Below are 72,089 nucleotides of genomic sequence, written 5' to 3' on the forward strand. Positions count from 1 at the left end.
CTTAAGAAATGTTGTCTCAGCTCCTTGCATTTTTAAGAACTGACATTTCATCACTTTTTTAAATAAGAATTTGTAGCAGCCTCAGACTTGATAGTTTGTACTGCAGCACTATGTTTATGAGGATTAATTGTAGATAGGTTAAGAGTAGACAGAAACTAAAGTCTGCTAACTGATGTCTCTCCCAGGACAAGGAACTAGAAGTTAGTCAGGGACATGAAAGATACATTTGGTGAGCAGTTTGTGTTATATAATAAATTACTAGACTCTGACCTCAAGCTTTGGAAACCTTGTAGGAAGTAAAGAAGTCACGAAGTCATGAAGCTTTGTATAGTGGAAGGAGGTGTGGAAATTAAGAGAGCAGGATGTAGACAAAATACACTTAGGCTAAATGTCCCATGCCATTTCACTGTCCTCCCCCCAACTTACTCCCTCCAGCCTCTCACAGGACAAGAAGATGGATGGACAAAGTAGCCTAATTTAACCCCCCTCCCGCACTCACAGGACAAGAAGATGGATGGATATAGTAAATAATAATGTTACAAAGAAAGGAATGGAAGCTGATGAGGCTAGGGAACTGATGGGTGAAAATGGTGGCTTCTATTACAGAGAGAAAATTACATGATAAAAGTTTGGCATTCCTTCTAACATAATATTTGATCTGGCAAGATTTTTTGGCAGGTACTGTTAAGTGTAAGAAAAATCATCATCATCCTAACCTCTTTTCCCATCAAAAGACAGGGTAAGGTACCATTCAGAATGCAAGAAAATAGAAAAATATGACAAAGTGAACTAATGAGCACCACAGTCAATGATTTGGTGAATAGAAAGCAACATGGTACTGCAAAGGAATGCCATCATCATGTGGCACCAATAGATAAACATTCCAAACTTTCTATACCCCAAAAGGAGGATAGTGGACTGCAAGAGAAGGACAACTTCTGCATGCAGTCCACTGCATTTACACCTGCTGAAGTAAAATAACCACCCACCCACTCACTTACTTGGAGGATGGAGGCAGCTGTTAAGGTTGAGCAGGTTTCTCTCTGTCTCTCTTCAGATTTATTTGGTAGGCTTCATGAGTGACAGGTAATTCATCACCTGAAAAATAATTAACACTTTCAATCTATGACCTTTTCCTCAAGTGAAAAGAAAAAAAAAGTGTATGAATAAAATCACATGCTAGTAATGAGAAAAATAGTGCGGTGGCAGCAAGCTATTACCTGTATAGACTTCTTATGGGGGGTTGATGATGAGGGGTAACTTCATGTGGTGGCACTGATATGACCAGACAGTGGGGCTGCCCAGTTATGTAAATGTTCTTCAACCCTTTCCCTATACACTGAAAAATGGTATGTGGACTGCAGGAAATGAGTAACTTAAGCCTGCAGTCCACTGGGTTCATATTGGAACGATCCTGGGGTTGCAACTACTACTGAGTGAGATTTTAAAAACTCTCTGGCCCAATTCTCTATTGCAACACTTAACCAGCATTTTCAGTCATTTAGGTATGGAACAGGTCAACTCTGGAACTGTCTCCTTTCTGTATGATGAATGATCAGGTCTTTTAAATACAATGATTCCAGACATATCAAGGTCACTGGATCTTGAATATGATTCCATTTTATTTGCTTTTTCTGGAAAGAGTAAATTGCATGCTCTGAGCCTTTTTTTTTTTTTTTTTTTTTTTTTTTTTTTTTTTTTAAATAACAAGTCTTAAATTGTCAGCATGTGTAAATCTTTTCACCTGAATGCAGCTCTTCATGTGTCACAGGCCAGAGCCATTTCCCTGCTCACCCTAGTAATTATCATAGGCTAGCCTGGAGGTCTCCATACACAACCTCTTCCCACATTTTCCTTAGTCTGTCTCTGGCCATTCTTCCCTACATATGCATACCTATGACCCACCTCGACCAGTCAGCTTTCCTCGTATATGTCCACATCATCTTTAGTCTACCAGTGGGTAATACTTCCTTCTAATAATTCTTATGGCAAATCTCTCACAGTACACTATTCTCAGTTCTGTCACTCATGGAGACCCTACTCCATCTCAACCTTCTCAAGTCTGTGCATTCCAATATGCTGTAAATTTTTTAAGACAGTAGGAGGTGGATTCACAGTCTTGCAAAAATATCACTAGGCATAGGTATCATCACTTCTGTTTTATCCACACTTACTCTCAAGTCCTTGTGATCCACTGCCTCTCCATTTCCTAAATCTTTCCTTTGCATCCCTTTCATTCTCTGCAATCAACAGCAAGTCATCAGCATACTATACATCTCCCATGGTTAACAATGTCAGAAATGTGATGACAAAAAATTCATAGGATACAAAATACAAAATAATTCTACTAACAATACTTTTATAAAAAAGTGTGAAACTCCTATAATATACCTATCCGCTTACAGTGTTGCATTTTATTCTTGTTCTATCTGTTAATTCTTTCGTGCTCTCAATTTCACACCAGTACTCCATTTCCTCACATATATATTTACTATGTTATAAGCATCGAACAACACTCTTCTTTAGGCCATTGAGTCACTCACTACACCACTGCCTATTCTTGGCCAACACATCTTCACTCGTCACCAGTTTTACAATGAAAGATATTCTCCTCGTCGACCCAAGTCCTGTTCACTTACACATGCAATAATGCACTCTTTCCATGATCTAGCCTAAGAAAAAGGTCCATTTATATATCTACATCAGATGCCTTAAACCCATATGTGGTGACCACAAACACAGCATCTCCACATTGTCCTGACCCAAGCCATTTCACTGCCCTCCCCCCAACTTACACCCCCCTCTCTCATAAACCTCTCTACTCCATCCCTCCATCTGAAAAACGGCTGGTCGGGTCATCTTAGCCATAATACTAAAGGTAAACAGTGGATGAAATGAAGATTCTTAGTGCATATTTATGAAAGTGTCAGTTTTTAGCCCATTTCTTTTCATTATCATCTTGAGGTAGTATCATGAAAATCCAAAGCTCGTTTACCCTCGGAACTACTGAATGTTGATGACCTACTTACACCAGATAGTGATCTTTTTTTTTTTTTTAATGCAAAGAAGAAGGAACCAAAGGCAAGGAGTCAGCAAACCATTCCTTCCAAGAGAAAAAAACAAAAACAATACAACAGTGAGCCAAATTCAGGATCAGTCAATTCAGAGATGCCTGGACACACAGCAATTGAAAGACTAGAGATCATAGAAACACAGGCAGAGGGAGACAGTTCCAAAGCTGACCTGTTGCATAAATGAAGGACTGGGAGTAACTGTTAATTCTTGCATTAGAGTTGGACAGAAAAGGAATGAGAGTTTGTTGACAGACGGGTGCTACACACCCATTGTAGTGGTAGAGGGGTGCAAGCAGATAGTTCAGAGAAGCAGTGACCACTGAAGTAGTGACAGAAAAGAGATAAAGATGCAACAGTACGGAGAAGAGACAGAGGATGAAGGGAGCCAGTAAAAGGAGGAGATTTAATGAGATGAAAAGCCTCAGACTCCACTTTGTTGAGAAGAGCTGTATGTGGGGAGCCTCCTCACACAAGAGTTGTACTCTTCACAGGTGCGAATAAAACCTACGTATAAAGTCAACAACTGTGCAGGGGTAAAGAGGGTATGGAGTCGGCTTAGCACACGTAATCTTTTGGAAGCAGATCGTACAAGAGATGTAACATGTTCTTTCCAAGATAAATCCCGAGAGAATGAAACACCAAGTATGTTTAAAGATGGTGCAGGATTGAGCTGGATATTATTAAACACCAGTGGGTCCTCCTGTACAACATTTTGATGAGCTGACAGGTGTAAGAACCAAGTTTTTGACACATTAAAAACAAGATTACTTTTACCCCAGTCAGAGATACGAGCCACGTCAGACATTAGGTGTGCCATACTGTAAACCCTTGTTTGCAGTAGTACTGTAGTAGTTGTTGTTTCCTAGGCAGTCTGCCCAAACAGCCCTGAATCCCTAAGGAAGTCCATGGCCAAGACCAGGCTTTCCCACAAAGCTCTCAAGGAGTGTATGTTGTGTTGTTGGCACAGGCGATTGTGTGCAATGCAGTCTTCCATAATGTGCTTAATAGCATGGGATGCTATGCTGCATCTTGGACAGGCATCAGCAATGGAGTCATCCAGCCTCTTCTGATAACTCAAGAGGACTGGATGATGCCCACATCTCAGCCTGGGCAGGTGGACCCTGTCCTCACGAGGGCGGTAAGATTCAGAAGGGTGGACATCAGCAGGCCGTGCTTATAGCTATGTGTTGTCTCTGAGTGACTGAATGGTGCATTGAGTGATATGAGCATGGATATGCTTCTGGAAGCTGGTTTGAGGTGAGTGAGGGGGGGGAAAGCTGATAGTATTTGTATTATTTGATATCATGTCCTGAGTGTTGTTTTGATGTTCCTTGGTGTGTGTGGATGTGCTGCCATGTACTGTAGTGGATGGTGTGGGTTTGAGGAGGCTGTGGCAAGAATCTCTGTGCCTCTCATGTCTAGATGATCCTTGACTTTGAGGATTTCAGTTTCTTGGTGTAGGTGGTCTATAGGTGTAGTACCTGTGCAGCCTGTGATTATTTTTAAGACCTTGTTCTGTACAGTCTGTAAGGTGTTATAGTGTGTTTCAGTGAGGTTAGAAGCCCAAGCAGGGCTTGCATAGTTCATCACAGAAAGTATATATTGTTTGTATACTGTGGTTGTGGTTTCTTTGTTGTGTCCAAATGTTGTATGGGCAAGTGACCTTAAGGCACTCAGCCTTGGTGTTAAATTATTTTTAATGTTTGTGATGTGTTGTCTACAGTATGTGACATTGATGTATGTTACACCAAGTTTTTTTTTTTTTTTTGCATGTGTGTGGATGTGTGGTAGGGGAATGTTGTTTATGGTGAGGTGTGGACTGTGACTTGGTTCTGCTGTCCAGTTAGCGAGAAGGATCAATGTAGATTTGGCTGGGGCTGTTGTGACTGTTTCTGATGAATCATTCATGTAGTGTGTTGAGTGAAGGTTGGAGGATGTGTGCAGCTGTGTTTGTGTTTTGGTGTGTATGTACGTGTAGGTGTTATGTCATCTGCATACGAAGCTGTATATATTTGTGGTGTGTGGGATGTGAGTATGTCATGCATGTACAGGTTAATGAGTGTAGGGGACAAAACAGATCCTTGAGGGACACCATTTGTGAAGTTTCTGATGTTCAATAACTAACTGGAAAATGTTACATGTGCACATCTGCCTGCTAAATAGTTTCCCAGCCATCTTCTTGTGTTACTAGGCATGTTTGTGTTGAATATTTTGTTGTTTGTTTGAAGTTACTCCTGAGATGGAGGCTGTGGGAAGTGAATGGGAAGGTGAAGGGTGGGATCATCAGCATATGAGTGGATAGGGTTAGATGTACAGCTTAGGTCACTGATGACTAAAAGGAAGAGGGTTGGTGATAGGACAGAACCCTGAGGATGGTGGCTGTCTACAAAAGCAGCTACAGAACAACCAGAAACGAAGCTAGAGATGAAGGCATAGATAGAAGAGTAGAAACCATAAGAGGGCTGGTTGGAAATTAATGATTTATGCCAGACACAATCAAAAGCCTTTGAGACATCAAGTGCAATGGCAGAGCTTTCACCAATGTCCTGAAAAGAGGATGACCAAGAGTTTGAAAAGTAGGTGAGATGATCGCCAGTGGCGAGTCCCTGGCAGAACCCATACTGACGATCAGAAAGGTTATGATAGGAAAGGTGCTTTCTATACAGTATATTACTGAAAAGTAGAAGTTTGCAATGAGGCACAACCGGCATGCATAGGATATTTACACTGTTTCAGCAGATGGAACTATCTTGTAAGTGAATACTGTAGAGTCATTTGTAGATACTGTATTACTTTATGAAAGAAAATGAGAATTTTTAGAGTCTGAATGGAGAACAAATGGATGTAAAGCCCATTTCACTGGTTACTCTGCTGTTAAACCTTCCCATTTACCTAATTCCTTTTACAACTCTGAATAAATTACAACTCATTTAAAAAAAAAAATTACAAAAGGATAATGATGAAAATAACTTTGATAAAATTACTACAGAACCGTACAGTAATACCAACCTTGATTCCACTGGGGAAGAATGTAATATGTGATGCCATATATGACTCCATCTCAGCTGCAAGCAACATGTTGTGGTCCAGTGATGGATGGCAGCTCACTTGGTGAAGAGATGGACACAGCCAGAGTTGACAGTCACCAGCAGCTGCAATCCTTCACTCCTGAAAACAATCCACACCACATTACTCACTGACTTAAGAATACTGTACTAGTAGCAAGCTAATGAGAGAAAATGTGATACTCAAGCTTATCTGGCAAAGAGACATTTTACACAGAGAACTTATAAATACTATGCAGGTATTGCAGAATGATAAATAAATTCTCCTTGCTCTCTCCATGCTGATTGATATCCAGTTGCCTTTCTAATCTGTCCTTTGTCTGTGAGGTCATCCTCTATGACCTTTTCCAAAGTCTTTCTCGGTCTGCCTTGTAACACTACCTAAAATATTCACCTCAGTACACTGTGTACATTCTTAGCCAACAAGGATGATGCAAAGAGAAAGTTACACTGTACAATACATGGTATCTAAGATATCTATGTCTTCAACTGGATTGCGGGTGACTGCCAGGTGTTGGTGGTGGTTTGAGCTGAGGTTTGTTTACTTCAACCTTACAGGATGGACTTGGATGAGCAAAGGGGCAGAGGAGTGAAAAAAAAAAAAGAACTGTTAGATATATGGATATGTAGGAAAGGTCAACCAGAAGGAATTATGCAGGAGTTGTGAAGAAGATGAAGAAAAATGGAGGGCTATATGCCAGCAGTGCAACAAGTGGGCAGTAAACAAGGATGAGGGACTGCAGTGTGATATCTGCATGTTATGGTGTCACAGGGTATGCAAGATGAGGAAAAGGCTGTATGAAGAGCTGAGGGACAACAAAAAAGGTATGCTTTTTATCTGCGCACTGTACTGACCGAAGGTGAAAGGTAATATGAAGCACCTGAAGGCCATGATGGAAGAAAGTACAGTAAATCCATGAACAGTAAGTTACAGAATGTGAATGAAGATCATGAAGACATGGGAAAAATAAAGAATGAAATGAAGAGAAAGTGGACTGAGAGAGGACAAGAATCAAAATGCAGAGGGAATGGAGGAAATCAGAGGGTTAAGGAGAATGCATGTCAAGTTACAGGCCAGGATGATGGAAATGAAAGAAAGGTGGGAGGAAAGAGAGAAGGAAATGGCAGGAATGATAATTAAGAAAGTAACTGAGAATGTGATGGAAAACTTAGAAGGGGAAGATACACAAAAAAGGAAGAAAAATGTAGTTATCTTTAATAAGCTGGAGAGTAACAGCAGTGAACCCAAAGAAAGAGATTATAAAGAGTTCTGTGAGATGGCAATTAAAAGAACTTCGGGAAAAGTTTTGACAGAGGAAGTGCATGGGATGGGATAGAAGGAAGCAAGAAAAGTGAGACCAGTGACTGTAGAGCTGAGTGAGCAGCATGAAAAATGGCAGATAAAAAAAAAAAAAGAGCAGGGTGCTTAGGAACAGAGGGAATGATCTGTTTTAAAATATCTGGATACATGCAGATATGAAAAAGAAGGAACGGGAGGCAAATGCCAGGTTGAAAGGGGAACTGCAAGAAAAAAGAAGACAAGGGGGTAAGTGGATAATAAACAAAGGAAAGACAGTAAGAGTGATAAAGAATAATGACAGATGAAGAGAGTGGAGTAAGGAAGATAAACAAAGGGATGAAGAGGGATATATATAGTAATGTTGTGGGGAATAAATATACAAGGATTATCAAAAAGTAAAAGTAAAGAAACAGACAACCTGGTAAATATCGTGTGTTTAATAGAAACACAGAAGAAAGTTGGTGATATTATGTTTAGTAATAATACAGTACTGTATATGTGTAACAGAAAATATAAGGGAAATGGGGAACAAGAAAGAAGGGGGGATAATGATACAGTATATAACAGAAACAACCAAGGGATAGAGATATGCAAGTTAAAGACTAAAAGCAACAATGCACTCCATGCTAAATGGAAAGGAGAGGATGGGATATGAAACTACCATAATTGCGGTGTACTTTGCTGCAAACGACAAAGAGAAATGAAATGATAAGGGAAAAAAAAAACTGAGGGAACTAAGAACTACCAATGATAAGCAGAGATTTCACTGGGCATGTTGGATTTAAATGAGTGCAAAGGCTAGATGATAATGGAAGGATGATACTGTACTGGAAGGATATATATATATATATATATATATATATATATATATATATATATATATATATATTAATAGGGTTAAGTGAGGATCAGAAATGTAAAGAATAAACATGGAATAGAAATAGACAAAAGAGCATCACTGATTATACAATGGTACTGTACCATAAATGATAAAGTACTGGTATATGATAAATTAATAAACATGAATACAGATAAAGATAAAGAGGTATCTGACCTATCAGATCATAATTCAATGGACATAAACATAAAACTAAACAAGGAAGTAATAGGGTTTAGAAATAACGAATGGATCGAAAGAAACTACTACAAGACAGATAAAGACCCTCTAAAACAGAATGAGAAGGAAATGGAAAAATATGTAAAAGATGAAAGAATTGAAGACAAAAAAGAATTAGAGGGGAGGATGAAAAATAGTGCTGAGAAGGGTAAATATGGGAGAAGGAAAGGTAAAACAATAGAAAATGAGAAGCCTATTTGGATAGCAGGGGAGATAATAAGGGAAATAAAAGAGAGGGAGAGACTAAACAGATGCAGGAGGAATGCAAGGACAAGAGAGGAAGAGGACACGAGGAAAGGGATATATATATGCAACAAAAATGCAAAACACGAAATATATAACCAAAAAGACAAACTAAAAAGAGAAATAGGGGAAAGTAAAAGTAATGATAAAAACATATGGAAATATGTAAGATTCCTGAAGGGAGAGAAAGAAGCGGAGAACTTGAAGGTATATGGAGAAGGTGGTAAGGAGTTAGAGAAAGGAAGCTTAGAAGAAAAAGTTACGCTATTCTGAGGAAGTACATTTAAAAAAAACATGAAAACTTGATACAGCAAGTATGGAATAGTCAGCAGGAGGAGGAATGTGTAAATGAATATGAGACTAAGATGCAGTGCAATGAGGGGAGGAGAATTTTAAGTGTCAAGAGGATGAGGAATGAGAAAACACAGAGGTTACAGAGATATGTACCGGTAGTAAAGAATTAAAGGAACACCTAGAAATGGTATTACAGGGGGAAGTGGAATATATTGTACTGGATAGAAGAAGAGGCGATAACTGAAGAATGGGTAAGAAAATGTCTAATGAAGTCAAATATAAAAAGGGTGGCAGGTTCCGACAGTAACAGCAGGTCTAAATGGGGCAACAGAAAAGGGAACTGTCACAGAAGGGTGGAGAGACTCAAAAACTGTTATGATGCCTTATCTGAAACCAAAGATAAATGAGCTGAGATCTACAGCATTAAATAACACTGGATATAAACTGATGATGGTAACCATGACACAAGCCACAGAAGAACATATAGAACAAAATAATGTGGGGAAAGAAACACAGGCTGGCTTCACAGAGGGACGGAGGATAGAGAATAATTTATTCATATCAAGATACTGTCCTAAGAAATCATTTCAGGTAAAGAAACCAGTGATGGTAATATCTGTTGTGCATTCAAAAGCCTACGATAGCACAAAGAGGGAGAAACTAACAGAATTATAGACTGACGCCCTAATCCTGCAAAGGGTGGCTGTAGACAAAATGCCTGCAAGTCGCTCTGTCACCCACCATTCCACCATCTGACTGCCCTCCCTCCAACTCACTCCCCCTCCCTCAGAAAGAACGATGATAAAAACTGAGTCAGAGAATGAAAGAGTAATACCCGTTACAAGTGGGATATGCCAGGGATGTACTGGTTCAACTACAGTACTGTACTTTAATACAAGACTGTGCAAAGATTAGAAGTAAATAAGGGATTTAAGGATGATAACTTCAACATTACATCATTGTTCTATGCTGATGATGGTATGATTTTAGCAGGCAGTACAGAAGATGCAGTAACTGAGGGAGTAAATACCGGTATACGGTAAGTAAAGATTATGGATTAGAAATAAACAAACTGAAAAGTCAGGCACTGATATTTAATATGAAAAATAAGCCACAAAAGATATGAGAAAAATAAATAAAGGAATGAATTAAATACTTGAGTATAATGATACAGGGAACTGCTTCAAAGAACAAAAATGGGTAATGATTAAGAAGGCAAGAAAATGGCAAACATTAATGTAATCAGAACTTGCAAAAAAAAAAAAAATGTTCATGATTATTAACTGGGATGACATATTGGAAAAGTATAGCATTACCCTCAACCCTACATGGTATATGTACTGTATAATAGATTTATCAGGTCAGGATATAGCCAAATTACAATGAACACAAAATGGGGTAGCCTATTTAGACAAACTATGGAAGAACCACGATATGCACAGGCAGCAGCACTAAAGGGGGAAAAAGGAGCTTCAAGTATGAAAACGAGGGTACTGAGTCACAGTGGAAGTAGCTATCTATCTATCTATAGTCAGACTCCTCAATCCCGTACAGGGTGGCCACCAACAAATCGCCTCCACGTCACCCTGTCCCCTGCCATTTCACTGCCCTGCTCCCGACTCACACACCCCTCTCTCATATACCTCTCCACCCCATCCCTCCATCTCATCCTCAGCCTCCCCCTTCCTCTCCCCCCCTCCACCTCACTCACATACACTCTACTTGTCAGTCTCTCACACTCCATCCTCTCCACATGGTCAAACCACCTCAGTGTGTTCCTCCTTACACTTCCTATCACATCCTCATCCACATCACAACGCTCCTTTACATCCTCATTTGTCAGCCTGTCTCTCCATGTGACTCCACAGGCTCCTCTTAAATAACTCATTTCCACTGCTCTCACTCTAGACTTGTATCCTTCCAGCAACGTCCAAGCTTCACTTCCATACGTTAGAGTTGGTATCACAATACTATGATGTAGTAACTTTTTCACTTCCATGCTCACTTCCCTGTTTCTTATCACTGCTTTCAAGGAACCAGCAACCTTTCTTCCTTGTTGTACCCTTTCAAGTACTTCACCCTCCAAACTTCCATCTTTACTCATCACACTCCCCAAGTACTTAAACGTACTCACATTTTCCACTTCCTTGCCACCCAACCTCACTGTACATTCACTGACTTCATCTCTCTCAAAGACCATCACTTTACTCTTCCCTACATTCACTTTTAGATTCCATTTCTTACACACTCTCCCAAACTCATCCACCATGCCTTGCAGCTCCCCTTCATCTTCTCTTAACAACACAGTATCATCTGCAAACAACAGTACAGGGAGTTTCCAAACACTATCCTCTCTCACCAGGGCCACTCCAACATCCACTGCCCTACCTTGTACCTCTTTTATTACCCCATCCATGTACAGACTGAACAACCATGGAGACATGACACATCCCTGTTTCAACCCAACCTTCAAAGAGAAACATTCACTCAGTTCACCATCCACACACACTGCAGCCTTAGCACCATCATACATACTCTTGACAGCATTCAACAACTTCCCATCTACTCCATATATTCTTAATACTTTCCACAATCCTTGTCTATCCACCCTGTCATATGCTTTCTCCAAATCCATGAAAATCTGCATACAACTTCTTTCCCTTCTCTACAAATTTTTCCACTAAGGATCTAAGAATGAATATCTTATCTACACAACCTCTTCCCTTCCTAAAGCCTCCCTGTTCTTCTCCAACTAATTCCTCTGTTCTATCTCTAACTCTGTCAATAAGTCTCCTGCAGTTATATTGACATATGCTCCACAGGCAGGATTGGATGAAGCAGAGAAAGATAGATTTTGGGATGATTTAATACGTGTAGTAGGTGGTATGTGGGATGATGAGATAGTGGTTTTGGGAGGGGACTTAAATGGTCATGTAGGTGAAACAGCACAAGGTTATGAAGGAGTACATGGGGGATGTGTGTATGGTATAAGGAATGTGGAAGGGGAAAGGATACTCGAGTTTGGGGAGGCAATGGGCATGATTGTGTGCAACACATATTTTAGGAAAAGAGAGAGTAGGTTAATTACGTATGAGTCTGGGGGATATAGCAGTCAGATAGATTATTTTCTGGTTAGGAGGACTGATAGGAGGTTAGTGAGGGATGTTAACGTTATAGGAAGTGAGGAGTGTGTGCAGTAGCACAAACTATCGATTTGTGATGTGGTGCTTAACCCCTACACCGCGGGCTTGTTTACTAATGACTTGCGTGTCCCGCGGGGTTATTTGGGCTCCGACAGACTCTCAAAAAATATTTGCCAAAAATCAGTTATTAGTCCTAGAATAATAAAATTAAATATGCTTATGGCACATACCTTCAGCTTTCTCCTGGAATGATTGTTGAGCCTTCGTCGGTTACCGTAGGACTTGTGGAGACCTCTGAAGTAGGGTAACGAAGTCTCCACTTTACACTTCCCGACAACCCGTAATATGATTACCACAGCCAGATACAAACACTATAAACACTATTCTACAATTTTCAAGTAGTTTGGGATCCATACTAAAAAAAAAAACACTGTGAAAGCAATGGAAATTACAAGCGCGTCTGATCGTCGCACTGGCACTAGTTCGCTCTTGGTACTCTGTCATTTATTATTCAAAAAACTCCTCACACTTTATATTTCTATTACTATATAACACTTATATATATCTACAGTCTTTATCTATAAGTTTCCTTCAGTAGTATTAGTTTATTGTCACTGTAGGGATTCAGTTTCTTTCAGTAAAATACGTAGCATTCACTTTCTCGTCCTGTATACTGGCATTGAGAGTGAATGTCACTTTCATCTTCACTCTCATAACTCATAGTATTCAGACATGCTAGAGTGAAACTTTCACTTTCATTACTCCTAGGGTATATACTCGTATTCTCATAATATTACTCATTTACATTTCTGTTTACGTTCTCTATTTTATTTACGTTATTTACATTTCTATTTTATTTACACTGTGTTGTGCACTGTCACTTGAAATAACTTATAAAACTATTTTCCATTGTTCATGTATATTTACATTCATTACTTTCACTTGCTGTTTACACATTATTTACACATTATTTACAATTCCACTTGCACTGTTTTAGTCATTAGAAAGATCGTAGTCACTCTTTTATCAATTGTCAGCCCTTTACCTCTTTCCACACGAGGTTTAGTAGGGGGTAAAGGTCACAGGGCCATTTCCATGGGGGTGAAAAAAGGCCTTGAAGTCAGCAAGAAGAAACATACGTACCCTCGCTTCGGAAGATGAGAGTAAACTGATAACGGAGGGCCAGCGTGGAGGCCTGCTTAGGGGTTATTCAGAGTTACCAATATTAGTTCTTGAAACAGCTAAGTCTAGCACTGAAATGATTGGCAGGAAATCTAGACAATACATTATAAATTTGGTAGTTCCAGGTGAATGTAAATATCACTTAGGCTTCTCCCTTCCCTCCCTACATGTATATTTATTACGAAAATAGATTAGAGGCCTACTTAGGAGATATATATTCAGAGCTACCAATGTTAGAACTTGAAACAGCTTTGTCTAGCACTGAAATGATTGGCAGGAAATCTAGACAATACATTATAAATTAGGTAGTTTCAGGTGAATGTAAATATCATTTAGGCTTCTCCCTTCCCTCCTTACATGTATATTTATTACGAAAATAGATTATACAGCATATTTCAAGGGGAAAAAAACAGCGAAAATTAGCGAACGAGTGCACGTGAGGTGTTGTCAGGTGATAATTAGCCAATTCCAGGTGTATGGCACTCTCACTTACCTTATTTCTTTCTTGTATATATTATTTGGTATAAGAATAGGACATAGGGCTTATTTCAATGGATGAAATCAGTGAAAAATTCCAGGGAAGATTTACTTAGCGTAGCACGGCCGGGCAGGCGAGAGGATAGGGTAATGGAGGGGGGTTAGGGAGGGGAGTCAAGAACGGGGAGAAATGGCTAAATTGTCAACAATGGATGGGAGTACAGATGAGATTAGGAGTGCTGACTAGTGTTGGACATTGGCAGTACTGATAGATGATACAAGCCCCCACTTGGATGCCCAGGTGAATTCAAAATAACACAGAATCACAAAAGCGACGCCCCGCGGTATGATCCCTTGCTCCCAAGCGTCACGAAAGTGACGCCCCGCGGTTAAGGGGTTAAAGAACGAGGGATGAAAAAGAGGACTTATGTACCGAGGAGGAAAGTATGGAAGCTGAAAAACCAAGTAGTGAGGGATGCCTTCTATAGTGAGATGAGGAGAGTGGTGGCTGAACAGGGAGCTGAAGACAGAGGCGTTAATGAACAGTACAGAGCCCTCAAGAACAATCTCTTGAGAGTTACTGATGTAACATGCAGATGGACAAGAGGACCACCAAGACAAAGTAACTTCATGGTGGGATGAGGGTGTAGAAGCTGCAGTTAAGGAGAAAAGAAGGCTTTTCCGGGAATGGAAGAAGGGTGGTAGCGAGGAGGAATACTTGGTTGCCAAGTGTTGGGCTAGAAGAGAGGTATACAGGGCGAGGTCTGAGTCACAGAGACTTTACTTGATAACCTAAATCATGGGGAAAGGAAAAAATATGATATTTAAGGTGGCAAATCAGATGAAGAGGGATAATAGGGATATTATAGGTAAGCAGTGTGTGAAGAATGATGAAGGAAGGGTAGTGGTGAACAGTGAGGATATTAAAGATGCATAAAGAGAGCATTATAGCCGGTTGTTGAATGAGGGGTTTGACTGGGACAAGGAAGGTTTAGAGCCAGTAGATCCAGTGTTTGGCCCTTGGCCTTTGATTGATGCTGCTACTGTGAGTGAGGCAATACGCAGGATGAAGGTGGGGAAGGCAGCAGGTCTGTCTGGGTTGACTGCCGAAATGTTGAAGGCCTCAGGAGATATAGGGGTGAGGTTAGTCACTGACCTGATAAATATGATTATTTATGAGAGTGTTGTCCCAGATGATTGGCTGAAAAGTGTAATTGTAAATGTGCATAAAGGGAAGGGTGATGCCCTGGAAAGAGGAAATTATAGAGGTATAAAGCTTTTAGATCAGATAATGAAGGTAATGGAGAGAGTTTTAGAAGGTATGATTAGAGAAAGAGCGAATATTGATGAGATGCAGTTTGGGTTTATGCCAGGTAGGAGGACCACCGATGCCATATTCATTGTCCGACAGCTTCAGGAAAAATATATTGGTAGGATAAGGGATCTGTATTTTGCTTTTGTTGATTTGGAAAATGCCTTTGACAGAGTCCCTAGAGAGGTGGTGAAGTGGGCAATGAGAAAGCTTGGCTTGGAGGAGTGGCTGGTTAGGGTGGTTATGGCTATGTATGTGGGTGCTTGCACCCAGGTAAGAGTGAATGGAGATTTGAGTGATGAGTTTTCCGTGAATGTTGGTGTGCATCAGGGGTCAGTTTTGAGTCCTATGTTGTTTATCATGGTACTTGAAGCCCTCTCACATGACTTTAGAAACAGACTCCCATGGGAGATGTTGTATGCTGATGATTTGGTGTTGATTGCAGAGAAAGAAAGGGAGATGGAGGAAAGGTTCACGAAGTGGAAAGAAGGTATGGGGCACAAGGGCTTAAGGGTAAATCCAGATAAAATAAAAGTGATGATATCTAGGGTTGGTGGCGGTACTGTCAAAAGCAAGGGAGAGTGGCCATGTGCAGTTTGTCACAAGGGCGTGGGAAGTAATTCTATCTTGTGTGGTGTTTGTGATAAATGGGTGCACAAGAGATGTAGTGGTATCAGAGGTAGATTGCGAGATAATGCTGATTTTATCTGTAAGGCGTGTCGGGGAGAGCAATGGAGATTGTCAGGTGTGAAAGGATTGAACTTGTCGGTGAATCTCTTGAGTGTGTGGAAGAGTTTTGTTATTTGGGAGACATGTTTTGTGCTGGAGGTGGGGCTGGAGCTAGCTCTGTGGCTAGGGTGAGAAGTGATTGGAAGAAGTTCAGGGAGCTCTTGCCTCTTCTGACACTGAGAGGGCTCTCCCTACATGCTAAGGAGTCTTTGTATGCAGCATGTGTTAGGAGTGTAATACTGTATGGTAGTGAGCCCTGGGCAGTAAAGGAGGAGGATATTCACCAGCTCAAACGTACAGAAATGACAATGATTAGGTGGATGTGTAGTGCATCCCTGCGTGCAAGGTCTGGGGGGACTGGGTTTAAGATGGAAGAGTTGAGAGGTAGGATGGGACTGGAGTGTATTGGTGTTGTGATAAGGAGAGGTAGATTGAGATGGTTTGGACATGTGGAGAGGATGGGGGATGATAACTGGGTGAGGAAGGTGAAAAGTATTAATATTGGGGGTGGGGTTATGAGGGGTAGACCAAGAAAGACATGGGACAAGGCCATTAAGTGTGACCTCAGGGTTAAGGGACTGAACAGGGAGGCTGCAATGGATCGTCCAGCATGGAAAGCCGCCATTAGGTAACCAAAGCCAATGCATGCAAGCATGTTGGAGTCTATAAAAGTGAAACGATGAAATGAAACATACACTTTTCCTATTACACTAAAAAGACAAATGCCCCTATGATTACCACACACTTCTTTTCCTCATTTCCTTTGTACAAGGGAATAATTATACCTGACTTCCAATCCTCTGGGACTCTACCTTTCTCCCAGGCCAATCTGCACATCTTCCACATCCATTCTACTACTATCTTTTCTCCATGCTTCAGCATTTCACCACACACTCCATCAATTCCTGGGGCTTTCCCCAATTTGACTTTCTTCATTGCTTCCACAACTTCTATCCTACTGATTTCTTCTTGTCTTCTCATCTCCCTCCTTCTCCCAGCCATTCCCCAGCCACTTATACTTGCATTACTTCCATCCTCTATGTTCAACAATTCCTTAAAGTGTTCTCTCCATCTGCTCACTTCTTCTCCCTTCTCCACTAGTAATCTACCATTTTTATCTTTCACTCCCCTGCTAACTTCACTGCCACCCTGTCTTACTCTCTTCACCTCTCTCCAGAACATTTTCTTACAACCCCTCCACTTTACACTCAAATTCCTCAACCACTCTCTTCTTACTCTCTCTTACTAATCTTTTCACCTCTCTCTTCCTTTCTACATATAACTCTCTCTTCCGCCTCTCAACTCCTTCCACGCCCCTATTTCTCATCCATTCATTGTATGCTTTCTTCTTTTGTGCCACAGCCTGTCTCACCTCTTCATTCCACCATGCTGTTCCTTGCACTCCCCTTCATCTTCTCTTCACCCCACACACCACATCACATGCTGCACATATTTCTTCTGTGAATATCCTGCTCACACCTTCCACGTCCCCCATCTGCTCCAATTCATATTTACCCAATCGTTCCTCCACTTCTCTCTTATATTCTGCCTTTTTCTCATCCTCTTTTAACCTTACACTCTCCTTGCAACTACTCCTTCTTCCCATCCTTCCCTTCTTCTATTTCTCCATCTTACTTGGATTTTTATTCTGGCCACCACCACGTAATGGTCAGAAAGTCCACTCCCCCAACCTCTATAAGCTCTTGCATCCATTACACATCTTCGCATCCTTTCATCCACACACACATAATCAATCATTGCCTTCCTTTCATTTAGTACACCACCCATCCTTCTCATCACTCGCCATGTATACCTGTGGATCATTTTGTGCCTGAAGAGGGTATTGGATATCACCAACCCCCTCCCGGCACAAACATCCACTAACGGACTGCCATTTTCATCTATCTCAGTAGGCACACCCCACTCACCAACTATTCCATCCACCTTCACATTCCCTACTTTACCATTCATATCACCAATCAAAAACACTCTCTCATTCCTTCCAAACTTTTCCATGCACACTTCCACATTTGTCCAGAACTCTTCTCTCACTCTGCTTGCACGATCTTGCGTTGGCGCATACACGCACACAATTGCCCACATTTGTATTCCAAATTTCAATCTTACCCACACAATCCTTGACCCAACTGATCCATACTCTCTTATGTTCTTCTTCCATCTTGTACTCACAACAATACACACTCCTTCTTTTGCCCTCTCATTCTCACCTACTCCTGCACATATACCACATCCATACTCCCATTCTCTCCTCTCCATTTAGTTTGTTACTCCACACACATCCACTTTCGCACCCTCAAGCACCTGGACAATCTCTCTCTCTTTCACCTCATCATTTGCACCCCTTATATTCCATGTTGCAATCTGTACCATGTTCATTGTCCGGTCCTTGGCAATCATCTTTTGGTCAGTCCTTGTACGAGGCTTCTTGTTCGTCTTTTTAGTTAGCTGTTTTCTGGGGAGGGGCATTAACCCTCCGCCAACCCTTTTAGTTGCCTCGTACGACAAGCAGGGATAATGGGGGAGTATTCTTGAAAACACCCCTACCCCAGCAGCAACCGGTATGTAAGATGCTGTAATGGTATAAGAGAAGATGGTAATGATCTGCTCAAAAGAATAATGGACGAGATGAGAGCACAAAAGAGGAGTAAACTGATGGAAGGGCCGGTGAAAATAATTAGAATGACAGGACACCTTAAGGAACGGATGACAGGTGTAATTAATGACAGTACGGGATAAAAGAAAGTGAAAAACTGGGACACAAGAGATGGAAGAAAAGCCAGGCTTGAGAATACACAATGAATGGAGGCATGAAATAGGTCAAGAATCAACATACAGTATAACAACAAGCCAGCATCAGTTATCCTGTTTAGATGCAGATTGAACACTTGAAATCTCAACAACAGAAAAAGATTTATAGCAGAAGAAACTAAGTGCGATCTGTGTGCAGCTGAAAATGAAGATCTGAAACACTCTCTCTCGTGGTGTCCTGCATACTGTGAAGAAAAGGAAAAAAAAATGTAAGATTACAACAACCATTTTTGAAAGTGAAGCATAAATGGAGTCACATGGAGAGAGATAGACAAATGAGGAAGTGAAGGAGCGTTGTGGTGTGGATGTGTTAGGAAGCCTCAGGAGAAACACACTGAGGTGGTTTGGCCATGTGGAGAGGATGGAGAGTGAGAGACTGATGAGGAGAGTGTATGTGAGTGAGGTGGAGGGGGGGTAAGGGAGGAGGAAGCCAAGGATGAGATAGAGGGATGGAATGGAGAGGTATAGGAGAGAGTAGGGTGTGAGCTGGGAGCAGGGCAATGAAATGGTGGGGGACAGGGCAACATGGAGGTGAATTGTTTGTGGTCACCCCTTGGTGGATTAAGGCATCTGGCAACAGACAGACTAATAGATAGATAGAAGAGTACGGTACATGACTGGTGACTACCTATTTGACAATCAACACACAAAGGCTACAGAAAGTCTCTACTGTTTGACAATAAGCACACAGAGTCTAGAGAAAGAATATACAAGTATTGGAAATCAAGCTAAAAATGTATTATATGAAATTGATAGACCGAAGAAATAAAGCCAAAGATTAAACCATTGAAATCAGCACATCAGGGAATGCCACTGCAAAGGCAAAACTCCGGAACAATGAATGGTCTGAACACAACCAACACAAACTGTAGATATTCTGGTAGAGAAAAATCATTACCGTACCATACTGCTGTTTTTATATAGGCTACCTGTTGCTGTTTTCCAATTCTTTGGCCAAAGATCCATCAACCATCCACAGGCAAGCAATCACCCCTGCAGTTACAGTATAATATATATATATACTGGTAGCTGTCCTGCGTTGCTGTCATATGTATGACAGCAACCACAATCTTCAGTGACTGCACAGACATCTCCATTATGGTATAATCTTAAATGAACTGCTACAGTAGCAATAAATAAAAATATTAGGTTATGTAATAAAAAAAATATATATCTGCAAAAGCAAAGTGGTATTTTAAGTCATGATATTCAGGGAGGAACTCCACAGTGGATAAATAACTTATCTCTCATAAATTATGAAATCATTCAGTGCCCCATCAAGAGTGTGGAGGCTTGATACAAGATTATTGAGTCCTATCATTAAAGGATATCCATTCACCAGCCAATGGGCACCATCAATTTTTTTTTTTTTTTTAATGCACGAACCAAAGGCTAGAAACATAAAACCCCAACCATTCCAGATATTTAACCCACTCTCCAGTGACGTATTTCGTCCTTTGCTCTTGAATGTGGAGCTACAACAACTAATTAATGGCAGTATATAACTACCGTACTCATGCAGAAGTGCATTGGTGCCCTGCCGGCAAGAGTTGCCCTCCTCCTGTTTCGGGGGTCAAGAAATGGCTTGTATATCCAGGCAGATCCACCTTCCAGCACTATCAGTGTTGTCACATGAACACGTCCGTCTCCAACACTAAAATTATCACGAAAATCTGTGGACTGAATTATTGTAGTGTAAGCCTTGAGTTTCTCATAGTCCTCAAAAATCACAAGAAAAGACAAATATAACCTAATATCGATAAATTCTTCAGAATTCCTGTAATAGGTATGAGTCCTTTCACCAGTTTAAGTAAACAAAAAGCAGGAAAAAAAAATAATTAAATAAGACATGTCCTACCTGCAACATGGAATCCGTGCGAAAGGCGAAGGAAATAGAGATTACGAATGTACTCAAATGGTCAATAATTTAATTATAGCTTAACAATAAAGATGCATTGCTGTATTTGTTTGAGAAAATTCTGTTAACTTTTCAGCTAATTCCTTTTGGAATATATCAATGTGATAATATTTAGCGAAAGAATGCGAACACTGCTGAGCGAGCAGTCACGAACGTTCGCGTTTTTGTTATCGTACATGCTCCCTCAAGCATTCGTTCTTGTTCTAGGGGTCTTTAGTACAAGAAGGCTTTAGTATTCCCACTACAGTCGGTTATATATCATAATGTTAAGGTAGGTGCATGTGCTGGGATTATTCTCCTCCTGGGATCGTGAGAGAAAGTATGACTTACTGACAATAAGCGCGCTCCCGCAGCCAGACCCCCCACCCCGCTACGGAGCCGCATCCCCACCCCCACCTCAGGAGGACACCATGGTGGGCTGGATGACAGTTGCCCAGCCCGAGAGCGAAACGGGCCCAGGTACACCCCGGCCATATGTCCCTCTTCTCCTCAACCTGCTCAACTACAACATTGCATGGAAACAAGACTACTCCCCTGCCGGAGCAGCCCTCGCCAGGACTGGGGTGGGACTGCTCCAGATACAGTCCCAGGCAGCACCGCGGTAACGGCCACTGTACGTACCGGGGAGGGAACGGCCACTTTATGTCCCTCAGATGCTTCCCCTTGCAGCCCTGCGACGACGGCCACTGTACGCGTCGGGGAAGGAACGGCCACTGTACGTCCTTCTGCTGCAGCCACATCTGGAGCCCGCCTCGGTGTGTTAGCTATTGAGCGCACACCGACAGGCAAAGGCAGGAGGAGTGGAACCGCGACAATGGCCATTGTACGCGTCAGAGAGGGAATGGCCATTGTACGTCCCTCATCCACTTCCTCCTCCTCCTACAGGAGTAGCCCCGCAGTAACGTAGCCACTGTACGTACCAGGGAAGGATCAGCCTCTGTACTTCCCTCAGCTACTTCCCGTCGGGCAGGTAGACCTGCGGCGATGGCCACTGTACGCGCCGGGGAGGGAATGTCCACTGTACGTCCCTCATCTGCCTATTCCTCCTTCAGGAGCAGCACCGTGGTAATGGCCACTGGACGTACAGGAGAAGGGACGGCCACTGTACGTCCTTCTGCTGCTATCCCAAGGGGCTATGGAAACGCAACGACAGCCACTGTACGTGTCAGGGAAGGGACGGCCACTGTACGCCCTTCGTCCACAGTCCTGAGGGTTCTCCCGGAGGGGAAGGTCCCTTGCACGGCCCTCCACCCCTCAGCTGCATGGGATGCCCTTTTCTCTCTCCCTCCAGGTGTGGTTGCCCGGAGGTGCTGCCGTTCCAGGAGAGGTGGCGAGGTCCTGTCGCTGAAGGCGAGGTTCGAGCCCTACAGTCTGCCCCTAGATGATGCCGGATCCTGACAGACGCCCCACAGACGAGGTGCCACAGACAACCCCTGACGGTGCCCCGACCTAAAGGCAACTGCCGTTCCAGGCCTCCCAGGGCCAGCCCATGGACTCCAGGGCGGGACCGCTCTGGCCCCACTCACCATCAGCCCTTTGCCAGAAGCAAGAAGTGGCAGGCCCGACTCCTGACATTGCTCGGTCCCAGTCCCAAGGTCCCCTTACCAGGTTGAGGCCCGAGCAGGAACGGGCTTCCCTGCACCCCTGACCAGACATGCACCCGGGCTGCGACGCCCTTGAGAGCTGTCTCGTGCCTTCTGCAGGAGGGCTCCCCAGAAGGGCTCCCTCCCACTCCCAGGCGCCACCTCAGTTAAGCCCAGGCCTCAGCAGCCCAGTGACGACGCCTCCAGATCCCAGTGTCGTGCTAAAAGACTTTACGGTGAAGTGACTATCAGTGACATAAAACACTGAGACAGAAACACCACCCATATAGGTCTCTATTCTAATTCATCCAGAGTATTGTGCATATATCTGAACATCCCAGAACCAGAGTAGGCTAATATCTTAGTGTGTGGCAAAGAGACTGTTATGCTGAGTGTTTTTAGGTCGACTTCTCGTCCCAAAAACACTAGCGACTGAGCAGGGTCCTCTTTCCGGACCTGAAGTAAAGCACCAACAAAGGAACAGGACATAAAAACCAGGCAGTATACCTTAACACATCTATTGCCTTAATTCTACACCCTTACGATATAACACAGAGTGATATTTAAGATACAGGAGACAGGGACACAGAGTCAGACTTTGACATCACAAGATACAGTTACACTTAACACACGGTGACGACTCAAGGTGCCTGGAACCACTGTCTGACTCTCTTCTTCATTTCTGCAACATTCGCGGCCTTTCCTCTAACTTTCGCTCTGTTGAGCACCACCTCTCCTCCTCTAAACCTCACCTTCTTTTTCTAACGGAGACTCAGCTGTCTGAGGCAACTGACAGCAAACGCTTTTCTGTATCCTCCTACTTTCTCTATACTCATTTCAAAGCCAAAGGTGGCTGTTGTGTATATATACACAACAACTTATCTTGCTCTCGTGTTCCTGAACTTGATTCTTCTGAATTCTCCACACTCTGGCTTCGGCTTTCCGGTCATTCTCTGACTAAATATATCGGTGCTGTTTACTTATCCCCTAATTCTACTGACTATCAAAAATTCTTCGACTATCTTACTTCTACGATGGAACACATTCTATCCATTTCTCCTTTCTCTGAAATCTCCATTCTTGGAGATTTCAATGTTCACCACCACCTTTGGCTCTCCTCTCCTTTCACGGATCCACCTGGTGAACAAGCCTACATCTTTTCTATCCTTAATGACCTAGAGCAGCTTGTACAGCACCCTACCTGTATCCCTGACCGCCTTGGAGAGAGCTCCAACATACTTGACCTCTTCCTCACAACTAATCCTTCTGCTTACTCTGTTAATCTTTTCTCTCCGTTGGGCTCCTCCGATCACAACCTTATTACCTTAACCTGTCCTATCACTCCGGTACGGCCTGTGGACCCTCCAGGGAAACGTCGTCTGTGGCATTTTGGAGCCGCGGACTGGGAGGCCCTCAGGCAGTACTTCTTTGATTTTCCCTGGAATGATTATTGCTTCCATGGCCATGAGCCATCTGAGTGTGCCTTGTGCATTACGGAGGTTATTCTCTCGGGCATGGAAGCATACATTCCTTTCTCATATCCTTTGACTAATGCAAGAAAGCCTTGGTTTAATCACGCTTGTTCTAATGCTGTCCGCAACAAGGAGAGGGCCTACAAAAGGTACCGGAGCCAACCCACCCCTGAATCACATCATCTTTACGTTTCTGCCCGGAATCGTGCTAAGTCTGTTCTTCGCTCTACTAAATATAATTTCATCCATACTAAATGCTCTCAACTCTCCAACTCGAATTCTTCCCGCTCCTTCTGGCATCTTGCCAAAAATCTTTCTAACAACTTTACCTCATCATCCTTCCCTCCTCTTTTCTACTCTGATGGTTCTGTAGCTATTTCTTCTACTGATAAAGCAGGTCTCTTCGCACAGACTTTCTCCTCCAATTCTACCTTAGACGATTCCTGTGCTGTTCCTCCATCACTTCCCCCCTCTGACTTCCTCATGGTTGATATTAAAATTTCTTCAGTTGATGTATTTTCTGCCATCACTGGCCTCAGTACTAACAAGGCATATGGGCCTGATGGGGTCCCTCCTGTTGTTCTCAAGAACTGTGCTCTGTGCTTACACCCTGCCTAGGTAAACTCTTTCGTCTTTGTCTGTCAACTTGTACCTTTCCTTCTTGCTGGAAATTTGCTCTCATTCAGCCAGTCCCAAAGAAGGGTGACCACTCCCAACCCTCCAACTATCGTCCAATTGCTTTAACGTCCTGTATTTCAAAAGTTTTCGAGTCAATTCTTAATAGAAAAATTTTAAAGCATCTTTCCTATCACAACCTTCTTTCCGATCGTCAGTATGGGTTCCGTCAGGGACGCTCCACTGGCGATCTTCTCACCTACCTTTCAGACTCCTGGTCATCCTCCTTTCGGGACTTTGGCGAAAGCTTTGCCATTGCACTTGACATCTCAAAGGCTTTCGATCGAGTCTGGCATAAATCTTTAATTTCCAAACTGCCCTCCTACGGTTTCTATCCTTCTATCTGTGCCTTCATCGCTAGCTTCCTTTCTGGTCGTTCTATAGCCGCTGTTGTAGACGGCCATCGTTCTTCTCCTAGATCTATCAACAGTGGTGTTCCTCAGGGCTCTGTCCTATCACCAACTCTCTTCCTTCTATTCATCAATGATCTTTTAAGCTGTACATCTAACCCTATCCACTCATACGCTGATGACTCCACCCTTCACCTTTCCATTCGGTTCCCGCAACGCCCATCTCAACAGTTACTTCAACAAACAAGGGATGAGGCTATGGCACACCTAATGTCTGACTTGGCTCGTATCTCTGACTGGGGTAAAAATAATATGGTTGTCTTTAATGCATCTAAGACTCAGTTCTTACACCTATCAACCCGACAAAATCTTCCACAGGTATACCCACTAATGTTTAATAATATTCAGCTTAATCCTGCATCATCCTTGAACATGCTTGGGGTTTCATTTACTCGGGACTTATCTTGGAAAGATCATATTACATCTCTTGTAAAATCTGCTTCCAAGAGATTGGGTGTGCTAAGCCGACTCCGCTCTTTCTTTACCCCTGCGCAATTGTTGACTCTATACAGGGGTTTTTTCCCCCCCTGTGTAGAGTACAACTCTCATGTGTGGGGAGGCTCCCCACATACAGCTCTTCTCAATAGGGTGGAGTCAAAGGTTTTCGTCTCATTAACTCTCCTCCTCTTACTGACTCCCTTCAATCTCTGTCTCTTCGCCACACTGTTGCATCTTTATCTCTTTTCTATCGCTACTTTAATGGTCACTGCTCCTCTGAACTGTCTGCTTGCATTCCTCCACATCTACGACGGGCGCGTAGCACCCGTCTGGCAGCAAACTCTCATCCTTTTTCTGTCCAACTCTCTAATGCAAGAGTTAACCGTTACTCCCAGTCTTTCATTTATGCAACAGGTCAGCTCTGGAACTGTCTCCCTCTGTCTGTATTTCCTGCTGCCTATGATCTCCAGTCTTTCAAACGCAGTGTGTCCAGGCATCTCAAAATGATCGGATCTTGAATTTGGCTCTATATTGTATTTTGTTTTTCTCTTGGAGGGAACTGTTACTGCGGGCTCGTGGCCTTTGGTTCCTTCTTCCTCGCATAAAAAAAAAAAAATGTATACCAATGTCTTTAATTATTTATGGAGATACCCGTATTTCATTTAAAGCCAAAACATATATTCACTTGAGAACAAGGGGAATAAACAAGATTAAGAGTCCGTGGAGTAAATACTACTATAAAGAAGACAGGGTGCGGATCGCGACACTTGACACAGTCACCTAGTCGCGGCGGCACTTCACACAGGCTTGATGAGAAATCATTCACAGACTTTCTATCCAGGACGTCGTGTGTGATTCATCCAGCAGCAACCGCATCAAGCTGACTTCACACTCCAACCTCAGCCTGAGAGTTTGGTTCCTGCATTCGGCCTGAACATACTGGGGATAGGATCCAGCAGCTGAGGAATCCACTAGGAGGACCATGACGGCCAAGGTTGTGGGGCAGGTCAAGTGGTTCCACGTCCGGAATGGCTACGGCTTCATCACACGCCGGGATGCTGGGGAGGATGTGTTCCTCCACCACTCCTCCATTGTGGCCCCAAACCCTGCCCACCCTGTGGCATCTGTTGCTGCTGGCGAGGAGGTAGAATTTGTTATACGGGAGGATGCTAAGGGCCCCACAGCTGCCTTTGTCACCGGCCCTGCAGGCCAGGCAGTTCGGGGCTCGCCCCATGCCCTTCCCCGTCGGCGGCGGCGGCGGCGGGGGCCACCATTTGATGTTCCTGCCTCCTTCCCTGCCTCCTCTGCCTCTACCATCATCACCATGTGTGTGTGGAGGTTGCTAAGGCCTTTTCGGGGGGAGATATGGCGGTTTTTGCTAGGCGCCTGCCCGTCATTTTCCAGGCCAACGGGCTCCCTGCCATATCCATCCCAGAGTCTTTCTCTTCCACACCCATGGTACAGCGGAGGCCTGGGAGGGGAGCTCCTTGTCCTCGTCCTCTTCGTCATCACCGTCAGCCCTCTTCGACTCCCACCTCCTTGGTACCGCGGGTGCTGCAGCTGCAGCCTTCCACTCCACCGACGAGGATTCAGCTGTCGGGGCATGCTGTCTCCCGCCAGTCTGCCTCTCAGCCCGTACCTGAGGTTCCCATGGAGGTTGGGGATGCTGAATCCTCATCTCCACCTGAGGCTCCTTCTGACGCACCTGTATCTGAAGAGGTGACTCATGCTATGCCTCCTCCATCATCAACAGACCATGGAGCGAAGAGTGCCAGGTCTTCTAGTTCGGTCCGGCAACTCTCTTGGGGAGACTTTTCCTCCCTTCCCCCTCTTGGCCTCGAGATACTGGAGAACCAGCTGCTCCACTATGAGGACACAGCACCAGTGGAGTCTGGCGAGCAAGAGTTTTCCAAGGGGGACTACCGGCAGGCGTTGCTCTCCTTCACCGAGTTGCGCCTGGGGTTCCTCAAGACTGTTACCGACCCCGAAGAGTGTTGTATACTTTCCTACACCCTCAGGGCCGTGCAGTCTCATCTCTCCACAGGTTCCGACTCGGACTCAGACTCTGCTGCCTCCACGGTTTAGTCCCAGCCGTCACTTTTGCTGCCTATGCCTTCCTGCCCTACTGCTCCTGATTGTCTTCTGTTCTGTGGACTGCCTGGATATAGTTTCCATATATGTACAAGTGTGTATATGTATAACTGTATAGTGTATGACACTTTGGCTTATACAGTGTACAGTGTATGACATTTTGGCTTAATGGCCAACGTTATGGCCGATAGCCATTAAATGGAAAAAAAAAAAAAACACAGGCTTCTGATTCTCCCGCTCACCCTAGTCTCCGTTCACAGTTACTGAAAGTTCTTTTATTCTGGGGCTTGTACAATTACTCTAAATTCTCTTATTGGCGGTCCAAGTACTTTTCTATTCTGCTGGGTATGGAATTCTTTTAGATTAATAGCAACTGTCACTGGTTTTACACTGGTCTCACTCGGTTGCTGTTCACTATTCTTTTCCCCTGGCTTAGTCTCGGTACAAGGGGCGTCACTTATTTGCCCGTGTTTCCTGGGTGGGGTACACTCTGTCGTTGGGGCGTGAGGAGAGGGCCCTAGGGGGACTCTGCCCGCAAGGGGCAACACACTACCCGCAGGGGAGTCACTGCCCTGGTCCTGGTCGTCGATGAGGTGCAGGGAGGCCCTCCTGTCTGGGGGCCTCGACTTGAGAGGTGGCCCTCGGGACTGGGGCCAAATAGCTGGAGGAGGCGGGCCTGTCATCTACGGCTCCGCGGGGTGAGGGAGCCTGGATTACCCTCGCCTGTAGTCTGCTGGTCTCGCCTGGGGGTCCTGGGGGAGCGGTCGTTTGCTGGGAGAAGCGCCGACAGGGTTGGGCTGCGGCCTCGTCTCCATCTGGTGTCTGTAATGAACAGAGAGTTCCCAGGCGTGGGAGGCAGGCCCGGTTTCGGTCCTTGCCACCACTCTGGCGACACCTCCGGGGCAACACTCCCGGGTGGTGACGAAATTTTCCCACAGGGGGACGAGGCAGGAAAAGGATCCACGGAGTCCGTGTCCTCTCCTATGTACAGGGAGGGAAGCTCAGAGGCGACTCTCTCTCCTGGGTTTTCTACAGTCGTGGCTAAGGGTCTTCTCACCCTGTTACCCACCTCTAGCTGTAGTCTTGGGCCTCCTGCCCTTGGAGTGGCTAAGGGCACAACCGCCCTGGTGCACACGTTAGGCCGTAGCCTAGGGCCTCCTGCCCTTGAAGTGGCTAAGGACACAACCGCCCTGGTGCACACGTTAGGCCGTAGCCTAGGGCCTCCTGCCCTTGAAGTGGCTAAGGGCACTACCGCTCTGGTGCACACGTTAGGCCACAGCCTAAGGCCTCCTGCCCTTGAAGTGGTTAAGGGCACTACCGCCCTGGTGCACACGTTAGGCCGTAGCCTAGGGCCTCCTGCTCTTGAGGGTGTAACTATGGCCGTCGCCAAGACGTTACTTGGGACTGAAGCTTGTTCAATCCCACCCCAATTCTGGCGATGATTGTCCCGCCCGCAAGGTCGTTGGCGTTCTCCGATCACCTGGTGTCGGGGCAGTTGCGGGGAAAAGGGGCTCAGGTCAGTAGTGTACCGGTGACCCTCTTGACCTAGGTCACTAGCCCCCCCGTTGTGTCCTCCTGGGGTGGTGGTGTGGTAGCGGCCCGGTGGTGGGGTGGGGGGTGGCGGGGTGGGTGGTCCTGCGGCGGGCATTTTAGAGACCAACCTGCCACGTATAGTCCAAAGAGACCGAGTGTATGAACAGTAACACCATGGCTGTGTGATATTCTCTCGTGTATTAACTCAGACGTAAACACCGTGCCCATGTGATATGTTCTGCTAGTACTAAGTAACCTGTCACTCTACCCCATTCACATTCGGTGTATCTTGTATGTATATTGAAAGAGAATTAACCTGAAACGAGATCAAGTGTATGAACAGTAACACCACGGCTATGTGATATTCTCCAGTGTATTAAATCAGACTTAAACACCACGCCTATGTGATATGTTATGCTAGCATTAATTAACTTGTCACTTTACCCCATCCATATTCAGTGTATCTTTGTATGTATATTGAAAGGGAACTGAATTGAGACAATAGATGTGTTAAGGTATACTGCCGAGTTTTGATGCCCTGTTCCTTTGTAAGTTTTCTATTTCCGGTCTAGAAAGAGGACCCCGCTCAGTCGCTGGTGTCTTTAGAACGAGAAGTTGGTCTAAAAACATCCAGCATAACACGAATATCAACACAAGCTCGTTCAGCGTCTAATATGCGTCAGATTGGCCGCCCATGCTGTACTAGAACACAGCACTGATATCGTCGTCACGAAAACAAACATGCAAAGGATGACACGCTACACCTGTCTGGCTACAAGCAGTTCACTATCAATAGCTTCGAGAAGGTATTGCACACACCTCCAGTAGCCTATACCAGACACGAGGTCTCACCACCTACGTCAAGAACATGATAAAAACCAAGCTATGCACCACCTTTCTCGACGATGATAGCCGAACACAAGTGTATGATGTGTGTGTGTGTGTGTGTGTGTGTGTGTGTGTGTGTGTGTGTGTGTGTGTGTGTGTTCTTACCTAATTGTTCTTACCTAATTGTATCTTTACAGGAATGAGTCAAGCTCGTACTGTCCCGTGTCTTAAACCATATTTATCGTACATATCCGTAAATTTGTGAATTGTTTTGGCACACATTATTTCATTCGGTAGTGCATTCCACTGATCAATTGCTCTGTTTGGGAAACTGAATTTCCTCACGTCTTTATCACCTCTCTTCTTATGCAGTTTTTTGCAGTGTCCTCTTGCTGATGCTTCCCCATATGTTAAGTAATCATTTATGTCTATTTTCTCCTTCCCTGATATGCATTTATATAGCATTATCATGTCACCTCTTTTCCTTCTGTCCTGTAGTGTGTGTGTGTGTGTGTGTGTGTGTGTGTGTGTGTGTGTGTGTGTTTACATGGGAGGGGTTGGTAATGCATATATCAGTTATAACAAGCTTTATATAAATCAGATACATTTACAGACAGGAGACTCACACACGATATTCGCCAGTAGGCAAAGTTAGGCAACAGCGCCTCCAGGCAAGCCAGCCCCAATGGAGTCACCCTATATTTGCACCTCACAAGCACACTGTTCTCAAACTGCACAGTCAGCCACAACCAACTCATATACAGAGAAACTGGCTTGATTATATGTGCGCTATCAGTGACCCAGAGACATTGTGGACATCCTCACTTCCGACCACTTAGGATTATTTCCAGAGATTCAGATCAATGCAACATTCAGGTGAATCGTCAGGCCAAGAAAATACATCATCATCATACTTGTCAAACCAAAAGTTACTGTAAAAAACAAGCCGGAAAAAAAAAAAAAGATATTAATAGAAAGGCCAGTGTGCCTAAAACTCTGTATAACACACACACACACACACACACACACACACACACACACACACAAACAGAGCAATTGATCAATGGAATGCACTACCGAATGAAATAGTGTGTGCCAAAACAATTCACAAATTTAAGGATATGTACGATAAATATGGTCTAAGACATGGGACAGTACGAGCTTGACTCATTCCTGTAAAGATACAATTAGGTAAGAACAATTAGGTAAGAACACACACACACACACACACACACACACACACACACACACACACACACACACACACACACACACACACACACACACACACACGATACAATATATCAAATCAGTTCTCTCGTAGACATGAAAGTTTGACTGGGCAGAAGCGTCCACCATCCACTCGATGAGACACGTAGGTAACCGCCGTAAGTGACAAGCCAAATAGTTTCTTGCAGACCAGAAGACTATTTACTACCTGCTTTGGTAACCATATAACCAGAAGGACGCCTTGTGAGGGGTGGGTTAGCATCATCAGTGACGAAATTTGTGCTTTATTCTTGCTGACTCCAGATGATTTAATACATATCACGAGAGACATCGAACTGGACTAGTGAAAAAAAAAAAATAAATAAAAAAAGTTAATACCTGAACTAGCAGGAGACTCTTCCTGATCTGAATTAAATCGTTTGAGAATAGGAAGAATAAGATTAAATACGTTGTGGGAGTGAAGACTAAGGCACTCCAACCAAATGTCGTCCACAAGGGGTTGTCAGAGGATTATTATTATTATTATTATTATTATTATTATTATTGTTATTATTATTTTCATTATCATCATCATCATCATCATCATCATCATTATCCACAATGCCCGTCAGGGAAGAGCGACTGGTCACTTGTCTTAAACTGAACTAAGTAATGTAGCCTTGAACATGTACAGTACGGTCCTATAGACCTGTAAAGAGTATAGTCGATGAGAGAGAGAGAGAGAGAGAGAGAGAGAGAGAGAGAGAGAGAGCGGTGGGTGAAAAATTTTTACCACCAGACCCATAGAGGTGGCTGGAATGCGGGTCAGTCCAACACACACACACACACACACACACACACGAACATATACCAGAATGACTCTTTCACGTCCACTCTATCCTTGCTTCCAGAAAGTATCTGAAACAAGCCTTTGCATTTTGAAATGATCAAGTGTTTGAAAATAATCTCGAGTTACTTTTCTATCTATCTGTCTATTGCCAGACGCCATAATCCAGTAAGGGGGGGCCATTTGACTTTGAGCTAGTTGTTTGACGGGGAGAGGCACTGACCCTCCATGAATGTGCAGTTCTTTTTTGTTTGTTTGTTTGTTTTAAAAAGTACGGTAAACTTTATGTAGCAGATGAAAATTAATACGCTATCCATTCAGAATGATTTAACCGAAGAAGAAGAAGAAAAAAAAAAAAAACGAGGATTGCAATAACGTTCACAGTGAAATCATCGATCACCTCTTCTTAGATACTTCATGGACTTACCCCTTCAGTATAAGAACATCTTTGCTCTTTATTGCTGTAGCCTTCAGATGATTTTGTTGACCTTTATTGATGTACTGCAGTGACGGGGCTAGGAAGTGTTCGTTGAGCTGTGCATCCTGTCTTTTTGTAAGCTGAATAAAGAAAGAAGGTAGCGATAATAAACTAATAATAATAATAATAATAATAATAATAAATGAAGTATATCACCAATTTGGAAGGACTGACAGTTTCTTGTACCTTCCTTTGCTGTGGTTAAAGCTGTGAATAATAGGCCTACGCATTTAAACACAATATAGGCCACGAAATCTTGTCTAGTCTAATATATGTACTCGTATTGCTATTCCATGAGAGTATTTTAAATTTCGGAAACGTTACGTAGCAGGAAGGATTGGAAAGGTTGCACTTTAGTCTTGGAAAGCTAAAAATAAAGTTATTGTTTAGGTATTTATAGTAGCTAACACCAGCGTATATGGTACAAGGAAATTGCATTAGGGTTCAGCATGGTATTAAAGGCAATTGAATTCACACTGCCTCTGAACCCAATAATTTACTCTGGTGGAAATCCCCATGCGTTTCTCTCTCTCTCTCTCTCTCTCTCTCTCTCTCTCTCTCTCTCTCTCTCTCTCTCTCTCTCTCTCTCTCTCTCTCGGCTTTGGGCATACACTCAATAGTTTCTTCCCAAAGCCCCAGCGTTCTTCTTACATGTCACACTTCTTGACATGGCAGCGTTTGTTTTCTGAGCTGACATGTAGGTGTAATATAAAAGCTTTCTAATTAACCGTTACCACTCTAGTGTATGATAATTTACTGTTAGTCACTCTTCATCGGTGTACGTCTGAATATGTATCCTTCGTGCGCTCATTTATGTTATATACCTAATTTCAAACTTCGTGCTTTTTCTCAGCGTCTCTGTATGACCTATCTTTGGCCATATTCATAAACACTCCTAAGGTTAAAGGTGTATATATGACTGCATGTACAGTATGTGTTTGTCTTCATTCATACAGCTTCCGTACACTGCACAATGAAGTGAGAATGAACTTTAAATAAATAAAAAAATAAAGTAAAATAAAAACGGAAATCTGTAATATTAGCTGACTTGCAAAGATCTGTACAGTTTGTGCAGTAGTAGTAGTAGTTGCAATCCAACCCTCATTTGAATGGATACCCAGTGGACTGCACGCTGAAGTTGTCCCTTACCTGAGCACACTATCCTCCGTATGTGAGGATAGGAAGCTGAGGGACGTTTGTATAACCAGGCAGCTCCACCACTCAGTTATATCGGTGCCACCACGTGAAGGCTAGGATGCTATATTAACACAATCCCTGTTCTGATAGTGAAATTGAAAAAAAAAAGTACAAAAAAGAAAGTTATCTGTATTAATGGACATCGTTAAGGAGACTTGTATATCATGTGTATTGGTTAGGATGGTGGGACGCCTTCTTGTGGTGGCACAGATGTAACTGGGTGGCCCAATTGCCTGGTTATACATCCATCCATCAGCCCCTTCCCTATCGCTCGAAAGGAGAATGGTGGACTACAGGAGGAGGGCAACTTCAACCTTCAGTCAACTGGGTTCGCGTTTCTGATGAACCTGGAGATGTAACAGCAAAGACAAAACTACTACTGCTACTACTACTACTTCTACTACTACTACTACTACTACTTCTACTTCTTCTGCTACTACTGCTACTACTACTATTACTACCGGTCAGGATACTTTATACATACGGGCCACGTTCCTCGTCTGTGTGGTCAGGCCCCATGCAGCCCCAAGGCACACTGTGTTGGCCCCGCATTCTCGTCAGTAACGCCCAAGCATCTCTTCCTATTTTTTTTGGTGGCTGTTAAGTTAATATTTTCTTATTTGTCATTTATATAAGCAGTGTCGTATTTAAAAGGTATAAACAACACACTAAGGAACAGTAAGGTGTAATATTCAAAGCAAATCATTAGGGAAGAGGCAGTAGAAATTCTGGATCTTGACGTTTCGAGGAGGGAAGGGAGGGTCGGGGTTGGAAGGGTATATTAGAGAGACAAGAGACCGTATTCGTAACCTAAATTTATGTTCTGTTCAAGACTGCATGTTTTTTCCTTCATCTTCGCTCACGTCACAACCCAATTATGGTGAATATTAAAGTGAAAAAATACGAAAACATGTCAATTTGTGATAATAACCAAACAGCGAGACTTGTTTAGGTTGCCAATTTATTAAGAACTTTGGTAATTATAAATCATTTCCTCATAACAAGTATTTTCACCGATCATTTTGTTTTCCATGTTTGGTCGTTTTCATGTACACTCAGGTAAGATTGTGAACTGTTTGGTAGGTGTGTGAGTGAAAACAAGCATATTCAACCAGTCTTGCTTATATATATATATATATATATATATATATATGACAGCACTAGAAAGGGAGAAAATTATAAAGAATGGAAGAATTGGAGGTGGAAGAGGAGGATAAGGGTACAGAAAGGACAGGGGAGACAGATGATTTTAAAGTTACATGATTTAGCAAAGAGCTAGGGAGACTCAGTGTACATTAAAGACCTGAGCCATTTTCTACGATAAGCAAATTCTCCAAAACAAATAATTATTATGACATGGTTCTTGTTTTGGTCACTTTACTGCTCACTCTAGCTTGGTTATGCAGTGTATGTGAAAATAATTGTGTAAATGAATAATTTTGTGCATAATGTAAGCTTAAGAGAGTTTATAAATAAGATCTAAGAATGCCAAGGGAGTGAGTGGAGGAGGAACGGTGAGAGTTAGAGACTGGAGAGAAGAAAGACTGGGGAGGGGGAGGGGTGAGCAGTATTGCGGGCTGAGCGGAGAGAAACAGTTAGTCTTGGAGGGAGAGAGGAAGTCGGGGCTTTGAGGAGGTGAGTTCCGGGCATCTGCGTGTGGAAAGTTTGGAATATTCGATGGTGAACATTAATTTGTAATCTAGTGTATTTTGCGACACAGATTTTGTGTACACATATTCAGTGCACATGGGTCTGCATCCCTTAAGTACTGGTATCATCAATTTAAAAAAAAAAAAAAAGCCGGCAAATGTGAATTATTATTTTGGGCGTTTGATACTGATCCAGAGTGTAGTGGTTCCGATTATATCTTGAAATCCGGCACATTCTTGTTCAATCATTTCTGTGTGAAAGATTAAAATATGTTGCTTTTATACTGTGAGTGATTACCGCGGTGCGAGGATCACGTGACGATAGTGAACAATATATTTTTGCAAGGTTACCCAGACCTGTGTTCTCGAGGAAGCCCGCAGACGACAGCCGCCCGACCCTAATATGCAAACATATTGAAACTGAAACTCAGTTCACACAGCCGACATGGCCAAATATGTGCGGCATGAGGTGAAATTACACAATCGTTGGAGTGTCAACGGGGGCGAAGCTCCCTAATTACGAGTTTGCGCCCTTCTCCCAGTTAAGACTCCACTCATGAGTATAGTGTCCTGTCAGACGTGTGAGGCTATGGTGGCTCGTTCTCATCAGTTTCTTTCTTTCTTTCTTTTTCACATCTTCCCAACCATTTTTTTTTTTCTGCATAATGAACGTTCATAACTCTTAATGGTATGTTAGTTATTATTTATACTGTTTGTCTTTATTACAAAGATATCAAGCTGGTGAATATTAAGCAGTAACATGGAAAATAAAGCCGCTGAGGAGCAGATGCCAGAAAGCCTTCCAACTTGACGGGAATACGACTCCCAGCCACGCTCAATGCTGATCGGTAAGAGTACGTTCGTGTGGCTTTGGGGATATCGTACCGCCACTTCGTTAGTGTTTATTTTTATTATAATACCACAACATTCTCTTATGAAGCTACTAAGGAAGACGTTCTGCGTAGCCTCCCAAGCCACTTAATACACTGACCACGACTGCAACACCCACGCTGTACAGTCAGTCCAGAGGTCCAACTTTTGACCCAGCCGAGTGACCTTGACCTTTGACCGATTATTCTTAAAATCTAATTATTTAATCCACGCCTAACCCTTCCAGTTTGATAAGAAAAAATAATATTAAGTTAACCTTGCCCTGTAACCTTGGATTTTAACCCGTCTTTCTCAGAATACATTACTACTGTCATTTCATTCATGGCTGACTTTAACTCCTTCCTCCGAGTTTGATCCAGATCGAAGATAACTTGAGTTGATAAGGCCGAAATTTTAACCTTGCCTTCTGACCTTTACCTTTGACGGACTCTTCTTGAAACTGAATCACTTCACTCTCTCCTGACTCAACATTTCCACCACGTTTGATTTAAATCTGATCAGAGCTGCTTGAGTTGACCTCGTCCTTGATCCGTGACCCATGACCTTTTTCGACCAGGATTTAATTATTTGTTCCTCGTGTTGACCTCAGTCGGTGCTCTAAATCTGATGCAATTTCATTGATTTTACTCTTTTTCTTGACCCAGATTCTTGCTCTTTTACAGCTTATTTCAAGTATCTAAGTGGCAGAAAAAAGACGATGCAACGAATCTACATCATTTACACAGCACTTCTTCGTGACTAGCATTATATTTACTTGTTAATCTATAGTTACAATTAAGTATTCAAGATGGAAGATTGACGATTTTAGGCAAGGTTTGAGTAAAAAGTGTATAATTCTTCCATAATATTGCTAAACGACAGACAGGCAGCACGACAGACAAAAAGACCAAGCTAAATGCTTAATAATAATTATAATAATGATAATAGTAGTAGTAGTGGTAGTAGTAGTAGTTGTTGTTGTAGTTGAAATAGTACCGGTAGTCGTAATAGCAGCAGTAGTAAAATAAAGCCAAAATAAAATTAGTGTTGTATTTTGCAGATGCGGTGGGTTGTGCTGGTGGTTGTGGTGGGGTTCGTGGTCGTGGTGGTGGCTGGGCAGGACCGTCTCCCCCAGCCCAACCTCTCCCCGGCCCTGTACCCCACTGGACGCAAGGCTGACCTCATAACCCCGTAAGTTCCGGGAGGAAGGGCTTTCTTTTATTGGTAGGGCCGCATCTCTCTTTCGTACATTTTCTCGGGGTAGGATGTCTCGTAACACCTTTTTCATAGGATTTGTTCAGCATATTACACCCTGACATTATCTTACATGTTACTAGATTTTTTTTTTTTTTTAAATAATTGTTGGTGTCGCATCTTTCTTCTCGGGATGACGTTGGTTGTGCTTCTTTATAAATTTGGGATGTTGTACGGAATCTTCTCAAGAGACACCCTCATCATCATCATCTTTATCATCCTCATCCTCATCATGATTTACAGGTTTTTTTCCCCACCTGAAGATGGAGTGAGGTGGAATCCAGAGAGCAAGGAAGAAGAAAGCAGAAAATTGGGAAAACTATCATTATCATAATCATCATAAGCATCATTGCCACCAACACCACCACCACTACCATCATCATAATCATCATAAGCATCATTGCCACCAACACCACCACCACTACCATCATCATCATCATCATCATCACCAGTAACACCACCACTAACATCATCATCATCATCATCATCATCATCATCATCATCATCACCATCATCATCATCACCACCATCATCATCATCACCACCATCACCACCAATACCACCACCACTATCATCATCATCATCATCATCATCATCCCGAACTCTTTTGCGCGCTTAAGGGATGGAGTAGAATATGGTACAGAAAGCAAGGAAAAGAGAAAGCGTAATGGAGGGAGAAGATCAGCAGCATGGCCAGTGAAATGGGTCAGCAAAATCATTCACTCTGACACCATTTGAGACTCCCCTGGCTTCAACTATCAGGCCTATCTGCATATTATTATTTTTGTTTCAAAAAACAATTTCGTATGTGTTTATAAATCTTTTATGTGAAGTTGGTAGCTCTTTTAAAATATTAATGTTATGATAAATCCGATTCCCACTAAGATGTATTATTGTATATTGTCTAGTTTTCTTTCCTTTCTTTTTTAGATCAAGAGATTTCGAAGTGGGATGTAGTAGAGAAAAAATATATTAAGAAGCCGTCGTAATCAAGGAGTTATGTGCTTAGAAATTTTGCCATTTTTTCGTTTATATTCTGATTAATACGACCGTCTGTTTTATTTTGATTTTGTTCAGTAGTATTTTGACATTATTCAGTAGTATATTTGGTTCGCTCCCACATTCTGACAGCATTCATTTGTAAATGTAATGATATGTAGTATTTTGGCAATATTCATTAAGTATTGAATATTACCAGCTGTTAGTGTCACAGCTGTCATCAGTATACTGTATACGGCTACGTGCATTCAGTACTGCACGCAGCATCATTTACAGTAACGCTAATGTGTATCTTATTTCCAAAATCTCAGTACTTTACCTCACCTGTTTTGCTTGACCTAATTTGTTCAGTAGCTGACGGGCGGTGTACTGTGATGAAGTTCTAAAGAGAAAAGAATAATAATGACCGTGAGGAAAACATGCCCAGTCACTGCGCCCTTGGCTTTGACCCACTAAAAGAGGGAAGCAGGCCTTGTATTTACAAACGCTCTTACGCTGATATTGAGTATAACATTGTCTGTGATACATTTGTCTTTATTCATACACTTACCAAACACACACACTTAAATTAGAGCGAATACTTAGGTGACAAAACACGAAAAACAAAACAAACTACGATATTGTTTGACTTATGGAGACTTGTTTATCTTGTAAGTTGGTTTTAGGATCTATTTTTAAATATAGCGCCAATCCAGCCAGATGTTTTCTCCACAGGTGCTCGGGCGGGTTCAGTGTCCGCAAGGCTGTCCTCTCCTCCGACCCCACTCCCCGTGTTTTGGAGTTCCAGGTGGGTGAAATCCGTCTGTGGCAGTATTCTAAGTGACGTGGAAGGCTTAGCAGCACCTCTTCCGAGCGATTTATTTACCAGAGTACAGCTAACCTTTCCTGGTATTTCTCTCTCTCTCTCTCTCTCTCTCTCTCTCTCTCTCTCTCTCTCTCTCTCTCTCTCTCTCAGCTGGTTTGAAGGCAACAAGATTAGTATGTTATCGAAATGATGAGGCTCACACTTCAGTTTGAGAGAGAGGAGGGGGTGGGGGGATGGTTCTGAAGAGTTTAATGGAGGCTGTGATCTTGTAACAAAGTACGGTTCAGCCAAAGTCAACAAAATCGTCTAGACGTAGCGGTCCAAAACACGTCACCAGATTTAAGGAGTTGAACACACACACACACACATACACACACACACACACACACACACACACACACACACACACACACACACAGCATCCATTTACCTAACCTGAATAAAATCTTTGGGTGGAAGCGAGAACGAAAGACGTCTTGGTGGTGATGGGGTTGAAAAAGTTTCCTCTGAAGAAGGGAATATATAAAAACCCTAGTGCTTTACGGTATTTAATGCGAATAGCTTTGGTCTGGTCCTCGATTATACTGCATTTTGTCAGTCGTGTTCTTACTGTAGTGAATACCTCTAGTACAGAGTGAAACAAATAAGAGGAAATATAACCTTACCAAACTACCTTTTCCTCTTAGGGTATGTGACCTAAGTGTTAATGTGATATTTGGCAGGAACTGCTAACGAGTCTGGGCGGCTGGTCCATGGTTCACAGTGACTTCCAAGCCCCCTGCACCGGAGCTTACTTCTTCACCTTTCATGCACTGGCTGACAACGGCACTGACTTTACGTGAGTAGTAGTAGTAATAGTAATTGTGGTTGTAGTAGTAGTAGTAGCAGTAATCACTGCTCCTCTGAAATGTCTGCTTGCATCCCTTCACCTCTCCGACGGGCGCGTAGCACCCGTCTAGCAACAAACTCTCATCATTTTGTTGTCCAACTCTCTAATGCAAGAGTTAACCGTTACTCCCAATCCTTCATTTATGCAACAGGTCAACTCTGGAGCTGTCTCCCTCTGTATGTCCTACTTCCTATGATCTGTCTTTCAATCGCAGTGTGTCCAGGCATCTCGAAATGAACGGATCTTGAATTTGGCTCTCTTTTATATTGTTTTTATTTTTTTTCCAGGAAGGAACGGTTTGCAGGCTCCTGGCCTTTTGTTCCTTCTTCCTTGCATTAAAAAAAATAAAGTAATGGTGGTGGTGGTGATGGTGGTGGTGGAATCACAGGTTTATCTGAAATGTGAAACCAGTGGACTGCAGGCTGAAGTTGTCCGCCTGCAGTCTACCATCCTCTTCTCGGGGGATAGAGGAAGAGCTGAGGGACGTTAGTACAACCGGGCAGTGAAGTCACCCAGTTATACCAGCGTCACCACATGAAGGCATCCCTCTACAACATCCCTTCGAAAGAGCCAGAAAGTAATAAAGCGTCACGGTACTGAATGGCTTAATTGTCAACATTAGAGACAGATAGGCAAAGGAGAAAGTAAGAGAGCGTTGTGATATTGCCATGGATGTGACTGAAACTCATGTTCATTATCTTGTACAGACTGACTCTGATGAAGGAGGGGCAGTACAAGGTGACAGAATATGATAGGGTATTACTATGCTACTCATTACATCGTACGAGCATATTGAAGTTATGAATATTACTGTCGGATGTTCATTTTCCTGCACAGACTGGCGCTGATGAAGGAGGGACAGTACAAGGTGACAGCGTACGGCAGCAGCCAGGACTACCAGCAGGGCTCCAACTCGGCCCTGCTCTTCCTCAACAAGGGCGAGAGGGTGTACCTGGAGCTTCAAGATGGCAGTGTTTACGAGCATCCCTACAATGAAGCCTACACCTCATTCTCAGGCTTCCTCGTCGACCAGTTCTAACTCATTCGGGCAGTATTAGTCTCAGTATTTTGTGACTTTAAGGTTAGTTAGCTTACAGGTGTGGCTCTTAGGACTTCGGAGATACTGTGGTGGAATCTAGGCTGCTCAAATAGGCCTCGATTCGTTTCAAGTCTTTTATCAAGTTTTTGCTACTGTCATATGATTTTTTTCAACTTAGGAGAGAATTCTGATAGTAAGGGGGTTAAAGGAGATATATTCTGTATCCTCTTCAATAACAACAACCTCTCCTAAGCTACAGAGATTAATTATTATGACGATAGCAAAAATGAAAAATAAATGACGTACAGGCAGGGAAGAGTTTAAATTGCGTCTTACGGGCTTCACTTTTATCAACCACCTACATGTCTTATTAATTTATTTATTAGCTTATTTACTTGTCATGCAACTGTTTCATCGAATGTGCCATTGTTAGTACAGATATAGAATTAGTATTTCCTTATCATCTACATATATACTGATGATGTCAGCTTTTTTTTTTTTATATATAACTTTTGTATAATAAATGACATTCTGATATGTTTTATTAATCACCTTACACTCTTAAGGCCAGTTCTCGTAATTTAAACTGCTGTCTTTCTCATTACTTATTAGGATGAAAAAACTAATCTTTAAAAACTGTGGGAAACAGTATCTCTCACAAAATTGTTGTCTCCCTTAACAAAAAGCAAACGATTCCATAACTCAATGAAATATAAGCTTATCGAACAGGTTTCCAATGACATAACAGCGTTTGTGAAAATATCAGATATAGTACTGTAGTGTGGGCGTTTTTGCTCTCAGGTCGATCCAGTCCAAAGTTAGTAATAGTAGTTTCGTCCCTACTAATCTAGTCTGACCTAATCTAACCTAATCTAATTTAGCCTAATAACCAAGTGTAGCCTAACCTAACTTATCTCTACTAATCTAACTGGAACTACTTGAGGAAGGATGGGTTTGGGGACCAGATCGACCTGTTTTTGTCCCCATTTATTTGGCTTACGACGAACGACTAGCAAAGTCGAGTCAATTTTGTCAACAAAAATGCAGTAATGTTGGAATTCAATATAATGGCTTATCAAAATTAATAATCGTATTTACTGCAGAATCATTAGGTGAAAAAATAATCTATGGTCAAAGTTTTAAATTCTTTACCATCGAATGAAGAGAAACTTTACATGACTTTTAAAAGAAAATGCTACATATTTATTATAATAAGATGCAATACTAAAACTTTTATCAAACACAAAAGCAAGATTATTGGTTTCATTCTAATAACAAAAATGGCGCTGATATACAACAGAACGTCAAGATAAGTAACCCACAAGTACTCAGATTATTGTATGCACACACACACACACACACACACACACACTCACACACAATTGCTAATAATTCACTGTTACTCATAAAACTGAATCGCCAGCTTTCCTCAATTTACAGCGGCAATTGTGTGTAAAACATTAATACTTTGGAACATATTTCTCCTCAGTGAGGTCGTCTTGTAGAGAAAACGTGGTCTTCCAGTCTGTCCTTGGTCGTAGTAGTGCGATTTGTCGCCGCGACAAAAATGGGCTGATTTGGGTTTCTTGGGTTTACTGGGCTTTCTGGGTTTACTGGGTTTACAGGGCTTTCTGGGTTTACTAGGTTTACTGGGCTTTCTGGTTCTACTGGGTTTACTGGGCTTTCTGGGTTTACTGGGTCCACTGGGAACTGAGTTTGTTAGGATTATTTGGTTTACTGAATCTATTGCATTTATTGGACTGACTGATGAATATCTGGTGTCTGAAAAAGAATATATTTTCCTTTAGAGACTTCCCTTAGAGCAATGGTTTTTTTAGTCTAGCTCCGAGGCAAAGATGAATTTCAGTTTCATGGAACGAGGATGATTAGAATAGAATTAATTTGTTATTACAGCCCCATCTTTAGAGCATGTCTTAAGGAAGTGTCCTTAGAGCATTCTTGCAGCGTGTCCCTTGAACATCCTTAGAAAGTGTCCTTGGAGCAGTGGTTCTCAACCAGGGATAAATTTACCCCAAGGGGTAAGAAATCCCATGAGAGAGGGTAAATATATAAATTCAAAACTGAAAATATTTAGTCGATAAGTAAACTGGCTGAGACAATGCAGCAGCAGTCTCCTTTTATAGTGTTTCTGGCATTTTTGTTTAATTCTGACTGATGTGAGTGAACCGTATTTTGTCTTCCTTTATCAAAGTAATTTTTTTTTATAGTACCTTGATATTAAAGATATTTCCTATCTTCGTATTATATGCCTTTATGCCATTTACTGTGTGTTGTTTGGGGAGGGGGTGGTAAAAGGACAGTTACATCAAGCCTTGAGGGTAAATGACAGAAGAAAGGTTGAAAATCACTGCCTTAGAGTATCCTTCCAGCGTGTCCTTAGAGCATCCTTCGAGTGTGTCCTTAGATTGTCCTTGGAGCATAATGGAGCCTGGCCTTAGAGTCTGACCCTAAAGCCTTTCCTGAAACGTAGCGACGTACTCTGGCGCAGTACCAAACACGGGGTTGATGATGCCTGGGTCGGTTTCCTCCACAATCTTGGTCGTGAACCGCTGCGCCAGGCACGTGATGAAGAGGAACAGCTCACGGCGGGCCAGGGCCTCTCCAGTACACAGACGCTTCCCTGCATAAATAAAATTGCAATTAAATAAAAGTAAAATCAATACATGAATAAACTGAAGTAAGGAATTAAATAAATAAATAGAAGTAAATAAATAAGGGATATGAAACAGCTAACTTCAATTAGGTGACGACTTTCCGATACACACATGCTTACCTGCCTACCTACCTACCTACCTACATACATACATAGACACTGTACATACATATGTAAACGTATATATAAAAAGTAAATAAAAAAGATTAAAAATGATATAAAATAGTCAGCTCCTTCAATCTGGTGAGGTATTATGGAAGTGTCATTCTTGCTTACACACACACACACACACACACACACACACACGTCTTAAAAGAAAAAAGAATATGGGACAACTTCCTTAAATTCCGAAACGTCTTTTCTGTTTTTTCTGGCTCTGATGGACGATTTTATTCAGGTTAGGAGGCAATTTTTGAACTCCAGTACACAGACACACATAAACGCTTGCTTTGATGGCCTACAATAGATTGCCACGAGAGAGTGATGTTATCCATGAAGAAATGCTATGGAAAGGATGCAGAGCCGCAATACCGTCTTTTTCTGCCACTGAGCTATGTGAAATAACCTGCAAAAGGACGAAAATCTGAACCAAGTTAAAGTGAGCAAACTATAGTACGTGTGGTGAAGTAAAGGTACAATTTACAGATGTGATATATCTGCAGAGTACATGTCCAGACATTTATATTAGGCCTTTCTATCACTGCAACTGCACAATCATACGGATGCAGGCTGATCAGATGTTCGTTCTTTCGTTCAAAGATTCCCTGCATCTATAGTGCAGGCCGGGCCATACATTAGCCCGGTCAGGGATCAGATGTAGCCATAGGTGGGCTGTAAATGTTGATCCTACACATCGATAGTCTGTTTTTACACATAGTACGCTACGATACTTTGTATGCTAGATGGCAAAGGAGATTTCGAAACACCCATTCCTTTGCTATTTATTTTGCATATAATAGCATTGTCTTGTATGGTGTCCGTTCCACGTACTACTTACATATAGCTGAGATGTAATGTGCAGAGTGAATCGTTAAGGAAGGGGTGTTAGGAAGTCTTCAGGACAATATTATGGTCTTCAGTTTTAACATCACCGTCTTACCGATACCTAGTGTCGTTAAATCTCTTCTTGAACCCATAAAAAGAGAATATCAGTGTGTAACAGACAAAATGAATCGTTGAAAAAAGGGTGCCACGAAGCCTCCAGTGCCATCTACAAACTCTTAAATGTATCGTAATCTCACCCTCCCGGACTCACCTACTCCAAATGGCAGGAAAGACTCAATCTTCTTCATCTTGCCGCTCTCGTCCAGGAAGTTTCTGGGGTCGAAGGTGTTTGGGTACTCCCACTGCGTCGGGTCAGTCATCAGATTGTCATAGTTTGGCAGCAGAATCGTTCCTGCGAAATTAAGTAAATACCCTCTCTCTCTCTCTCTCTCTCTCTCTTTCTCTCTCTCTCTATCTCTATCTCCGGGCAATTTCCAATCAACTTTGGAGAGACTTCGAACCAAAGAGGTTAGATATAGCCTTGATTTCCCCCATCCCGCTTACGATGTTGGAAAGATACACCTTGACGTAGGGTGGCACCGATATAACTGGGTTGCTCCACTGCCCAGTTATACAAACGTCTCTCAGTTCCCTTCCTATCCCCGTTATCCACCAAAGGAAGATGGTGTACTGCAGGAGTGGAACTTCAGCCAGCAGTCCACTGGGTTCACATTCCAGATGAACCTGGGACTACATCCACAGCTGCTGCGTTACAACTACTACTACTGCTACCACCACCACCATCATTATTAGTACTACTACTGCTACCATCACTGTTACTACCATCACTACTATACAACTACCACTACTACTACTACTTTCACTACTACTGCTACTACTACTACTACAGTCCTCCACTGCAAGAAGCCTTCAAGAAGCTTAATAAAAATAGTTTGGAGGAAGCAGGAATATATCAATAAATCACGTTACCGGATTAATTTAATTTTAGTTCCCCATTTCATCATCAAAACGGTGCCAGCAAAGCTCGTTAACCCTCTCATGATTGGTGCAGCTCTGATATTTCATGCCACCTAACTCCAGAAGATTTTTATTGAAGCGAGTAAATTACAGATATGAGTGTTAATGGCGTCACCATTAATCGTGTCACGTTCGTAGCTAATTTTTAATCGTGTCACGGTCGTAGCTAATTTTGTATTCTCTTTCACAACGCCAGGGAATTTGTTCAAGTCATCAAGCAGATACTCGCACCTGACGGTAGCTATTGTACTTTTAATTGCACCTACCTTTGGGGATGTTGTAGCCGCACAGAACGGAGTCCTCGGTTACATAGTGAGGCAAGGAGAAGCGAGCTAAGTTGAACACCCGCTGTATCTCGTATATGGTGGCTTGGGTGTAAGGCAGGCTGTGGAGGGGAGAGGGGTTAGAGGAAAAGGGTAGGCTATAGGAGCAGAAGAGGTGAGGGATATGGGGACAGGTTGAAGGGGATGAGTTACTTGGTAGGTAGGTAGTAGGGTGAGGATAAGCGATTTAGTAGGTAGGTAGTCTGGCAGTAAGGCTAAGGCAGTCCAAACTCTGGATTTATAAATCTTAAGTTTTCATCTCATAAAATCACGATTCTAATAACATCAGTGTCTTATATTACTGTTTGCAGCTGGAAATTTAATGTTGAACATCATGGGGTAACCAGACAAAAAACCAAATTGGCACATGCGTTTCACTTCGTTGCGTTTGACGAGCACTGGCTACCAAACTTTACTAAAGCTTTAGTAGACAGTACCTCTGTTAGATTATATACAAAAGATATTATATATATATATATATATATATATATATATATATATATATATATATATATATATATATATATATATATAAAATCAAAGGCTCCTATGCCGTTGAAGCTGGGTCTACGTTGCCAGTGATTATCTGGAGGTAGGTCTAGAAACACATCTATGGATTAGATCAGACGATGCAGGTTGGATTCACTAGCTGGTAAACCATGTTTGAAATGACATAATTAACACGTAATGATCAGCAATTAACCTTTTCGGGAACCGTAAGTTTTCTGTGTTTCATGGGCATGATCAGAGAGAATGGAACGAGGGCAGACCCAACTGATGCACAAAAGAATAAAAAATCCTATGGATTTTATTTCCCCCGGAAATTGGTTATATTGGTAAAAATTGTATGCCATCATCTTTGATGATGCTTATACTATAAGCTAATAAAAACATACAAAACTATTAAGTAAAAGTACAGAAATGCAGTCAGAATAAACTTGATCAAAAGTAAAAATGGTGTTGAGAAAGGAGATTTGCTAGTTAGGAAGTACTGGAAGGTTCTCATTTAATCTCGCGGTTCAGTTATGAGTCAAAGTTGCCAGTTAGCCTGATATTTGGGAATGGAGGTATTTTGTAAGTTGTACATTAATTTCTATGCTCTTTTTCTCCATACTTTTTTATTTATGTGATTGTTAAATTATGTAATTTTATCTCAGTCTGTAGGCCTATGCTCAATAATTTAGTGTTGTGCTGTGTAAGAAAACTCTGGATATTTTGGATGTCTCAGAGCTGGCAGCTGTTGCTTATCCGAGAATGTAGTAGATCATTTTAGTATACAGGAAGCTTATAAGGATGGGGAAGGGACTAGAGGGGGTTCTCAGTTCAATTTGAGTTTAGTTCTGTGTCAGTTCAGTGTCAGTGCAGTTCGTGAAGATTGTATAGCTCCAGTACTTGTGAAAACAATAAAGTGTAGTTGGCAAATATTAAAGTGCAATTACTTGATATATAATGACAGCGAACTTGACAAGCCTGTGTTTGTTTACAACACCTGAGTTGGTTTTGTTGTTGCCTACCGAAAGGCTGACCCTAGGAAGAACAACTCACTGGCCAACGCCCTTCGTATACTGAACTACTGCTCTTGCAGCCTGTGGCAGTGTGGAACGGGGACGTAACAAGAGCTTTAAAAACTTTCCAACATCCAAGTGCAAAATTTTGCTCACACCATGTAGAAACAAATCCTGTCTATATGCAGACTTTCATGAGCTTTCACGTGGTGTTTTTGGAATTTTAATATGACCAATAATTTTAGGGTAAATCGCCAAAAATCAAGTGCAACCCACCCCCAGCTCCTCCGAAAGCCTTAAGGACACAGACTGTTTGAGAGTGTTGGCCTTGAATTACACATCCTACCCCATGACACAACAAAATTTGTCAGACTTCATGCAAGAACTTAATTTTTTGTAAATATTTTGTCCAAAATTGCCTAATCGGTATCTCTTCAGCCCAAAACTTATAATGATGCTAATTGCATCATGAGGCACTTTTCACACAAACTCTGATATGACGCAATTTGCATCATCATTCCTGAGAGGGTTAATATTTCATTAATGTATTGTTCACACATCCTGGCACTGTAAAGAGGAATGACACATTTTCTGGAACCTCAGTAAGAATATTGATGTCCCTGGGAGATACTTGTCATTTTTTGAGTAAACTACCTGCACTGATATTTTCATGAAATCACATCACTCTTTGTCAAAATCTTCTTTCAGTCTACTCACCGTTCTATATCAGAAAAACTGGGCTTTGTACCCTTGCCCAACACGGTGTCCAGCTCGTTCTGCATCTTCTTGGCGACGTCTGGGTTTTCTGCCAGTAGTTTGACTCCCATACTAAGGGTGGAGGACGTGGTCTCCATTCCCGCCACGAACATGTCCCACAGCAGAGCCGTCAGCTGCTCCACTAAGACAAGCAATGCCAGTTAGAATCGCATTATGATTGACTTCAGACACCTCGATTTATTTTGCACATTACACTGAAGTATCCTAATGTTTGTTAATGATGCAAACTATGCCATTATTAAAAGCAATATAAATAACATACAAGAGAATGTTCAGGTGTAATGTGCAAATTATATTGCTAAGGGAGAGATGCTACAAAGGTGCTTCACTGTCAGTTTTCATGATTTTGTCCATAGTTAGGATAAATCGCCAATTTTGAGCAGTTTATAGTGTCTATAAGCCCGCAGTTGGACACAGTAAAATATAGATAGATAGACAATTAGACAGAGAAAGAAAGAGAAATGAAGGGTACAACTGCGCACTACACTTGGTTTAAGGGCTGTACATTTGATCTTGCCCTATGACCTTGACCCTCAACCGATGTTTTCAAAACATAATCATTGTGTTTGTTATATGCCTAACCCTCAACCCATCATCTAAGTTTGGTTCAAAATGAGGCAAAACTGTTTGAGTTGACATATACCTATGCTCTTGATCTTTGAGCTTTTATTCTTAAAACCGGATCTCTTCACCCTTGCTTGACATTTACCATTTCCACTAAGTTTGGTCCAGACCGAATCAAAGCTGTTCGAGTTATAGAGCCAACCATCTAAACTTGTACTGTGAAACACACCGCTGAATAATTAATCTCAGGGCTGATTCGTGTTATCTTTGCCATATCCTCAACCCTTCCACCTAATCAGATACCATTTTCTTAAGCTGACCTTTTCGTATGACCTTGACTTTATTTTATTGTTCCAAAGGAGGTCAACCCCTTGGAAGATCCCCAGACCTTCCAACAAGTTTTTTTTTTTTTTTTTTTAAATATGCAAGGATGAATGAACCAAAGGCTAGAAGCTCGAAAATTTTTCTCTCCAAGAAAAAAATAAAACAGGATATTAAGATGTAAAATTCAAGATTTAAAGAGAATCTAAACTGAGTTCTTGCATTCTCTCTCTCTCTCTCTCTCTCTCTCTCTCTCTCTCTCTCTCTCTCTCTCTCTCTCTCTCTCTCTCTCAAAACACACACACACACACACACACACACACACACACACACACACACACACACACACACACACACACAAAGAAATCCTTGAGTCATGGTAAACTACCTGATATTTGGAAGAAAGCAAACATTGTTCCCTTATTCAAGAAAGGGAATGGACAAAATTTACTCAACTACCGACCAGTATCACTAACCAGTGTTGTAAGCAAGGGATAAAAGCTGGTAAGAAAAGTCTGGGTAAATCATCTAAAAGAACACAATATGATAAAAGAAAGACAGTTTTGTTTCAGAAAGAGAAAATCATGTGTTACTAATCTGTTGAGCTAGTATGACAGAGTAACAGAAACATTACAGAAAAGAGAAGGATGGGTTGACAGTATCTTTTTAAATTTCAAGAAAGTATTTGACAGAGTATCGCACCAAAGACTAGGAAACTGTACCATTAAGGAGGAATCCGAGGCAAACTGTAGTTGGATGCAAGATTTTCTCAGAAAAAGAGAAATGAGAACAGTACTAAGGGAAAATTACTCATCATGGAGGGAAGTGACTAGTGGAGTTCCACTGGGCTCAGAGCTGTGACCAATCATGTTTTTAGTGTATATAGCAACATTGGAAATGAAAGCTATCTAAATATGTTTGCTGATGATGCAAAAATACAAAGAAAAATTACTAACCCAGACTCTTGTAAAGAGCTACAAGAAGAATTAAATAAATTTCATGGCAAATGGAATTCAATGTGGACAAGTGTCATATAATCAAGTTTGGAAAAAGTGGAAAAAGACCTGCTTGGGATTATAAGTTAGGAAATAAAACCCTACACGCATCAGAAAGAGAGAAGGATCTAGGTGTGATTATCAATAACAGACTATCTCCGGCAGACCACATCAGTGAGAAGCTATGGAACATGTATACACTGCTAACAAATATGTAGGAGGACTGCTGGGCCTTGATAGCAGTCTGTGAAGGTCCAGAGTCAGACACATTAAAAAAAAAAAAACATTAATGAAGTCATGCCAAGAGTTAATAACATCATTCATCAGACCAACCCTGGAGTATGCGTCAGTAGTCTAGAGTCCTCGTCTCAAAAAACAAATGGATAAGATTGAAAAAGTTCAAAGGGCCGCTACAACATGGGTACCAAGCTTAAGGGAACTAAGCTACGAAGAAAGACTAGAAAAACTGAATCTGCCTACACTACAGGAGAGAAAGAAAAGAGGAGACATGATTATGCTATATAAATGCATATCAGGAAAGGAGAAAATAGACATAAATGATTACATAACCTATGGGGATGCATCAGCAAGAGGACACTGCAAAAAACTGTATAAAAAGAGAGGCCATAAAGACATAAGGAAATTTGGTTTCCCAAATAGGGCAATTAATCAGTGGAATGCACTACCGAATGAAACTGTGTTCCAAAACAATTCACAAATTTAAGGATATGTACGATAAAAATGGTTTAAGGCACTGGACAGTACGAGCTTGACTCATTCCTGTATAGATACAATTAGATATGAACACACACACACACACACACACACACACACACACACACACACACACGGCGAGCAAAACATTATCCCGAACCCGCAATCCCAAGCACGGGTAAAGAGTGCAAAGTTTCTCACGATCTTACTGGTATAAATTGAATCGGTATTCTTTCGTTTCTTTATCTCTCGAACGAAAGTAGCAACCACAGACATGTTGGTGTCGAAGTCGTCGCTAGCAATGCACTCCTTAACCTCATCCTGAAAAAAGAGAAATACGTTTGTGTGAGTGAGGTGGAGGGAGAGAGCGAGACCGAGGATGAAGTTAATGGATGAGATGAAGTGGTATAAGAATGGGACCGTTTTGAGATGGAAGAAGAGAAGAGGAGAAGACCGAGGACGAAGTGGAGGGGTGGAATGGAGAGGCTGATAATAAAATTGGTGTGAGATGGAAGGAGAGAGGGGGAGAAGGAGACGAAGAAAGAGGTGGAGGGGTTGGGTGGAGAAGTATATGAAACTGGTGTGAGAATGTTGGAGAGAAGAGGAGAAGGAGACCGAGGAGGACGCAAAGGGATGGGATGAAGAGGAGGGTGAATGAAGGTGGTGTGAGATGGAAAGAGAGGAGAAAGACGGGTCGACATGGTAGTGACATGTTTGTGGCATACATTCATACATACATATAGACAGATATATATATATATATATATATATATATATATAAAGAGAGAGAGAGAGAGAGAGAGAGTCCTTCAATACGAGCACTTCTTTTCTATGATTCTTGCTCCGTCCAAATGATTTTTTTCATTTTAGGACCTGCAGTATTGAAGAGGTTAGTGAAGGCTATATCTATCCTCTCCACAGTGGAAAGACTCTGAACAAAGGAACACTGCTGGAGGACAGAAAGAATGAAGTAGAGAAGATGACATCGTAAAGAAATGACGAAGCCTTTAGATCATGCTCATTCTTACCTCTGTGACATTTTTTACCCCAGTACTTGCATCTCTCTCTCTCTCTCTCTCTCTAATTTCTCCTCATCATTCTCCACCTGATTCATTCCCCCCTTTCCTTCACCTCCATATAATCGAGGATCTTCTTCACCACGAGGAGGTCCCTCCTGAGGATTGGGATATAACGCACGTATCTACAGATGTCAGGCAGGAACCACACGGGGGATAAAATGTGGTACTCTGCTGGCTGGAGGAACGTCTCTAGTATCTTGTTCAGCTTGGCGTGGCCGTAGGGGTACCTCTTGCCCATCATCATCCCCCACAGCACGTTTATCACGGATCGACTGAACAGCCGCTGTGTTGGAAAAGTTAGGACGTGTCTTGAGTGGTTTATAGATGTCGGAGCACCTCTTTCTTAGCTATTTATTACACCAAAGTATTCTCTTGCATGTAATTCATAAACAATATGTAAAATATATCGCCAAGGAATAGGAGCTACGAAGCTTTTTATGTCACTTAGTATTATAAAGCTGGAGATCCTAAAAGGGAAGACAAAACCCATATTTTAAACGAAAAAAGATGTCCCGTAGCTCGTAACGTATTATAACAATGCAACATGAACTAATGGTCAGTTTGCATTCTTGGTCCCTCTTTTTTTTTTTTTTTTTTTCCCTCCAATTCTTGAGGCCAGCAGTCCCCCAAGTGGATACACACCGTCACATGGCACTACTAATAGGTATGTAGCTAAAGAATGTATCTGGACCAGGGTAGATGGACATCCCTGCCCTGCATAGTCCCGGGTCACTTTTGGGCAAGGTGTAGCACCCGTTAGCCCATAAGAAAGGTAGGTGGTGGGTGCTTACCACTGTCCCGGGAGGGATTGCCATGACGTGACGTGAGGCCAGGCCCCGGTACCTGTCCTTGCACAACAATTGCAGGCGAGGATCTCAACCACATTTACCAAGCAGTCATAGTCCAGGTAGAGACTACTACTAATACACATCTCCTATACACATTTCATTTTCTTTCCATTTTTCCTGCACCTTGGAATGTTAAAAGATCTTGTTCCGACCCTGGTGAGGCTGTCTGTCACAGGAAAGCAGCTGCTTGCATGCTTTCTGTGGACCTGCTCGGCCAGACAAACCGGGGTAGAGGAACACCACCTACAACAACACCATGTCATCTCCACTGTATGTCGCTAATATCCATCGTCCGTATTAATTGCTTGCTAGGACTTCTTCAGGACCTAACCTAGCCTACCATCTTTGGGATGGGATGTTCCCTAAATCAAATTATACTAACCTGTGCTAATCTAATCTAATCAAACTAAAGTCAACCCATCCTAACTTAACCTAATCCAACCAACCCAACCCATTCCATCCCATGCCAACCCACCTTCATTGTGATGGGCTGACCTCCCTGCTTGGAGATGTAGTCCAGCATCTCGGCAATCTCCTGCAGCATGATGGGCTCGTAGCTGGTCTTGCCGAAGCCCAGGTCACGCAGGTGGTGGAGGAGGAACCGACGCTGCTCCTGGAACTGGTCTCCCCAAGCCCCGATGAGGCCTGTGAGGCGTTGCTGTACTGCTTCACAAGTACTTATACGTATACACACACACACACACACACACACACACACACACACACATCAAATCCCTTCAGTTCGAAAAATGACCCCTAAACATAATTAAATCGTCTGGAGATAGCAAGCAGAAAATATTAAACTACTTCATCGGAATAAAGTACATACTTTTAAAGAGTTCCCAGAATTATGCGTACGTGGGGAAGGGGATGAAAAAATTAGATAGTGAGGGCACGGGGGAGTGTAGAGAATACAGGTAGACAGGGATGGTTATGGGGAGAGAGAGTGGAGTGGGGATCGTACTGTGGGTGGTAAAGTAAGCAGAGAAAGAAACAGGCCTATGTGAAATGAAAAGCAAGGAGTGGACAGGATGGACTGAAATGGCGTTGGACAGAGCGCGTTGTTTTCACGTGAGATAACTGGCCCACTCCCGGAATTTTACTACCACAGTCTGTCGCCGCTGTGTGAAATTCAATGAGCGTCAGTCATGGGGTAGGAATGAGTCTCCTTCGTTACTAGTCAAATCGAGCCTTAAATCTGACTGTACTTGACCATCAACTGAACTATAAGGAGTTGGAGATCTGTTTTAGGTTACAGCAAGCGCGTGACTGTGTCAGGAGAGAAGTGGTACGTCTTGCAAAAATCTAACCTTTTTCAATCCTATGTTCTGTTTTTCTATTTTATTTTTGAGTTCTGATGAGGACTTTCTTAATCTTAAGAAGGGTCTGTTGGTGAATGGTTAATGAAGGCTGTACCTAATCCCTCCATTTCGAAAACTCTCATCGGTGCTGGATAGGATAATCCAGTGGTTGCAAGATTATAGAGAACAATAGGTCTTTGGAGAGAAGAGGTTAACGTTGTATGGGAGAAGTAATGACGACGTGAAGGTACAAGTTGGCGTGCATCTCGAAACTTGCTGGGAGGGATGGAGGACAAAAATGGAAAGGGTGGGTGGAAAAGAGCGGGCAGGGCAGACTGGCGTGGTGGTGTAAGGTGGGGCATGGGTATGGGGAACACACCCTGTTAAGACTGGCACTGTAGCTGGGGTGGTATGGGTGAGGTAAAGATAGATGTAAAAATATTTTCCAACAACAAGAGAAACAAGAAGGTAGGCATGCACCACTCCTGGACAGTCAAAATCAGAAATTTGGCCTACAGTTGCACTGCATCTTATTCACACTTCCAGTATGCCCGTCTCTTTCATCCTTGACGCACCTCATCAACGAGCTTAATCCATGGGCAAAGAAGCATGCCAAACCTCTCTCACATTTAGGAGTAGAGACTAGTGGAGGAAAGTGAAAAGTAGAGGTGGACTACTAAGTTAATTTGTCCCCGGCTGTACGTGATGTCTTGTTATAAAAGAAAAAGTCTTCTCCACTTGTACATACCAAGATTGGCAGTGCGACCATTTGTGGTCATGTAGTTCCTTCCTGCTGTTGGCATCATCTCCGGACGGGCTGCTGTGACCTTCTGTGTGAGCACCTCCTTTAGTGTGCTAGCCCCACTCACCACCACAAACCTGCCCGGTACATCATCATCATCATCACTTTCGGTTCTAAGTTTGTTTTCTGTGTTGAAAGGGTCACATGGATTTATCTGATAATATGGAGGTGTGCTAGTAGGTAAACCCATGTGACGCAGTAGCAAGAAAAAGGTGCCATCATGGGAGCCCATTCCTGTCAAAAGTGAGGGACATAACAAGCCCCCTCCCCACTCATATCTAAATTATCAGACCGTAGACTAATTTCAAAGAAATATGGGGGTCACAGGTAATAGGATATATTTTAACACAACTGTCCTGCTTTGATATTATTTGTATATTGATAAAACTAGAAGCCTTTGTATACACACACACACATACACACACACACACATATTTATATATATATATATATATATATATATATATATATATATATATATATGTGTGTGTGTGTGTGTGTGTGTGTGTGTGTGTGTGTGTGACTGTATGTATGTAAACTCCCCTGGACTCAACATCCATGGATACTTTGTACTGATCGTATGTTAGGATGAAACTCCGGCTGCATTCTAAAGCTGATCTCGATGGCGATAACTGGAATGAGTAACACAGACGGTAAACTAATGACATTGTAATATTACATTTCCAAGGTATAATAATCTGGCCTCACCTGGCGTTGAACATGCCAAAGCTTGCCATATTGCCGTATTTCTTCTTCAAGCCCTGCAGAAACTCCCTAGTGGGTCCCATGGGTATCAGGTGGAGGGAACCGATCACGGGCAGTATCAGAACACCTGTGGAAGAAGAAGAAGAAGAAGCAGACGAACGAGGAGGAGGAGGAGGAGAAAACAGAGGCGTAGGATAAATGCCTATCGACAGCACGAAGGCCATATGAAGGCCATAAGGCTGACAATGCAGTTTTACCAATTCACAGTCTTCCCTTACCCTAGAAAAAAAGACATTCAATAATCGAATTTTACTAGTGGATGATGAGAGAGAGAGAGAGAGAGAGAGAGAGAGAGAGAGAACTGGAGTTTTTCTAATCGCGGGGTGGATGAGATAACCACCACACCACCTACTCCCCTCCCTGTGGATGTTGTGGATCAGGGGTCGTATTAGGAGTAGTTATGGAGATTTTGTAACACGTAAGCCCTTGAAAATTACGCCTCTTATGTTCTACTAGCATAAATTATGTGTATTATAAAATGACAAATAAAATGTATGAGAAAGTTTTTGCGTAAAATGTAAAATAAATCGCTCAGGAACAGGTGCTACGAAGGGAACAAGGGCCAGGGAGACATAAGGATAGTCAGCATTGTCCTTTCCTCGTCCTTCTTGGGGAGGGGGGGGGGAATGTTACACGATATTGTTTCTCACAAGATTTGTTTCGTAGGAAGAACGAGAAAAGAAAATGTTAAATCTTTTCGTTTTTCTTCAATTTTCTGCAAAAACAGATCTTATTTGCACGGTTATTTTTCCACAAGATTTATTTTATGGGAAGGACAAGGAAAGATAATACTAAATCTCTCTATATCTTGTTCTTCCTGCAAATACATATAAATTCCAAGAAGGAAATGATCCCAAGAGGGCTGTAAATTTGCTCGTAACCCTTCAGCCCGAGGATGGCATTTTCTGTGTGATACCCCACAGAGAGGAGACAGCTGGTGGGAAATTCTTGAGTCTGCCGCCAGGAGGACGAGGAAGAGGAGTAGGAGAGGAAAAAAGAAGAGAAGATAATTGATGATGATCATGATCATGATCATGAACATGAAAAGGAAGAAGAAGAAAAGAGGAGAAGGAGGAGGGGGAGGAGCAATGGGAGGAGGGGAAGGAGGAGAATGAAGAGAGGGGAAAACCGACCCTTTTCCTTTTCTCTTCTTTCAGTCAACTTCAGGAGACTCACCTGGCGGGAAGTTCTTGGGTCTGCCACCAGGGGCATGGTAGATGAGGAGGATGGTAAGGGCTAGGAAGATCGTCACCACCCAGCTCGACGCCAGCCACTCCACCAGCTCTACCAGTAAACCAGCCATGTTTGCCTATTGGGCTGGAAAATAGCAGTGAAATGAGAGTCCGTGTTATGCTGATTATACTGAAATCCTGTGTTATAATCAGTTTCTTTTGATCTGACAATGATTCCTAACTTCTTTTAGCTTAGTTGATGACCAGGTGTAGTCGGATTGGAGGGCGGATCTAATTAGTAACCAAGGAGACTCATTCCTAACTCATAGCTAAAAGCTCACTGAATTTCACGCAAGCACCACTTACTATCTAGGTTGTGACAATAACCTAGTCTCGTTATTTGAAAACAAGTGATTATAGGAATTATATTTAGAGACAAATTTTAATGAGAAGCTATTGCACTAATTACACCGAGAGTCTTTAAGTAATGAGAAGCTGTATTATCTTGCTTATTCAGAGAGGCTTTATAATATATTGAGAGGCTGTGTCATGCTGATTATACTGAGAGGCTGTGTTATGCTGACTATATTGAGGATCTGTTTTATGCTGATTATATTGAAAGGCTGTGTTATGCTGATTATATTGAGAGGCTGTGTTATGCTGATTATACTGAAGAATTCTGTTATGCTGACTATACTGAAGAATTGTGTTATGCTGATTATACTGAAGAACTGTGTTGTGCTGATTATACTGAAGAACTGTGCTGTGCTGATTATACTGAAGAGCTGTACTGTGCTGACTATACTGAAGAACCGTCCTGTGCTGCTTGTACTGAGTGCCCGTAGTGATAAGAGGCAAAATTACGTCAAGCAGGCAACGCTGGAAAAAAAGTAAGAGGGTCTTATCAAGCCCCTCATGAAGTACGATAGTTGTATCCATTCACTTGAGATTAAGGTAATGATTCTGTCTCTTTCTCTGTCTGTCTGTCTGTCTGTCTGACTGTCTGTCTGTCTGTCTCTCTCTGTCTCTGTCTCTGTCTCTGTCTCTCTCTCTCTCTCTTGCGCAGTACCTTCTCGGTGGACCACAATATCTTTAAGATAACTCTTCTTTGTAACTCCTTGTAACACACACACACACACACACACACACACACTCTCTCTCTCTCTCTCTCTCTCTCTTATACGCAGTATCTTCTCGGTGGACCACAATAGCTTTGAGACTCTTCTTTGTAACTCTCTCTCTCTCTCTCTCTCTCTCTCTCTCTCTCTCTCTCACACACACACACACACACACACACACACACACACACACACACACACAATATCTATGACAAAACTGGACAAGTACTGAGCACAGAGAACTTAAAACCCTATTGATGGTGAGGAGAAAAAAAAAATACCGTTTCAGTTAGGATATGCCACGCAGTTTCTTAAATCGATTTCTTTTCATTAAAAAAAAAAAAAGGAAAAACGAAAAATCAGACCTAAGGTAAGTGCATTCTAGCTTGTTGCTCTGCGAAATGTTTATCAAATGACAAAATTATAATGATCTGACGGATTTTTTTTTTTTTCGATTCCCAAGATCAATTCCATCTAGACAAAGAAAAAAAAAGATGGCTGTTTAACCGTCCGAAAAAGTGAGAAATCAACATTTTTCACTCACATTCAGCCTTTCATTTGTCCTACTTAATGGTTCACAGCAGGGAAATTCTTCATTTTGTAAAACTAGATCCCTCTGATATAGGGTGTGATGGAGGGATGGAGAAATAAATGAGGGGGGAGGGTGTGAACTGAAGAGAGGGCAGCCAAATGACAGGACAGAAAGACGTGGAGATTTATTTGTGGTCATCCCATGTGGGACTGAGGTGTCTAATAGTAAATCAAGAGAGAGAGAGAGAAAGAGAGAGAGAGAGAATAGATGTCACGAATCGTCCCAAGTCACCTATAACGACAACCACGGAATACACAGATCTCACCTTCTGTACAGCACCGCCTCGTGAGACTGCGGTACACTGGTAAGAATATGTAAATTATATTCCTCATCCCCCTCCCGCCCCCGCCCCCTCTTCATAAAGGTCATCCGCTCCACATTCCTCCATTATCCCCCCTCCCCCGCCCACTCTCAACCCACTCCACGCTGCCCTTTTACCTCCCCCCTCTCCACGCAATCCACACTCCCCAGTTGCCAAGTTTGACAGCAATATGTTACATCGAAGCAGTGATATCAATTATTTTTTTTTGTTTTACTATCTGGAGTGGTTGTTATTGGAGTCAGGACAAACTTTCTCAATCAAGACAGATTAAAATCTCTCTCTCTCTCTCTCTCTCTCTCTCTCTCTCTCTCTCTCTCTCTCTCTCTCCACTACCACATAACCCCTTTATAGCCTGAATAAAATCGTCTGGTTTTGGCCTGACGAGTGAAAAATAAAACGAAAAATACATCAAACAGTATAAATTGATTTATCACTTCAATCCGATGACGTATTTTCTTACGTTACCCTCCCTACCTAGAGAACAATTTACTCAATATGAAAACGCCCCTAAAAATAACGAAATAGTCTGGAGGTAGCAAGAATATTAGTAAATAAAGGTTATAAAGAATAAACACATAAATAGAGGAAAGGCAGTTCGAGCTGGAGGGTTTAGGTTCAGAGTCGTATGCTCGTTGGGTAAGGAAACCCCCTAACACCTCTTCCTTACCGATTTGTTTTTGAATACGTCTGGCTAATAACGTTTTGTAAGTTGTTTATGCAGAGTATGGTATTATTAGAATGATTTAGGTAGCAGAAGTAGACGGCAAGGTGTAACAAGCAAAATAAATTGCTAAAGAAAGAGGTGTTAGGGGGCGTTCATAGCCCGACGAGAATACGGGTCGTAGCCGTAATGAACAACCAATTACTGGAGAACCCACTGAAGTTAAATAAAATCGTTACCAGGTTGCGAAAATTCAGTATGACATATCTTTCTCCGGCAGTCCACCATCCTCCTTTCGGGGGTATGGAGGGAGGTGAGGGACGTTTTTATAACCAGGCAGAGAAGACGCTTTGTAGCCTCCTTCAGTGTCACCACAACAAGGATGAAAACTATGTCGATAATAAGGAAATATAAATCGCTAACAAAGAGAATGTGACGATGTAATATACAAAATAAAAAAGTAATATATAAAGGAATGAGAGATGTAGGCTAATACGCATTAATAGCAATATAAGTAACGTACAAGAGTGAGGATGTAATATATGAAATAAACAGCGATAAAAGTAACATAAAAGAGTGTGAAGATGTAATTAGCAAAATAAAAAGCGATATTAATAATGTACAAGAATGAGGATGTAATACACAAAATACAGTACACAGAATGTAAGTAACGTACAAGAGTGAGGATGCAATATGCAAAAAAAGTTGCGATTTAAGTAACGTAGAAGTGAGGCTTAGTATGCGAAATAAACAGCAATACAAGTAACGTACAAGAGTGAGGACGTAATATGTCAAATAACGATATAAGTAACGTTCAATAGTGAGAATGAAACAGGCCAAATAAATAGCAATATAAGTAACGTAAAAGAGGCTGTGACGATGTAATATGCAAAATAAAGAGCAATGTAACTCACAAGAGTGAGGATGTAATATACAAAACTAATCAGCCAAGGGAGAGAACGTGACCTTCCAAACAAACCACTCCCATTCCGAGCCTCTTTTTCACGCTGACTCGACTGAATCATTCTATACTACAATCGTCACCACATCCAGCTTCTTGTATTTCATACCTTACCTAATTGTTCTGCCTTACCTAACTGTATCTTTACAGGAATGAGTCAAGCTCGTACTGTCTCGTGCATTAATCCATTTTTATCATACATATCCTTAAATTTATGAATTGTTTTGGCACACACTATTTCATTTGGTAGTGCATTCCATTGATCAATTACCCTATATGGGAAACTTAAGTTTCCTTATGTCTTTATCACCTCTCCTTTTATGTAACTTAGTGCAGTGTCCTCTTGCTGATGTTCCCCCATAGGTTATACAGGTATACTCATGTATGTCTATTTTCTCCTTCCCTGATACGCATTTATATAGCATAATCATGTCTCCTCTTTTCCTTCTCTACTGTAGTGTTGGGAGATTCAGTTTTTCTAGTCTTTCCTCGTAGCTTAGATCCCTTAAGCTTGGTACCCATGTTGTAGAGGCCCTTTGAACTTTTTCAATCTTATCTGTGTTTCTTGGGGATTTCAGACTACTGATATGTGTGTGTGTGTGTGTGTGTGTGTGTGTGTGTGTGTGTGTGTGTGTTGTGGTTTGTTTTTGCATGCTTTTGTTTGTTTTTGCTTGCTTGTTTGTTTTTGCTTCTGTTTGTGGTGCTCGCTGTTCTGGTTTTGCGTTCGTTTGTATTTGTTTTGGTGTTTTACTTCCTTTTAGTCTTTTGTTTGTATTTTTGTTTGTCGCTTCTTAAAGGTTATAAGAATGTTTATGACGCACAATATAACATCCCTCTCTTGCTAAGCGGTTTTATTGACCTGAGAGTCAGCACAGGAACCTCGGAGCGTCAATATTCTCACCAGTTAATCTCTCAAGGTGGATATCAGTAAGTCAAGATTGTGTTGTTGGAAAGGCAGGGTAAAGGAGGCTTGAATACTGGTTATCATCGTTTTTTGTGATACAGGTGGTAATGATGATCATGATGATGATGGTGATTGATTAATGATTGCCGATTATGATGATGATGATAGTGGTGGTGGTGATTGATGATTATGATGATGATATTGGTGGAGGTGGTGATTGATGATAATGATGATGGTGGAGGTGGTGATTGATGATAATGATGATGGTGGAGGTGGTGATTGATGATAATGATGATGGTGGAGGTGGTGATTGATGATAATGATGATGGTGGTGATGGGGATGGTGAATGATGATGATGATGATGATGATGCTAGTGGTGGTGGTGATGATCAATAATGTCTAAAGTAATGGGAAAAAATATTGAGTTGTTTAATAGTAAATAAAACAACCCAGGAGACGCTCACTGATAGCTGAATGAGTAATATTTTCGTGAACAATAACTGCGCTTCCGATCAGCTTCGTCTACCACCCGCCTCACCATCCAACTGCGATATAATTGGTACACCTTCAGTCATCTATTCCAGCTATCCGCGGATATCTTAGGCGTTTATTGTGTCGTCCTGGAACCTCTAATATTCGTATACCTCAACTGTAGGAGCACTATGGTGTTGGTGTAGATGTGCTAGAAAACATCGAAGGGAAACTCTGAGATGGGTTTGCCATGTGGAATGGATGGTGAATGGGAGACAGACAAGGAAAGTTTTAGTGAGGTTGAGGGGAAGACTGAGGATGAGATGGAGGGATGAGGTGGAAAGGTATACGAGAGTGAGGTGTAAGTTGGAGAGATGGTATATAGTCTATTTCATTGACCTGTGCAACTGAGATGTATGCGGCAAGTAGGGTGTGTTTGATACGCGGCTGCTGATTGGTCACCTATGATGTCATTGAAGTAAATGGAGACATGTACTGTTGTGCAACATGCGGAGTAGATGTACACCGTGGGTGGATATTTTAGCGCAACATGCAGACTTAGGTGTACACCAGGCGTGGATGTAGTGCAACATGCGGACGTGGATGTACACCGTGGGTGGATAATTTATTTCAAACGTCACTCATCGTTTTATGAAACTTTATAATCAACTTTAATTTTCTTTGATAACAGCAAACTTTAAAAGCTAATTTTGACCTCTTCAGCTACGGAAATTATTCCCTATTTAATCTGGCTGCTTGTATTGAAGGCAGTTTAATAACATAAATATATATGTTAAAATAAGAGAGGTGTATATTTAAATCATCGGCGGCAAATCAGCTGCTGATTGGCCGCCGATGATTTAAATATACACCTCTCTTAACACATTTATACTTATGTTATTAGACTGCCTTCAATACAAGCAGCCAGATTAAATATGGAATAATTTCCGAAGCTGAAGAGGTCAAAATTAGCTATAACAGTTTGCTGTTATCAAAGACAATTAAAGTTGATAAAGTTTCATAAAACGATGAGTGACGTTTGAAATAAATTATCCACCCACGGTGTACATCCACGTCCACATGTTGCACTACATCCACGCACGGTGCACACCTACGTCCGCATGTTGCGCTACAATATCCAACCACGGTGTACATCTACGTCCGCATGTTGCACAACAGTACATGCCTCCATTTACTTTAATGACAACATCGGCGACCAATCATCAGCCGCGCATCAAACACACCCTACTTGCCGCATGCATCTCAGCTGCACAGGTCAATCAAATAGACTATAATTGTGTAAAGTCCACTCTATTTGTTTGTAAGGTAATATACGTTTAAGACTAGTTAGGCTGTGTTTGAGCCCTATCCCTTGTTTGTATGCTCTAGCCCGGTCCTGAACAAAAACCCAAGTCCGTGCCCGTATCTGAGTTCAAGGAGTTGGACTCAATACGCTGGATAACCGTACCACTGTAGTAACCAGCAAGGGGTGTGATCCTGCCCCTTCATTTATCCCCCAGCGCCCCTAACCTTCAAATTATCACAATATGTTCATTTCCCTCATACGGTGTTGCCTATTAGACCATGACCTAGCAAAAGATAGTCGTAAAGATTACATAATTTACAGAGAATTTATAACAACCATTTAGTTCAACGAGTGCGCTGCAACATGAAGAGGTTCTTATCTAAACTGCAACCTCTTAGATATCAACTAATTTTAGTCCTTGATAGATTACATATATCTCACTGAAAAGTCTACAGTTCGTTACATGAACATGCTGTTGTAACAGTGACATTTTAAAGCTGTTCAGACAAATTTGTGTTTATTAAGTTTTATTGTGGTTTTATGAGCTATTCAGTGAAAACTTAAGTAATATATAATGTATCAGTCATGTAACAGTATGCAGAACTATCAACATTCTACACTGTTAGCCCAACAAAATCCAAACTGTTAAGATGATACAGCACCACTAACCTCCTCCCCTCCTTTCGATGTAGATCTTCCCTTCTCTCTCCGTATCTCCAGTCACCCTGCTTACCCTCCTGCCTTCCAACCACCGCTTCCCCCCATACCATCACCCCGTACACCCTCTTCCTTCCTTTACCGAAATTGTTCATAAGAGCATGTTGCAGTGGGCATATAACAAGAGCATTGATGTGGAGTGAGGGAAGTAGTAGATTCTACTCGGGGCCCATCTGAACATGAACCCGGTGAACAGCAGGCTTAAGTTGTCCTGCAGTCTACCATCTTCCTTTCTGGAGAATAGGGGGGGAGTTTGGGGAAGGGAGTTAACCGGTCATGATGGTGCAATCATGTAGTCTCTTTCTTGTACTGGTGTGCAGGAGTACTTAAGAAAGTGACGTTCATTAACCTTCAGCCCATAGCCTCGTCCTAGCGTTATATTTTCATCTTCCTATCTGAAGGAAAACTCTTGTCTAAGCAGTATCACTTCCTCAGCTGTTTATCAGCATCTCATCTTCATATCTTGCAAGTTACTATTTATGTAAGGAAGGTAACTATATTAACAGAGAATATTAAATTTAGAGGACATTAAAGTAACGCGTAATAAATTGCTCGAAAAATAATGTACGATTGCATTTACCCCAACTTGACAAACATGTCAAGCTGTCAGTTAAATGTGATCAGGTTCGGGTTCAGGTTCAGGTAATGTCGGGAGTATTGCCTTTTTAACGGCACTCCCTGGTGTTAATGTCGCTGTCTGGTTATACTTTTCTTTAATCTTGTTTATGTCCCATTTTCTTTTCCCTTATCTTCCAAAAAGAATAAATAATTTCCTTTGTTTCATCTATATTTTCATTTTCAAATAAGAACTTTCCAATAACATTTTTCACACTTTCTTCGTAAGGCTGCTGTAATCTAATACACTTTCTCCTTTCCTCATTGTATGCTGGGCACCACAAAATAAAATGAGTCAAATCTTCTTTTATACCGTCACATAGGTCACATTTTGTCTCCTCTCCTCTAAACCTTTTCCTATCATTTAAATAATAAAACAGAGTTCTGTCTATTGTCATATGCACTTTCTTGGTTTCCTAATTCTGTTCTCCATTCTCTATAAATACTTAAGCTTTCTTTCTCATTCATAATCTTTTTTCATTCTATCCTGTCCCATTCCTTCACTTTTCTTCTTATTTCTTCATCCGTACTATTTTTCATTGCTTCATACTGCACTCCTATTTTCTTTAACTCTTTGTCCAGCTCCTTCATCCATCTATTTTTCTTTTCCTCTCTTGTGACCTCTACTATCCTTCTTAACAAATAATTTCCTTCTTCCTTTTAAATATGATTTGGCAGAAACTTTTTGTGCCTTAAATCCGGTTCGTGTTGTAGCTTGACAGCACTACTGTAGTATAAAATTTACATTATGATTTCAATACTTTTTGACAGAAATATATGTTTTGTTGTAATATATGTGCGGATTGACCAAATAATTTAATAAATGTCACAGCTTGATAGAGCAAATTAAAACTTATTACAAGACCCGTACCTAAGAAGCTATCATGAGTCTGCATCTCGAAACAGAGTGGTTCGGAGAATGAGGAAATCACAAGTATTTGCATTGGTAGGTGTGTTAAATGTCTTGCTTATATAGTTATGAAGAATATGGCGGTGTGAGGGTTGTGTGGAGATGAAGGGACATAGAAATGAGAGGGAAAGGCGAAGAGGTTGTTTGGGATGAGGGCTATAGTAAATTGGTAAATTTTTGGTAAATCACATCACTCGATCCAGGAAATCTGAGACAGCCACGTTGTAGACCACTTTATATTGAACTAATCGCTTTCGGGAGTGAATAACATGAAGATTTTACATTTAATTACCTCGGAACACCGCCGACGTCTGCCAGTAGCTGGCCATATTTAAAGTTCCTAACGCGCATTTGTTAAACGCAAATGAGATTAGGTTGGATTAGGTTTGGTTTGGTTAACTCAAAGTTTCCCATTGTTTGACACGAAATACACTAAGGCGGCCAGTCAGAGTGATGGACAGATGGTAAACAACGTGGCGCTAGTCGGAGACCTTGGGTAATGAACTATGGAAAATAGACCGGTAAATTTTCTCGTATGTTTTTGACGATATTTGGAGTATATATATTTTATTGCCAGGTAATTTGCCAAAGATCCACTTACTGGTAATTAAATGTGTTGTATTTCAGTAATTAAATACAACGGTATGGTAATTTTAACATGTAGTTTGCTAAAAATGTTATTTATTGCTGTATTATAATTGCTATATGTATTTGGGTATGTTGAAAGTGTTCAAGTGAGACTTCTCAATAAATAATGTAAATTTCTGGATAATTCTTTACCAAATGGGGGCATCGATTCCATTTATAACAAACTCACGATCTGCTGTTTAAGTAATTTCTAAGCAAAGCCGCCCCTGTGGTTTAGGTTAGGTATCACCCAGTAGTGTGGAAAAGAACAGTACATAATCTAGACCAGTCTGAATTACTGTATCGTTCTTGCATCATATTCTTTACTGTTTCATTTTTCTTATGTTCTGTATTTTTGTTTTTATCCTTAGTGTTAGTGCCTTTGTAACTACCGGTATTTTGTATTTTCTTACAGTTTTAAATGTTCCTTTACAGGCGGTTTTCAGTTAACTGTTGGCTATAAGTTCTTAGTAACTACCAGTATGTATTTACAGTACTCCCTCAGTTAGCTGATGTAATAGAGCCAAAGCATATCTGGGTAATGGCAATATCCGGATAATGAACAATATCCCCCCTACTATACCCAGACCCCATCTATACCCAACTTCCAACATATACCTTATCAAACCTAATTGTACAGTACCCCTGCTTACTTTGGCAGTGCTTTCCATTCATTCAGTCATATTTAGACATCAAAACACACATAGGAATATCAAGAATAATTTTAAACACCAAGAAAACCATACAAAAAAAAAAAAAAAATGAAAACCAAAAAACACCCTACCTATACACTACTGTATGTGCAGTACCCCTCCTAATTTTGTCACTGTTTTCAGGTCAGTCTGCCATATTTTGACATCAAAACACACAGGAATATCCAAAATAATTTTAAACACCAAGAAAACCATGCAAGAAAAACTAAACTTCCTTGCCCAAAAACATTTGATTGGGGTACATACCACCCAGTGTGCTGCAGACAGGCTTCGTAACCTGCACACCTCCAGCAGATGCACGTTGTCCTATGTGGTCAATTTGCTAACCTTTGCATTTAGTAAAGGTCAAAGAACCCCTCCTGCTCCTCTCCTCTGCTTGCTGGAGCTGAGCGATGAATGGGGATGTGTGGCATGGCGATGGTGGCCTAATTGCCTCAGGAGACTCTGAAGACAACTGCAAACTTACATCCAACAGAGACTCAACGGCCGTCGATGTTCTTGGTTGTGGGTCTGATGTTGAAGGGGGGAAACGAGGTGGTGGTGGTGAGAATGGGCTGGCGCTCGTGGGGGTGGCAGATTTGAAGGAGTTGATCCTGGTATGACGATAAAGCCGACGATTCTACCGGAGGATGACAGTGTCCCTGACTGCCTGCAACTCCAACGCCAGGCTCAGCGGCACCAACTCCCTGTCACAGTGTGGATGCTCGGTGTACTCCAACACACCCTCAAGACTGGCACGGAGACGAGGGAGTGATGGAGTTGTGGGGGACTGCGAGTCAGAGTCCTCATCCTCGTCCTCATCAGTGTTGCTGTCCTCTTTCGTGCCCACAGAGGCAGCAGTTGCAGTCTCCTCATCAGACATGGTCTGAGAACCAGGATCGTCGTCATCCAGCCAATCACTCACGTCCACCTGCTCTCCTGCTGTGCGAAGATAAAGGTGGAAATCATTTGCGTCAAACCCCTCAAAGTCGTGCTTGGCTTCACTTCCCTGGAGATGAGACCAACCGCTTTTGAGGGTTTTCACGGAGACTTCCTTCCACATGTTCACCAAATTGAACTCTGCAGACTTCAGGTCGTAATGCCAAAGATTCTGCAAGGTCTACTCCCCACGTGTGTCCTCGGCCCTGTCCTCATCATCCAGCGCCACCATCGCCTCATTGAGGAACCTCCGCCAGTAGTCTCTTGGCAGCCACGATAACACCCTGGTCCATTGGTTGAATCAGAGCAGTCATATTAGGTGGCAGAAACAAGCACCTAATGCGCCTTTCATCAGCAACCAAATCCTTCTCAGACAGATGAGCGGGGATGTTGTCCAGGAGCATGAGTGCCTTCACCATGTCGCAAGTGAGACCAAGGACCTCCGTTTGATAGCAGATAACCTCCTTGATGAAGTGTCTGTGGAACCAGTCTCTGAAGATCTTGGTGGTAAACCAGACCTTCACAAAATGGTACCACACATCAGGCAGGCTATCCATCAACCCACGAAGACAACGTGGTTGTTTTGCACACCCAACAATAACGGGTACCGGTATGAGGCAGTGCATCCCGTTTGCGTTAGCACAGCACAAAACAGAGACACGTTGTTTGGATAATTTGCAACCAGGCACAGCCTTCTCCTCTGCTGGGGTGTTGGTGGGCAATGAGTGGTAGAATTGACCAGTTTCGTCAGCATTATAGACTTCACCAAGGGCAAGGCCCTCTTCCTTGATCAGGCTCTGCACTTTCTGGCGAAACGGGTCTACATCCTTCACAGTGGCATCCAAGGCCTCGCCATGTGCCTTACGGTTTGTAAGTCCATGATGAAGCTTGAAGCGAAAGAACCAACCTTTGGAAGCCTTGAAGTCGTGCACATGCAGGCATGCAAACTTCTCGGCTGCAGCTTTCAACTTGGTTCCACTCACAAGCACGTTGGCAGCATGTTGCTGGCGAAGCCACAACAGTGTCAACTGTTCGATAATGGTATGCTGGGCCATGACCTTCCTGTTGCCCCTACGTGTGCTTTTGCGGAAGTCGTGTCCGTACTGCGTAAGCTTTTGCATTTACCTCTTGTTATCAAACAGTGATGAACAGGCTAGATCATATTCCTGCAGTATGCATCCTGTGGTCCAGCCCGCATCAACCTTGCTCAGTGTCTTACATTTCTTTTGCTTCTCAGGCGGCAGAGGGGTCATCATCACACACACAAGAATGCAGCAGAGGAGGGCCACAACCTGAAGAAGGTAGGGGGCCACCTTCACACCCATACATGCAACAGTGCTAAAGCGTGACCACACACACGGGAGACAAAGGCGGGAACTGAGATGCGGGCTTGGAGGCTGGCAGGCAGTACAGAGCTGCTGTATCGCACCCCATGCTTGCCTCTGAGCACAAAAGAAGCAAAATGCAGCAGATTGACATCTGCATACAAGGTTCATTTCCGGTCACTCAGGCAAGGGTTATCACGTGATGACAGCAGTGGATGACTAGTACATCACTTGCTGCAGGCTGTGTATGACTAATGCAGCCTGACGATTCAGTAAAGAAGCAGACGGGTGCTTGGTGGGGGGTTTTACACTAATCACAGAGGCTGGGGGACTCCTGCCATTCGGTGTAGAGGCAGACAGGCACTTTTACCGTACATTTACTCGTGGCTTGTGGTCTGTCTTACTTGCGCGCTGGCTATTGGGAAACGCAACTCCCGGTGATCGGGCAACTTTGGATATTCGGTGTAGAGGCGGACGGCTGCTGTCACCATACATGTACTCGTGACTTGTTGTCTGTCTTATGTGCGTGATGACTGTTGGGAAACAACTACTGGTGGCCAGCTGGCTTAGGACATTCGGTGGGGATGTTTAGGGGCGGTATCATACCGTTTGTAGGTTGCAAGAGGCATTGTACTCAAGTGCGGGAGGTTTTTAGGGAGTGATCAGGCTGGCGCGTGACTTTGACCATTTAGTACAGGGCGGACAGACATTTTACCTGTGTTTGTGAGCTATGGAATATTTTCCGTACACGGCTAGATGTCGGCAGCCACACTGCCGATTTTTTTTTAACTTGGCAGCTGGCCAGCCAAAGTTCTCAGAGCCTTTTATGATCAGATAATGACGAGTAAATTTGGATAATGGTTTAATAGAGCGAAGGTCCAACATCCGGCTAATGAACATGATTGGTTGCTGCACATCCGAATAAATGAGGAATTACTGTATTTTCATTTATAGAAATAATTTCCGTACTATGCGGACGCCCACTTTCCGGACACCCCACTTACTGGACATTGTGGGCCTGGACCTTAGGAACCCAAAAATGGCCAAAAAAAGAAAAAAAAAAAATCCCCCCAAAATCCAAATTTTTTTCCCATCCGTAATTTGAAATTGCCGCACGGCACCAAATAGCTGGTTTACACCATGGCCCCTTCACCCCATCCTTCCTCCTCCCTCCCTTGTCAGAGTTGCCATTTGGTATTTTTCATTACCAAATGTGGGCCAATTTGGTAATGAAAAATTAATTTGGTAATGAATCTGAATAATTCATTACCAAATGGATTTTTCACATGTATGAGGATACACAGGATGGAGATGGAGGATTGTTTGCTCTCTCTGATTAATCTGGTAGCCTACATAGTGTGATAATAATCAACATGCTGTTAATTATAAGGAGGGTGATGACATGCACTTGTATGTATAATTCATGAAGAATAAATGCTAGCTTTACGAGTTTTGGTAATGAAAAGTTAAATTTAGTAATGAAAATTGAGGAGTTTGGTAATTTGGCCATTGCAATCTGGCACCTCTGTTTCCCCATCATCAACAGTTACCGGTACTGCCTGACTTTGATTGCAAGTAGATGTTTATCGCAATGGAAGCCACACGTGCTCGTTTTTTGTGGATAAACAGTGAATAAACTGCAATACCTCGCCACTAGACCACACGGGAATTTACGGTGTTGTGCAGTGTTAAGAAATTAGAACTTGGAGTGCAAATTGGCTGTTGAAACTAGCATGGTGCAGTTAAGAACAATGTGCAGTGCAAATTGGCTGTTGAAACTAGCATGGTGCAGTTAAGAACAATGTGCAGTGTTAAACAATTATAGCTCACAGTGCAAAGAATTAAGTGCAGCACAACACCGAATTACTGTAAGTGCTCCAAGAGCATTTTCACCATTGCCAAATCCTTAGAAAAGGCGGCCACAGACGTGCTGTAAGTACCCTGGCTGAGGTACAGTCACTTCTAATTCCTCATTCTTTGGTTCCTTTTCATTTATTTCATGCTTTATGTCCATTATTGGTGTGAATAAGGTCTTAAATAGGTTTAAACAGGTGCCATGCATGTCTGGTAGGGAGTGATTTAGGTTGCTTTCAAAGTTAGGCTGGGTTAGGGTCCTTAAGTATCAGTCCAGGAGCCAGGGGCCCACTTTCCGGACGGGACCACTTTCTGGACATGCCTTTGGCTCTAATACATTGGATAGTAGAGGTATTACTGTATTTCAGATATTTTGTATAGGTATCCCATATTCAGTGATGTTCCTGGTAATACCTATAACACTACGTGAATTTTTATGAAGATATGTACTTGAATTTTTATAAAGATTCCCTATTCCAGTTAGAAAATATATAATATTTTAATTCAGTTTTATTTATTTATTTTTTCTCAAAAGCACCAGGTCTTCCAATATGGAATATTCTAGCACTCATGCTTGACAGACTTTCAGTGATTTTAAAATACTAGAAAAGATAAATAACTGATGTCATTCATCTACAGTGATCCCTTGGTTATAGCACTTTTCCTTATCATTGCTGTATGAACATCTGCACTTCTGCCATTATCAAATTTTTTTGAAAAAAAGAAAATCACACCTAAACTGGTTTCTGCCCGCAGTAATTCTGCAAAATCTTTGGTTTCTGATGGATTTGATGGATTCTGAGATGAGGTCCTACTTGAGGAGTTAATCCAGGTGGACCACTTACTCTCCACTTCCTAGTCTTGGAACCCCTTACCTCAGGCCCATCACAGTTCCTTTTTTTTTTTTTTTTTTTTTTTTTTTTTTTTACTCAGGGCATAGGCTTTACAGCCTGCTCCCAGGGCCCAGTAGTCCTCCTACATATCTTACACCTCTACATGTCACCACTTCGCCGCTAACACCCACCGTTCATATTGAATACATGCTAGGGCTGTCTCATACAGGATTGGTGTATTGGTACTGTATTAGTGGGGGTATTTTTACGACATGTCAGCAGGTCTTCTGGTAGACTGGTAAAGTCTGCTTTACATGAAATTCAGATCCTTAAACTGTTCCCTGCCCCAGTGGGGATTTGAAACTGGGTCCGGTAGGACCACAGGCCACCTCTCTACCGATTGAGCCACTGCCTCCCATGTGTGTTTCTT

The 72,089-nt window shown here is 42.2% G+C and overlaps 1 protein-coding gene across 1 annotated transcript; it reads right to left on the reverse strand.

Moving 5' to 3' along the window:
* Positions 1 to 42,378: 42,378 nt before the first annotated feature.
* LOC145392353 (cytochrome P450 2J3-like) lies at positions 42,379 to 56,942 on the reverse strand. Its single transcript, XM_080266755.1, has 11 exons — positions 56,816 to 56,942; positions 55,583 to 55,706; positions 54,821 to 54,951; positions 53,247 to 53,416; positions 51,976 to 52,206; positions 51,054 to 51,165; positions 48,191 to 48,371; positions 45,912 to 46,030; positions 44,879 to 45,019; positions 43,449 to 43,590; positions 42,379 to 42,652 (listed from the first exon to the last, which is right to left on the reverse strand). The coding sequence occupies exons 1-11, from the start codon at positions 56,940 to 56,942 to the stop codon at positions 42,379 to 42,381; spliced, it is 1,752 nt and encodes a 583-aa protein (XP_080122881.1).
* Between the last annotated feature and the right edge of the window lie 15,147 nt (positions 56,943 to 72,089).

The sequence above is a fragment of the Coenobita brevimanus genome, chromosome 22 (genome assembly GCF_032717465.1).
Source record: "Coenobita brevimanus isolate Jiangsu-jjx chromosome 22, ASM3271746v2, whole genome shotgun sequence".
Classification (NCBI taxonomy): Eukaryota; Metazoa; Arthropoda; class Malacostraca; order Decapoda; family Coenobitidae; genus Coenobita; species Coenobita brevimanus.

Coding starts and splice junctions, on each gene's coding strand:
- LOC145392353 (XM_080266755.1), bottom strand. CDS start 56,942: ATGGCTGGTTTACTGGTAGAGCTGGTGGAGTGGCTGGCGTCGAGCTGG. Junction 53,417..54,820: donor TGGTCGCACTGCCAATCTTG/GTATGTACAAGT, acceptor AACGCCTCACAG/GCCTCATCGGGGCTTGGGGA. Junction 43,591..44,878: donor TTTCCTGCCATTTGGAGTAG/GTGAGTCCGGGA, acceptor TTATTTATGCAG/GGAAGCGTCTGTGTACTGGA.